General features: G+C 47.0%; 1 long non-coding RNA gene across 2 annotated transcripts; it reads left to right on the top strand.

The window, feature by feature from the left end:
• Positions 1-44016: 44016 nt before the first annotated feature.
• LOC125325549 lies at positions 44017-70724 on the top strand. 2 transcript variants are annotated; one of them, XR_007203381.1, is made up of 3 exons: positions 44017-44333; positions 58908-63054; positions 68520-70724. It is a non-coding gene; the product is annotated as an uncharacterized LOC125325549 (long non-coding RNA). The 2 variants fall into 2 exon arrangements; XR_007203380.1 differs by lacking the exon at positions 68520-70724 and adding an exon at positions 64364-64801.
• Positions 70725-71738: the final 1014 nt, after the last annotated feature.

The following is a 71738-nucleotide window of genomic DNA, read 5'->3' as shown; positions in this document are numbered from 1 at the left end:
AAGCACTTTCGGATAACTTCTATCCAAGAACGTGATCCGACCACGCTGAAGTTTATCCGGTGTGACTGCAGCCAACACCTAATGAAATGCTGTGATTTGCAGCAGAGATGATCAAGGTCAAATTGGATGAAACTGTGATCAAGTGAGATAGTTATTAGTGAGATAGTTATTAGTAAGTGAGATAGTTATTAGTAAGTGAGATACTTATTAATGATCCCCTCAGCTCTTGGAATAGCTACTCCACCTGCTGTTCTGTGCCTGCAGAGTAGACCTTTCCTCATGATTCAGTCTAGGTTATTTTACGGGAAAAAAGGGAATCAGGGGCTTCAGGCATGATCTTGTCTGGAATAACTCAGATTACGGATTCCCTTGAAACAGCTTTTCCCCTTGGGTGGAAAGGGTTGGATGACAAGTTCACATGGTGATGTCCACCTGTAGACTCCTGCTGAGGTGAGCTCCATCCTTCCACTCAGCCTGATCACACGACCTTTGGCTTTGGGAATCTGGTTAAAAACAGTGCTGCTCAATAATGCACTGCAAAAGGTCTCTGGTCATCCAGATCCCTGCATTTCCCTACAGATAAATTCCTACAAAAGGAATCATCTACATCAAAAACAGCCTGTTAGAAAGAGAGCAGCAATACAACAGCATCAAACTTGGCAAGTGGCTCCTCCAGGAAACCAAAGCATTTTGAATTTTACAGCTCCCCACCACACTGACCCTGCTGAGGTTTCTTTTTATATTTTGCAGGAACAATTACAGGGATATTTATACCTGGGAATATTGCTTGACACAAATTGAATGGTGGGTATAATTATGTATAAAAGCTCTCTTGTTACAGAAAAAAAAAAAAGGGAAACAAAGCCAGTCTATTCCATAGTCAGACAGAGGAGATGTTTGTTAGTGCTGCTATTGATCAGTAACTATGGCAAAGCCCTGAGAAGCTCTAATATGAGTTTAATACAATGAGTAACTGAATGATCTCATTGCAGGATTCATGATCCAGAGCAGGATTTGAGCTGCTGATGGTCAAGTCTTTCATCCCCTCTCCTCTCCTTGTAAACATCTACTGGCAAAAACTCCTTCACAGTCTCTTAGTGCAGCTGCTAGCCCTGGATTCACAGCTGGTTCCCCCGGAGAGTGCAGAGGTCCAGCTGGTCTTTCTGGAAGGGAGGCTCTTCTGGAGTGTCCCATGTCGTTCTGGATGGCAGAATGTGCACAGCACTGCTTCCATCCCAGCTGGGAAAGCTGACAACACCGGGAACTCTCCCAAGCACGGGAATAGCAAACAGGATGCTGTGATGGCTGACAAATGCAGGGAAATATCCAAAGGAGGTAAACCACCAGCCCGTGTATCCCATAAACCTGAGGGTACCAGAATTTTTGAACCAACACTTCACTACCACAGCCTATCCTATCTCCCTACAAAAGCAGAGCATGTTTGGGATCTGCCTGTGGCCTTTTCAGGGCTCAATGCCCTGACAAACCTTTTAAGAGATTTTGGGTTTCTCCTTGGGAAAACTTTGGCAAAGCAGGAAGACACATTTTGTGAGTGGTGTTATTTTCATGGCAATGTTGCTGATGGTACCAGGAACGGTTTGCAAACAACAGGAACACTTGTTGCTGGGTAAGAGGCTCATCACTGGTTTGATGAAGCCTGAAAACACATCCCATGTCCCAACACACACTGCTGTTGTGCCCGAGCTCAGAAATCACTGGCAAGGACTAAGGACAGCTTTTCTCTGCTGTGCTGTTACCAAAGCTTTGGGTCTTTGGAGTAAAATTATAATTCTCCCACTTTCTAAGTGGCAGAAGAGAAGGGGAGGCGTCTGTGCCAACTCACACCTGTGCTGCTCTCCCTCCATCTCATCCCATTTATGCTGATACCACCCACATTCACACATAGAGATGATTCTCACAATGAAGAAGCTTTTCCCCTGTGAGAATGGAAAGTATTCCAAAGCCACCTGGGAGGCACAGGATGGATTACGAGTCTGCCACATCAGATCCTGATGGCTGCAAAATGCAAACGACTCATAAATTTCAGAATTCTCATCCCTGAGCCATTTTCCCTGCTGTGTTATTCAAGATCTCTGGATATTTTGAAGAGAGACAACTTGCTAAAGTGGAAAAGTTTGCACTTCCATTTAAGATAAATTCATCCTGATGCTACTCTTTCTCTAATTTTCCTGGAAGTGTCGATCCTGCCCGTATTTTTATGCAAAGAAGTGACCTCCCTGACAGCAAATCAGCATAGTTAGAGATGGAGAGCGCTGAGATCATGGAATCATAGAATCATGGAGTAGTTTGAGTTGGAAGGAACCTTAAAGTTTATCTTGTTCCAACCCCTTGCCATGGGCAGGGACACCTTCCACTATCCCAGGTTGCTTCTGTCCAACCTGGCCTTGGACAATTCCAGCCACAGTTTCTCTGGACAACCTGTGCCAGGGCCTCACCACCCTCACAGCCAAGAATTTCTTCTTAAAATCCAATCTAAACCTACTTTCTGCCAGTTCAAAGCCATTCCCTCTTGTCCTGTCCCTCCCCGCTCTTGTACATCCCCCCCTGTTCTCTCTCTGTCTCTGCAGGAAGCACCCAGTCCACTAAGGCACAAACCTTCACCTGCTGCTCAGATGGTTTATCACCCTCTGCCTCAACTTGCCTTCTCACTCCAGTCCTCCCCTGCTCACAAGGCATTGTGGCTGTCCCTTGCCAAGGGATCTGCTGCTGGAGATATGATGTGTTCCATGCTCCATTTCTTATGGCCAACGAGCAGATCTGCAAATTGCATGGCCAGATTTACAAAGGGCCTGACAAACTGCCCCTGAGGGTAGGCTCCTTCCCTCCAGTATTAATCTCCTCCTCCTCAGTCCCCTGGCTCTCCCCATTAGCTCTGTGGCTGTTGCAACGCTCACTCCCACTCTCACCTCCTCACCACTCTCGCTTTTCCCTTATCTCTGGCTCTGATTTGCTCTGATGACAATCTGAGATTCATGGCTCACTCTTAGCACAGAGACTCAGGACCCAACAGCAACAGGCAAATAGATCATCTCCTAACGAAGGGAAGGTTCCTCTGAGCCATTCTGGCACCTTTGCCAGCCGTTCTTTACCAGGACAGCACTGGGCACAATCCTATCAAAGATATCGCAGGAAAGGGTTGTTGGAACATAAGTGGTGGCAGTGATCAGCCCCTCGCACCAAAAATAATGTCAATATTACTACTCCTAACAAAACAAACCTGTTCATGTGACTGGCTGGTGAGTGGGCTGAGTTCCCATGGCAACTGTCTGTGCTGGAGCTTGTAGGAAGAAAGTAAATACTCCGTTTGAAATGGTTCAGATTCCTGCCACAAAGTTCACACAGCACGGAAACATTCATCAGATTCCTTCATTAGCTGCACAAAGTGTCCCCCATCCCCCCTGGCAGCTTCCCAAACTGAATTACCCATGTCTCGTCTGCCTTTGAGGTCTGAAATTCACACAGAGGTTTTAGGGAAGGGATCCCAGATGTTGGATGCTTTCACTCAAGCTGTCTGTCTGCATCTCCTGTTAAGTTCTCATTGCTGCTGGCTCCCAGTTCCCACCTGAGGCTGGGGCAGGAGCTCCATCAGGATTTCTGATGCTCAATTTGGATGTGGCATAGACAGCCCTGACCCTGCCCGGCCTGGGGAGCCTTTGCCTTTATCAGCCCAGTGCTGCACACATCTGGATTTCAGAACTGGCTTGGATTTGTACAGAATCATGGAATAATTAAGGCTGGAAAAGACCTCCAATGTCATCGAGTCCAACTTTTGACCAAACAACACCAACTGAAACACAGCACTGAGTGCCACATCCAGTCATTAGTGACACCTCCAGTCATTAGTGACACCTCCAGTCATTAAAGTATTGCCCAGGGGTGGGGATGGATGATTTGTACCTTTGCCTCTCACACAGCTCCTTCCAGGGGATGGAGGAGTTGTTGAAGTGCTGATTTAACTCAGAGAGAAAGAAATCCAGGGCACTGCAGTGCAGAGGACTCTGAGACAGCTCACACAGAAACAAATGTATTCAGTGAACACGGCGGGGACAACGCAAAAAGGGTTTGGCTGTGGGATTTCCTTCCAGCTGGAGCTAGTGGTGTTTATCCTCAGAAGAAACTCAAAATCGCAGCCTACAGTTTCACCTGCCTCTGTGCAGATCCACCCAAGCTCTTCTTCATCACATTCTGGTGATGGCAGCTCATGGCTTGGGACAAAGCCTCCAGCAATTTTGATGGAAAAAGAAAAATGATAGTTCTATCTTCCTGTAGTTCCTCATTCCAATACATCCCTCCCCAATCCACCTCCATCCCTCTCCCCCTTTGACACCTTTTCCCACAAGGCTGAAATAATCCTTGACACTCAGAATATGCATTCATATGTTGGATTATTAAGGGATTTAAACAGGAATAGCAGCACCCACTCCAACCCAAAAAGCAGCCGCTGAAGTGCTCAACTCTGGCAGAAAGGATGGTCAGAAAATTCTTTTGCTCTCCACAACATGGGTCAAGGACATGTTGTCACCTCTGCCCAAGCTGTGTGTCCCCAGTGTGGTCAAGAGGAGGGTGGTGATGAAGAGAGGTCACAGCTCTCCTGAACCCACCAGGCAGATCCACCAGGGAAAGGGAGATCAAGGTCTTTTTGGAGAATGCAGCCACCCACCAGTCCACCCACGGCATCTGCAGGGTGCAAAGTGCCTGGAGAGATGAGTCCATCAGTTTTCCTGCTTTGGAGCATGGTCAGGTCCCTGTGTCTGTGTATGAAGGCCACTGGGGATGAAAATAAATTTGATTTCATATTTGGTTTGCAGGATCAGAGGGTCAGACATCCAGCCTGCCTCTGTGCCACATCCTTCTCTGTTCTGAGGAGGTGGAAAAAGAAAAATGCTTCACTTCTCTGCTGGGAAACAGAGACACAGTGACTTGTCCAGGGAAACCAAGGAAAAGGAAGATTCACACATTTCATTAAAGCCTGGTGCCTGCAGCTATTTCTACTCTGTGCACCCTGTATATTCCTGAAAAATCACTTCTGTGAGGGAGAGCTGCTCTCAGGACAGGCCAGATTAATCAGAATCCAGAGTACCCATCTCTTGCTTGGCCATGAACTAGAGCTGCACATGCCGAGCTCTGACAGGAAATAAACTCAATTAATCCCAGCCAGGAAAACTGGGAATAGATCCAGACTTGAATCTCTATCCACCAAACACAGCATGACTGTGATATGTTACCTTCCCTTTTACATGGAAATCACCAGTGCAGGAATGTTCCTGGGGGCAGGAACACAAGTCCTTGCATTGTTTTGGTGTTAGGAAGCTCCTGAAATAGTTTTAGTTTTGGTTTTAGTTTTAGTTTTAGTTTTAGTTTTAATTTTAGTTAGTTTTAGTTTTAGTTTTAGTTAGTTTTAGTTTTAGTTTTAGTTTTAGTTTTAGTTATAGTTTTAGTTTTAGTTTTAGTTTTCATGCTCTGATGCAATTCCCAGGCACAATTTGAGGCTTGGCCATGGATATGCGCAGCCACCTCAGGCAGCAGCTTCACCAACAACCCAAAGAACTGGGCTTTGTTTGTTTGTTTTTAACTGATTTGCGTGGATCTGAACTAGATATGGCACAAACACTGAATGAAGAGATTTTATTGAACCTAAGGACTTCAGAACCAGCCTCTGGAGACACCAGAACAGCAGAAAGTTGGGGAAAAGAGGCTTCAAAATGGACTTATTTTCCCTTTTTTTTTTCCCCTAAAAAAGTGGATGGGTCTTAACTTGTGTTTGTAAATGATGTCTCTGACTTGTGGGATTCTGATCAAAGGGAAATGTGATGGTTCCTCTGTGATGTTAGGGAGGAAATCAGGCCAGGGAGGGGACAAGAAGGTGACCTGAAGACGTCTGGCAGCAGGGAGAAACTGGAGGCAATAGCAGGAACACAGAGTGTCAGCAGGCAGGGACAGAAGTGAGCAACTCTTCAGCCTGAGGATATCCAAGTTCCCACTTAGCTCCCAAAATTCATGGAGGGGGATTAAAGGCAGCATTAATATGTATGCAGCAGCATGCTGCTCCTCCGTGATCTCCTGACTCTGATATTTTTAGAAAATTTGGGTTGCTGGAGAGCAAAACCTGTCTCTCAGGGTTTGTCTGCTTATTGGCATCATTGCCCTATCTAATGAAATCATGCCAGGGCAAGAGGGAAGGGAGGACATTGACCGTTATGGGGAGAAACTGGGAATAACTGGTTGGGAGCAGGGGTCCCTCCTTTAGGCAGGGGTTCTCAGCCCACTTGTGTGTTTTTACCTCCTTGGTAGATCTAAGAGGGCTCAGGGAGGTCTAAACTAGACAAAAGCTGTCAAAACCTGTGGAGACCACAGCTAAAGGTGTGTGTGATGGGGCTTTTCTGCAGGGAGGGAGCCAAATTAATTCAGTAATTGTTTTCTGGCTCACTATGGCAGTGTCAGTCCAGCCTTGGTCAAATCAGGCTCAGAGAGAGGGGTCCCAGAATTATTTTGGCTCCTAAGTGCTCTGGAGTCTCTCTCACATCCATTTTTGGGGCAAGGGATAAATCCAGAGGTCTCCCCTTTGCTCCAGCCACTGCAGGAACACTTCCAGGGATGGGACAGCCACAATTCCTCTGGACAACCAGAGACAGGGTTTTCCTGAACTTCTACAAAATCCCTCTGAGACATTCACGGGATCCTTCTGAGCCTCCTATTCAGGTGGAACTTCCTGTGCATCAGCTCCTGCCTCTTGTCCTATTGCTTGGAATCCTGCAGATTCCTCGGGGTCACTTAAGACCAGACTCTGTCCCAGGGTATTTGCCCTGCTCCTCCACCCTGGGTTTCTCTAATTAAGAAGTTGTCTTCAGTGATGTAATCATCATTTTCAGCAGGCATGACTGACTTTGATAGGGTTCAAACACCAGCTCTGATTTTTGCCTCTCTCCATTATACTTTTTTTTTTTTTAAAGTGTGCTGTGAAAATGTGTCACTCCTTGTGATTACACCAAGGAAAAGGAAGAAAAAAACTACAGAAGTGACACAAATTACTAATTACTTTATTATGCAGTGATTAAAGAAAAAAAAAAGGAAAAGAATTAAAAGCTAGAAGTTGCTTCAGCAAATTCTATTTTAAAAGAAATAATTGTTGAGTTTCAAATGTACTAAATTAAGTAATTCTCTGCCAGATTTCTTCCCCACTTTTAATCTTCATTCTTGCCTGCGTGGCTGGCTCTGCAGTCAATGCTCTGGTGGGGTGATGTGCTCAGGCCTGTAATAATAATAATAATAATAATAATAATAATAATAAAATTTTAGCTGTATGGGAACACTCCTGCCAAACACAGAGCCCGTGCAAGCACATAGGGAGGTGTGAAGCCAAGAGGGCTCCTGGGCTGGAGAGATGAGGCAGCCTAAGCTCCCACATTTTGTAGAAATGCCTCGTTTTCTAAATTTTCCATGCTGGGAATGCTCCACGTGGTCAGGGGACAGCAGAGGGGGCTGGGGACAGACCACACCATGGAGAAAAATCACTTTTGTGCCTGGGATGTGTGTTCCTGGAGGGTCTGAAGGAAAGGAGGCAGGGGGTGCCCTGGGAATTTGGTGCCCTGCTTTGGGTCTGTGGCTCTCTGAGCTGCCAGGATTTCCCTGGGAAGGGTTTTTCCTCCAGCTTTACCTTGGTCCTGCTATCTTTCCCGCTTGCAGGGATGTGGGAAAGCCAAGTGAGATATTCTCACTCCCTCCAAGGGAGATGCTCAGGGATCAGGGAAGCCAGCAGGGCTGGAAAGGCTGTGGGAACAACTAAACTGTGCCCATGGAGGAGCTCCCAGGCCGCCTCCAGGACTCTGGAGAGATCTAGATCACAGTGAGCACCCCAGGAGACACCCCAGGAATGGTGAGTCTTGCTGGGAGAGCATTTGGGGATGGAGCAAGGCTGGAGGAGATGACAGGCACAGAGTGTGGGTCCTGCTGAGGGGAAGGAACAGCTTAAAAATCAGTAGGAGAGATCCTGGGTAGTGGCAGGGTGAGAAGGTAGGAGTGTGAAGTCTATTTGGAGATACCCCAATATCCCAGATCCCAGATCCAGTGAAAGACACTCAGATTTCCTCTTGATTTTCTCTCAGGTTCAGGAGAGACGATGGCAGTGACTTTATCCTACCTGAAGATAATGGCAGTGTCTTTATCCAACACAATGGATGGGAAATCTCAGCTTTTTAAGGATCAGCTCTTCAAACACCCCTTTCTCTCCAATCCCAGGCTGCAAGGAATTGTTTCCTATCCCCCTGGATCCCAGAAATGCGTGCTGACAGTTCCACAGCTCTTCAGCAATGCTTAGGCACCCTCTCTGCCACGATAACTGTTGCCCAACTATGTGCCAAGTTTCTCCTTTTTCTCTTTATTTTTTTCCTGTTTCTCTTTATTTTTTTCCTGTTTCTCTTTTTTTTTTCCTGTCATACAGATTTTGGTGAGCCTGTGTCCCCCAAAGTCTCCCAGGACCTCCCTTCTCCCCCTTCTCTGTAATTAAACAAGAACTGTTGACAGATACTGTCGAAGCCAGTTCCAGCTCGCCAGAAATTTTCAGCAAATAATAAGAGGAGCTCAGAAATGAGAAGTCAAAAGAATTCAATAGGCAAGAGGCAAATTCTCAGCAGTCCTAAAGGACCTTAATTCAGAGAAACACCACTGACACTGCACAAGAGAAAGGAAGAACAATGCTTAGATTATTTTTGATGTGTGAGGAGACACCAGGATAGAGAAGGGGAGGGTTTCACAAGGCTTTTTTTTTTTTTTTTTTCACTTTTTACCTTCTGATTTGGGTGGTGTCTTGCAGGGGGTGTCTGAGCTGGAGGATCCACTGTAAATCAGGGGATTCCAGTAAAAGAAGGTTCACAACCAACATTTGCCAGGGAAAAGTCTCCAGGGAGACAAATGGGGCTGTGGAAAAGGATAATGTTTGGAGTGAACTCCCTGACATCATTTTCCTTGCCAGGAGTTTGAAACACCATGGAGTCAGAAAGGATTTGTGGTGGACATTTCTCTAAGCAAGGAATTTGACAGATATTCCTGCTCTGCTGAACTGGCTTTGCTGACTGCTCCCTAAGTCCTTTAAACAATACTATTGTGATTAAAAATGTCACATAACCAAAAGCATCATAATTACAAAAACCATTCTCATTAACAAAAAAGTTCTCCTTTCAAATTCCCTATTCAGGCAGCTCTGTAAGCTTTTAATCCTTCGAGCATCAGCAAATGACATCTTTGCTAAGAATGGCCAGTTTACATCAGCAGAGAGACTGGGGAGGGAATGTGGGTTCACTGCAGATGGAGGGGGAAGTGTTTCATTTCGGTTCTCAGCTTCCAAGAGAAATTCCTCTTTGCTTATTCAAACTCACAGGTACAAGTTGAGAGGCTCAAAAGCTCAAAACCAGAATGCTGGGATGATGATGATGATGATGATGATGATGATGATGGTAAGAGGAAGTGCTCTATCACAGAATCCCAAAATATCCTGACTTGGAAGGGACGCCCAAGGATGAGCAAAATCCAACTCCTGCCCTTTTCCAGGAGGATGTGACTTTTCACTTGTGCCAGGGCATGGAGAGGTCACATCCCTGGGCTCAGAGCTGAGTAGGTCAGGAGGAGACATGAAAAACAATGGGGTTTTTATTGGGGGGTGAGACCCAGCTACAACCTCAACCAAAATGAACCCAAATTCAGCTTAAATTCTCCCACATCAAGCTCCACTCGGTGCCTACCTTCCAGACAGACCCATTTGTTGTCCTCTGTAGGTTTTCTTCCAAATCCAGAAGGCAACAGAACACCTTTCCCAGGATCCAGTGACACTCCTGGGACCATCCCCTCAACTATATGGGGCAGCCAGACCATGCTCATATTGCAATATCCCATCCTTGGAGGTGTGGTATCAGTGGAGTGATCCTAGACTCATCCCAGAAGGGCTGGGAAGGATTCCCTGCCATCAGTGTGGTGGAACGTGGGGTGGCCCCAGTGCTGGAAATAAGAAAAACTTAAGACAAGTGAGGAAAGTACCTATGCTGTTGACTTTGGAAATGGCCTGAAATGTATTTGCTTTGCATCCAAGCTGAAAAAGAACCCACAAGTGAGAAGGGAAGTCGGTTGCTTTCGACTCAGAATAATTATTAAAAAGGGAAATAAACCTACAAGATCTGAAGCAGTCATGTTTGTCACCCACTGACCTGAAACCAAGCAGTTTTGTTTGCATTTTGGGTTTTAAAAGCAAAACATTTCAGTCAACATGGAAAAATAATTTTCCTCCATATTCATGTTTTCAGTTTTGGTCCTTGTCCTCTTCAAAAATTGGGTTATTTCTTTGTATTAAAATCCTACTTTGAAACACCTGAAACATTCTTCTTGAAATTGTCCGAGCATGAGTTTGTTGTTTTTTTTTTTTATTTTCCTGGAATTTCCCTTTCATCTCCTCATTCTAAATTACTCATTTAATTCAATGTGAATTTAAACTCATTTTCAAACTGCTTGTTTTCTTGGGGGTTTTTTAAGGGTATTTACTACTCTGTTTGTACATGTATGTGAGTGTGTATAAACATCTATATATGGAATATGATTCAATTTTGAGTTGCGGAGAAAGCTTCAGAGGGAGACTGAGACAGAAGGAATTGCCTGTTCAGGAAGGGGTAGAACTTATTTCTTTGCAGCTACAAGGACATCCAAGGAGCAAGGAGAAGGCGTTTCAGACATCCTGTTGCCAGTGCCTGCCAGACTTTGGCTCCCTGGAGCGATGAGGCAGAGCATCTCAAATATCAAGTGTCTGGATGTGTCCCTCTGTCACTACCAAATCCTGCCTGTCCCAGCTGGCACAGGGGAATAGTTCTTCCCTGACTCAACCAGCCACGCATTTCCCACTCCCTCTCTGCTGAAAATCAAACAATCCATTAGGGCTTTGCTGAGTGGATCTGACATTTCCCAGGTGCAGATTAACACCCCCTCAGGGCCTCGGCACTGTGAAAATCAGCTCGTCCTTTGCGCCTCGCTGCCCATCGCTGCTCCCAGTGAGGAGCAGCCCCAGCACCTGCCAGCCTGGGCCTTCCAGAGTGGTTTTCCAAGGTGTTTGACATGTCCTGGAAAGGGATGAAGGGGAAATGATTGTATGTCATTAGGTGTTCAGGGATAAGAGTAATGTCACCAAAACTGCAGGAAAAACAAAATCTCTCCAACAACATTTTTAGTGTTAGAGAATTAAGGTATTACTTTATTCTGGCCAGGAAGTGTAACAGAACTCATTTCATCCACACGTTGCCTGGGTTGTGCAGAGAAAATCATTCCATCGCACTTGTTGATAGTGCTTTCTCTGTTCTGGTAAATCTCAGCGAAGGAGTGTTTAGTTTGGTTGGCTTTCACCTTCTTCCAGTCATTATTCCGGTGTGATCATGCCACTCAGGGGATGTCTCTAAATCTAGAGTGTCTGAGTGTCTGTGAGGGGTTAAATGAGCCACACAACCCTACACAGGCGGAGGCTGCTGGTGTCATAGACGTGATGACTTTCGTAGGGAGGTTGTGCAGTTAACAATGCTGCAATGTTAACGAGTAGTTTGGTTATGTTGGGAGCTGAGCTTGTTGTAAATTAGATTTAATGCAGTTATAGCATGCAATGTACGGGTGAAACGTTCTTACAGGGGCTGTTATACGAGGACTAATGAAGGAATCTTCTAGAAGCTTGCAGCAGGTGTGATGACATCATTCTGAGCCCGGATTGGTGGACAAACGCACCAATGAGGTGGACTTTTGAGGAAATGATTGGACAGGAATGCTCTGCTAAAATGAGCCAATCAAAAGGTCCCTGAACAAGCCAATCGCAGTGAGAATCAGGAAATGGACCAATCCTGTCCAAGGACAGCTTATAAGAACTCTCCTGGTGCTCTGCACCGCATTCTGCTGCGGTAGCTGGCTGACCAAAGGAGCAGCCAGTGTTGCACGCTGATCTTTTACTCTGCTGTGCTGTTGGGAGTTTGGGCTTATCCTGGATTCCTGTTTCCAGTTGTTGTTTTTGTAAATAAACAACCTGAGGAAGGTGATTAGGCCGTTTACTACACAGGGAGCCTTTTTTGCAGTTAGGAAAGCAAGGGGCAGATTTCTCTTTTTTTTTTGTTTAATCATTGTTGTGGTTTACGATGTAAGTTGTAACCAAAAAATATGTGTTTTATCAACTTTTGTTAAAACCAGGTGGGGTAATGTTCTTTATCTCTTCAATAACACATCCCTGGTAACACTCTCTGGGCAATATTTTCTGTTAATGGACTATCAAGCCTCGCTGTGTAACTCATAAAACTACAGCTCAGGGGGAGGAGCCAAGCGTTCCGACCCGGATATAATCTGAGGGTTGGAACACCACACTCAGCCCTACCTCCTGGATTCCCAGAGGACAAGAGTTACCACTGGACCTTCAGGTGAAGACCAGAGCGTTGTACAGGATCACTGCTTCAACAGAACCATTTCATGTGGGCTGCTACCACTACCCTGACCGACAGGGTGTCAGGTTGTATCTTGACTCTGCCAGTGTTCTTGTACTATTGCATTTAATTTAATTTTCCTATTAAATTATAATTCTGACTCGCTATCTCCCACTGGTTTGTTTCCAAACTAGTACAATCATTAAGGTTGGAAAAGATCTCTAAAATCATCAAGTCCAGCCATTAACCCAGTAGTGCCAAACCCACCACTAAAGCATTTCTCCAAGCACCAAAGCTACACTCATTCAGTGATACAGGTCAGTGACAGAGCCAGGAATTCAAACCAAGCTTGACCCTAACACTCTGTGCTAATAATTCAAGGTGCTTCAATTGTCCTGTATCCAGAGATAAAAGGATGTGGAAAGCCCTGGATCTTGCTCTCTCCTCTCCACGTGAAAACCAACAGTTGTGCCTTCTTATTGCACCTTTGAAGGGACAAATGTTTCCCTTCCTGCATGCCAGGCAGCAGCAGGGGTGAGAGCAAAGGCTCTGAAAGAGGATCCAGAGTGGGATGCACATGAGTGTTCAGCCAGAAATACAAGGAGATTGAAATGGAGTGGGCAAAACTGGATTCATTAGCTGGCAATTAGCTCTAAATTAGCGATGATATGGTACAGTTGAACTTGGAAGAGAGAGGTGGATTTGTCAGCTGGAGAGAACAAAATCTTTGGAGACTGAGCCCTGCTGGGTAGGGCAGGATGTATGGGGCAGATCAGTACAGCTTTGTGTGTTCTGGACACCTGAGAAAAATGTTGGCTCCAGGATTGTTAAGGGGGGAGGGCTTTGGACAGGAGGAGGGAGAATAGTGGTCTCCTTTTTGTCTTGAATCCATCGAGAATTGCAAGACCAAGCTGGACTACCCAGTTACAATCCCCAGCATTTTAGTAATTCTGGTCACTTAATAACCCGGTTGATTTCCTGATCCCAGTTCTCCCAGAGGCCATTCCAACCAATCTGCTGCCTCATCCCGGCAGCTCTCCAAATCCAGGTGCCTCCCAGCTGTGGTGGCACTGCCATCTGTGGTGCTGGCCAGTGCAGCCTGGGCATCAGGAGTGGTTTCCTTCCCTACCACACCTTCCTCCTCTCCAAGTCTCCTCATCCTGGTTTTTCCTGACCCCCCCGCAGCCCAGAGCAGGTCCAAGTGTTTGGCTGAGCCTGGAACATGCTGGAGCACCCCAAGTGCAGCTTTCTGCAGAGGGAGAGGCAGCATCTTGTTGCCAGGTGCTGCATCTCCCCCCTGCCTCTCTTCCCCATCTTTAAAGGTCCAGAGAAGGGCTTTTATTCAGAGCCAGCTCCCGATGTGAGTAGCTCAGAGCAATTTATGTACCCTCAAAAGCCATTGCCAAGCAACCTGATGCTTGAGGCCTCTTTCCCAGCCTTGGAGAGGAGGAATCTCTCCCTTCCTCCTGCTGCCAGACCTTCCCCTCTCAACCCACTACCCCTCCCTCCTCCTCCTCCAGCTGAAGAGAAGCACCCAAAAGTCTCCTGCTCTGTGCCAAAGTCCTGGACTCCCTCCCACCCAAAGCATCTGCTGCTCCAGACCCAGGTCCTGCTTGTTTTCGTGCTGGGGACAAACACACCTCAGTTCCAGCTCCAAACAAATCTCTGGCCAGCCAGGACATCTCTGGTGGCTGCCACAAGCCACCAGCCCAAGCAGTTTTGCAGCAGTTCATGGAGCTGGAGGCTTCCTTCATTCTCACAGCCCTGCTCAGAGAGGGTTTTCACCCACAGGGTGGGAAAGCAAGGCTGGAGAGAGGAGTCCTGGTCCCTCAACAGAGGTGTCCCCAGCACCCTGAGGAGCTAAAGAGGCACAGAGCCTGGTGACATGTGGGGCTGGGATGAACAGAGGATGTAAAAGAAAGGGTGAACAGGAGAGCAGATACTGAGGGAAGAAGAAAGGGAGAAGTTGAGGATGAATGTTTCCCTTGCAGGTTTTTCCTTGCACTTGGACTCCCCTGGGCTGAAAACCTGTTAAACATAAACTTGAGGAGACCATGAGTAGGTGTTGTAGTCATTAATTTGTGGTTCAATCTAGAGCCAGCCATCAATTAAACCTCAGCCACTGCAGGCTGAGCACCAGCCAGGTCCTGTTTCCTTGGGCAAAGAGCAGAGAAAATAGGTGGTCTGGAAACACCTACATGCCAGGGGCTACAGTGGCTCTGCCCAGCCCTGAGGGCAAAGCTCTGCTTGGCTCCCATGGCGCAGCTGTCCTTGGACACCCCTGTCTCTGCTGGGGCAAAATGGGCCATGGATGTGGGGTTCTGTGCGAGCCCCTTAGAAACCCCATCCATAAATGTCAGTCCTGCAAGCCGGGCTCGCTGACTCCTGCACACAGCTGAGATGAATGCTCCTGGTGGTCCATCCATCCCAACGTGCCTTTCCCATTGTTCCCATCCCTCCAGGCCCCTGGTGACAGACTCTTGCCATTAGATATGATGGAGAGGGCTGTTGCTCCTACATAGGCACATTCCCGTGCTAGGGACATTCTGGGAATAATGGGAGCAATGAAATAAATGAAATAAATCACCCAAAGAGCAAGTGGCTGTGATGAATTAGGAGGTGTTAAATGCACAGGGCAGACAGGGTGCTGCCAGCCCTTTTCCCCAGCAAAGCCACAAAGCCAACGGGCACTGGGGCCTGCAGTGCCTGTAGTTCCCCTTTCATATTTTGCCAGGAGTGCTTTCAGAGCCACTTTGTTGATTGAATTTGTCAGGCACCATTCTGGAGATCGCAAAGCTGCTTTCGCTGCCTTCATTGTGGCGCTTGCACGAGACAATTGCGAAGCATCTGTATTCATTCCAGGCAGCATTAGGTAGCTGATGATTCAGCCAGCTGCCAGCAGATAGCTGCTCTCTCCTTGAGATGACTGAGTAATACAGGAATAACCTGGGGATTTTGCTCCCCTTTGCTGTGCCTCAGGGTTTATTTATTTATTTCTGGTGGATCCCATTTATCACCGGCGCGCAGGAGCCGAGTTCCGAGCGCTGGCATCCCCTTGGGTGTGGAGAGCAGGGCAAAGCTGCTTCTCATTTCCTTTGGACAGCTTTGTCTTGCCTGTTGAAGATGAAACCTCGCTGTAGCTGAGGAGCAGGGCTGGGGGATTGGAAGTTGTGTGTGGGGGAAGTAAAACAGGCTTTTCTGGCTGTGGATACGAGTGGATGTGTGAGAAGGGAAGAGACTGGAGAAGTCAGGTGGAAGGAGGAAAGAGGGGAGCTCTGTACCTCCACAGGGGAACTGGAAGTTGTGTGTGGGGAAAGAAAAATAGGGGTTTCTGGCTGTGGATACGAGTGGCTGTGTGAGAAGGGAAGAGGCTGGAAAAGTCAGGTGGAAAGAAGGAAGAAGGAGCTCTGTACTTCCACAGCAGGCTGGTGTGGTGGATGCTGAGGGTCCCTGGGTGCATGGAGTTTTCTGGAAGCAGGCCGAGTCTAAGAGTGGCAGCAAAGTGGGGATTGTCCCTGCTCTGGAAGGGCTGGGCTTGCCCCTGTGTATCTGCTGGGAGATCAGTGGGTCACAAAGCTCCTGAGCCTGCTCTGGAGCCTGCAGAGTCTGGAGCAGAGCTCCCGGCCTTGGATGCATTCCTGGTAACTCCTCCTGCCTGCAAGTTCAGCTTCTTTCCTAAGCCCTTGGCCTCGCCCCCATCTCCACACTGTGCAAGGAGATAGGGAAATTTCAGGCCTCCTGAGAGAGGTGTCTGAGATAAGTGGACTTAAATCACCCTAAAGCAGCTCTGATTTCTCTCTGCTGATTACAGAGGGAATTTGATGACAGCCTTAGACCAGACAAGAGCCACAGAGCAGTCCTGAATCCAGGCTGCAGTCACAGCTCCTCTGCCCCTGCTCCGGGCACTCAGGATTTTTCCTGCCTTTTCTTTGGGAGCCATAAACCAATTTCTGAAAGTCTGATTTCCAGTTCCCTGTGCTCCCCCAGTGACCCCAGGCACAAGACAAACCTGCCCTGAACTTGGAACATTTTTCCATGGGAGGACACCCAGTTTTTCTTTATTTCTCTCACTCCCTGAGTAGGATACTGGGATCTTTCCAAACACCACAAGGGTGCAGGAGGGAAAAACACCTTTCTGTTGGATCCACAGCAAGGCCAACCTAGCACTGACAATTTCCAGGAGTTAATCAACTTGCCAAGACTTGGACAGGGGCACAGAGCACCAGGAAAAGGAGCATCCTGTCATCATGGCCAGTGGATGTGGCCAGAGAAGGTGCAGATCCCACATGCCAGGGGCTGTTGAGAGGCTGGTTCTTCCCATGCCTGTGCTAGAGGTGAAGTCTGTTTCTGCATCTCCACGTGGTCAGTGCTCATGGCTCTGAGAAACACAGGACAGAAAGGAAACCTCTGAGAGAGCAGGTCCTTATCTCCATCTCCACTTCAAGACAGAAAAACTTGATCCCGTCCCCTAAACCACCTTTTTCCCTGAGATATTCCTGCATGGAAGCCTGGGGACGTTGCTACAGCTCTCAGGGGCAGAGAAAAAGGGGTTTGGAAACTTCCTCCTGAGTCAACCTGCAGGCTGAAGGATCTCCTCCCACATCCATGTCCTTGCGCTGACTCTTCTCCTGTCCTGTCTCATCCACACATGTTGAATTTCCTTTCCAGAGCGGAGAAGTGGAGCTGTCCCTCGGGGTCAGGTAGTGGTGCTGAGCTATCCTTGGGGATGGGTCACAGCCCAGCTCTTCTGTCCATCCCTGGATGCACTGGAAGGAAAACTTCTCCCCGCGAGGCAGGAACAGAAGGGAGAAGATGAAAGGGCGAGAGGGAGGGAGCATTTCAGGCTTGTAATTCAGTTACAGCACGGAGAATCAATTCGCTGCAGCTCAGGGGCCTGTTTGTTTTTGCAGGAACAGAGGAATGAGTCCAATGGGGGTGGTGTGACAAGCCTGCTGCCTGATCCCAAAGGCAGGGGAGGCTGCCAGGCCGGCACTTCCCCAAGTGTTGCCCAAATCCAGCCTGTTGTGTCCTGCACACAGGTGAGGTGGGGTTAAGGAGGGGGAAGCACGGCAGCTGGTCTGTATCAGACACACTGGGAAAAAAATCTGATTTTGTCAGGGTTTCCTCTGGCTGAAAAGGGAGCAACAACCTCTTGGGGATCTTGGGACACTTGAAACAGCCTTTTTGATGGTCTGGATGAGGGAGAAACTGAATGGGATTGCTGGTGGCTGAGCTGAAGGGACGTGGCACCCTGTTTGTGTCAGGCACCTGAGAAAAATAAGTGAATCCAGGCTCAAAGTTTATCCAGAAATGTACAACAAGAGCAGAGGGAGAGAATAATGGGGGGAAAATGTGGGGCAGAGGGTGGGTTACATCCCCCAGCAGTCCCTGTTCTTCCAAGAGTTTAAGTGGGGACTTGCCACCTCTCTCGTGTGTGACCAGAACTGGCCACCATCAGAGCAAATGCAGTGGTCAGGATTGAGGACCCAGAATTCCACCCAAATTCCATTAGCTCTCAAAATATGCCCAAAACATTCCCAAGGAATCTCCATGTGGAACTGGTGACATGCCTGGCTTTGGGAGACAACCGTAGGTCTGTCTGGGCTGGGCTGGCTCAGCTCTGTGCTGTGCCCACTGCTCTTGACAGTGACCTCAGGAGACATAGATCCTGAACAGGATGGACAAGGAGCAAAAGTAAAACCAACCTTGAGGCTCAAAGGACCAAAAAATGTCCCAGGTGGTTGGACCTGGCTGAGAATCCTAGAAAAGTGCTAGAAAAGAAGTGGATTGAACTTCCTTTGACCACGTACCCTTTTGTTTCCTTTCAGAGCCTTCATTATTCAAACATTGCAGCTAAGAATGGAAACTGCAGCTTTGCAGGGGCAGGTGGTTGACCATCCTATCCTGCTGTTGTCAGTTTAATCTTGCCTTGTGTTTGACATGGCCCTGAGGGTGCTGGAGTGACTCGCTGACACAGAGGGGGTTCAGGATGGAAAAACCCAGAGATGCCCACTGGAGTTCATAAACCCAAGGATCCAAGAGAGTGAGCTGTTGGCTGCTCCTCAGATTCAGTCTGTAGCTTGATGCCACCCAGTCCCAGGCCCAAAAAAAAAAAGAAAGTTGTCTCCCAAAATACATTACAAACATTCTCTCTGGTGCAGGGTCCGTGGGTATAAAGCAGGCTGTCCCTTTTTGTCACAGAGAGCAGATCCTCTGAGAATTTAGGTGGAGACTGTGGGGAAAATTTCCTAGAATGGGGCACTTTGGGAAGCTGAAGGTGAAAAACAAAGCTCTACCAAGCTCTTTCAGAGCTGAGGGCACCTGGTGGCCTTTGCCAAGGGGACAGCCTCGATGAGAAACTTCTGAGACCTTTTTGTAGTGACCTGGTTGGCCACACTCTGTCCTGTGCCTCAGACTGAGGACGTGGGGCTGGAGAAACACAGAAGGAAGGAGGAAAAGGGGATGCCCACACCAGCGTCCTGGAAACTCTCTGCCGTGGTCGTGCTGGGTGTCACCTGTGTCACACTCCTGTCCCACTCCAGGGAGAATCCTTGCACCAAACCCCCTCAGCCGGAGGCTCACGGCTGAGGAAGGGGATTTGGCTGCCTGGTTTCTGCTGCTGATGGTTTTTAGGGAAGGTCCCTGTCCCTCTGTGTCCCACAGCTGGGCAGGAGGCTGGCAGTCGTCCTGCGGATGAGGCGCAGGTTAAGCCCTGCCGATGTCCACAAAGGATTTTAAGGGATCTGTGGAGTTGCTGCCGTTTAAAAAGTGGAATTCCTTCCATCTGGCGCTTTCATCCTGGAGAGAGAGAGGAGGAGGATCACTCCCCTTTTCTGCGCCGTCCCGCAGCCAGGGAGCTGCAAACCCCCAGTGCCGCCAGCCCCGCTGCTCCCCATTCCCCGCAGCTGCGGGATTTGGGATAACTGCGGTGGAGGGTTCCCTCTACTGGCCTGCAAACCCCGCGGCTGCGAGCCCACGGAGGATTTCAGCGCAGGGAAATGTCTGTTGAGGAGAATCAAAGGGGAGCGCTGGCTCCAGAGGGTCCCTGACCTTCCCCCGGTGTCAGGACCCGACTCCTGCCCAAGGCAGCTGCCATCCCCCCAGCACTGAAGCTCCTGACCCTTTTCCCGTGGCTCTCCAGAGCCGCCCATTCCAAATTATTCCTGCCCATTTCTCTCTGATTTAGCAATGCCACTCTCCTCCTCATGCAGCACAAATCCCACACATGCAAGGAGGACACAGGTGACCAAAACCATAACACTCTGTGTGTGTGTGGCCAAAATTCAGGTCTGGACATCCCTGGAAGCAGTTGGGGATAGCCAGGAGGGCCACAGGCAGTGGATATCCAGGACCATCGATGAGGGACATTTCCCTGTTGTTGTTCATGCCACAATCCCTCTGGGGGTGTTTTAGGAAAGGAAAAGGTGATGCAAAGGGAACCTATCTCCATCTCCAGGAAATGCTAGTAAAGAAAAGAAGGATTGAAAGGAGATAAAAGTGAGTGGTTTGACTTTGCTGGAAGGTATTTACCCAGCCCAAGAGGAAGCACCCGGTCTTAGAGGTCAGAACATGGAACAACCAACACAAATAAAGGGGAAACTCCACCCCTTGTGGTTCCTCCCCACTGTCTCTGCTCCATCCTTTGTCCCCCACATGAGCACCTACCTCTCTCCTCCCCTCTTCCAACCTCTGTCTTTATTATTATCAAAGTGAAGTTTATTAAGAGCTCGAGGCATTGGCGATTTCCTGGATTTCAGTATAACTCCTTGCAATCTTAAATGAACAGCTTGGTTGCTTCTGCCTGTCAGGGAATTTAAATTGCAAATTGAATAGTGAAATGCAGCAGCCAAGGGTCTGTGTCAGTGACTTTGGAGAGCAGAGATATCGCTTAGCAACTGGAGGCAGAGAGGCATGGAGGCCGCAGTAAACACGGCAGTGAAGGATCTGGATTTTGGGATACTCCTTGCCCCTGGGATGCCAGAGGAAATAACCCATTAGTGAGCTGGGGGTGTGACTTGTGAAGGAAACACCAGGGTCCCGGGTGTGCTCAGCCTGGGGAAGGCTGGCAGCTTGCAAGGGGAACTATTTTCTTTGTAAGCACCACCTCCAGCAGGTGACAGAAAAGGCAGGGCTGGACTGTCCCCAGAGGAGCAGTGAAATAACCAGAGCTGGCAGCCACAGGTTGAAATTTCCAGTTTCAGCTGGAAATAAGGACAAAATCTTCACAGTTTGGCCAAGCACCAGCACTGCAGCCCACACCGGTGATGAAAGTCCACATGAGAAATCTTCTGCCACTCATGTGGGCGAGGTGTGGCCCAGCTTTGAAGGTGGCCCTGCTTTGAGCTGGAGGTTGAACCAGACACCTCTAGAGGTCCCTTTCAACCTGTGCTATTCTACAATGCCATCCAATGTCTCCTTTTTTAAATTAAAGATGGTAAAAAGTGACTTCCATACTGCCACAAATTAGAACAGAGAAGAGTCCTGAGGAATCACTTCAGCCTCCCCCTGCTCCTGGCAGGTTGAGGTACATCCAAAACTGTGCTGTCACCTCTTTATTGGGACTTCTCTTGCAGGGAGAGAGACTCCACATCCCCCATGGATATTCTGTTCCTATCTGTGCTGTTATAAAATGTTTTCCAAAGTTAATCTTGACTAAATGAGCTTCAGCAAACTTTAAACCCACTGGCTTGAACTTTTACTGCTTAAAAACACAAACCTTCAATGCAGCCACCATTTAAAGGCAGTGGATTCCACCTGCCTGTTGTGCTCTGACTTAAAATTAATAATGGCTCTCAATGGAGAATCCAACAGCCCAAGAGGGAGGGAAGGGGTTCTCCTTGTCCGTTCTTCCTGATCACAGCTCCTGAAACTTAGATGGAGAAATCATCCTTCAAGTCCACCTCATCCTAAATACCTCTAATAAGCAGAAACAGGGCTCTGTGGCTCAGTGAACCTTGTCCAACACCCCGTGATCATGGACATCTTTCCTGAATAAATTCCACAGCTGAGATTTGCCAGAGCTATTTCCCTGTGGGACCTGTCGAAGGAGAGAAATAGATGTCCAGGAGCTGTTCATCTCATCCTTTCCATGGATCTATTCCCAGGTGGGATGGATTGCTCCATGATAGTGTTTTTTCCTCCCTACAAAGGGATGAAGAAGGAGGAAGGTGCCTGCAGTGTTAATTTCCAAAAAAGCTTTGGGGAAATGAGCCCCAGCCCTTACATCCCACACAGGGAAGTGACCACAGCACTGTGGGTCTGGAAGCTGCAGGAACTCACAAGAAAAGGCCTGATAAAGTAGCTGGAGCCGGTGGAAAATGCTGTGTTTTGAGAAATACTACAATCAACAGGGAGGATTTGTTTCCACTGGGGCTGTGCTGAAGCAATTCCTTGGTGTGTTCTCTTCAGTGTAGTTCTCTTCAGTGTAGTTCTCTTCACTCGTAGTGCCAGAACAATGTGTTCCTGAGGAGAACAGCTCAAGGAAACCTTTGTAAGGAAATTTTGTGTGGGGGTCTAAGGCCAGCAGCCACAAAATCACAGAATTATAGAATGGCTTGGGTCAGAAAGGACCTTAAAGGATCACCCAGCTCCACAGTGGGCAAGGGTGCCACCCATTAGGTGAACATCCGAGGCTCTTCAGGGAGTCTGTGAGTATTTCCTGTATTTCTCCAGTGTTCCAGAATAGTGCTCTAACCCCAAATTATTTTCCCCATCATTAAAAACCCCCACAGGCTGTGACTTAGAAGGAGCAGGGGTGTTTCTCTGTCCATCCCTCATCCCCATGGGCACAGCAGTGTTTGGTGCCTGGCCTCAAATGCCAGCATGGGTTCAGCTGTAGGAACCAGAAAGTCTCACCCCAGAACCGACTGCAATTTCCCAGTCAGCGCTAAATTCCCTTAAATCCCACACTTCCTCTGGAAAGGTGTTGACATTTACTCAGCTGCTTGTCAAATGTCTGGAGATGTGAACATCTCAAACAAGAGCTGTTGTCGTGAAAGGAACACAAAGACAGGTAGTTAGCGTGGTTTGGGGAGAGGTGTGTGGTGAGAAGGTGTTTTGTGTGTGCTTGCCTTTCCCTCCAGCTCCCGATGAAACAGGTGGTGCCAGGGTAGCACATCAGATGGCAGAGAAGCTTTGTAGGATAAGCAGAGAACATTCAGATGTGGAAGACTGGTAGGGACATGGAAAATTCCCTGTCTCTGTCATTCATTTTCTTTTATGAAAAAAGAACTTGACAGGAGGTTGTAAGCAGGATCGGTCTCTGCTCCCAGGTTACGTGCAATAGGATGAGAGGAAACGGCTTCAAGTTGCACCAGTGAGGCTGAGATTGGATATTAAGGAAAATTTCTTCACTGAAAGGGTGGTCAGGCTTTGGGTATTAGGGAAAATTTCTTCACTGAAAGGGTGGTCAGGCATTAGAACAGGCTGCCCAGGGAACTGGTGAAACCACCAGCCCTGGAAGTGTTCAAAAAGACACATGGATGTGGCCCTTGGGGACATGGTTTAGTGGTGGCCTTGGCAGTGCTGGTTAATGGTTGGACTCAGTGATCTTAGAGGGCTTTTTCAACTTTAATCACTCTGTGATCCTGCGAAGCAGCAGTGACGCTCACGTTTGGCTCACATGGTGTTCAGGTGCCAATCCCAGCTCCTGAAGTGGAGGAGAAACAGAAGTTTCCAGGAACCAGCATCTTTGCTATTTCAGGATGAGCTGAGTTCTTTCCTCGTGGTGTAACCCTTAGGAGCTCATTAGTCCTTGTGCCCTTCAGTTCCCATGGTGAGAACACCATTCCTGTGATTTCTTCATTGAGCCTGCGCCTCGGGCTGTTTTTTATCCTCCATGAACATCTCCAGGTGAAAGAGCTCTTGACACCATCCTTCACAAACCACCTCGATGTGAATTATATCCCTGTCCCCAGGAATTCCAGTCCTTAACCCTGACCCTTCAAGCCCCACAGCAGCCTGAGGGAAGTGGAGCAACATCCTGGGGAGCTTCAGAGACCCTGGCATGGACACCACCGTGTCCACAGAGAGTGCAGAGCCCCATGTCCACGTGTGTGGCATCACTGGGGAGGTTTGTGGAGGCGTGGGGAGTGCTCTGTGCTCGGGCTGGAGTTTCAGAGCCTTGTGATTTTAAATCCCCTGCGTCTTATTTTCCAAGACCCAGCCTCTAACAGGGGGGCTCTTTCCCTGCAGGCTGAGGTTAATTGGCTTGTGCTTTTAAAAGGATAAATCTGCGGAGACTCGGAGTCAGGGCTGTTCTCCAGATTTCCATTATAATCTACATTGCAGGAAAATAGCTTTCCTGATCAAATCATCTGTCCTCTCGGAGCAGAGGATAAAGAGCTGGTGATGTGGGAAATCTGCAGCGGGGGAAATCTGCAGTGTCTCTGCATGACCTTGCTGGACAGAGGAGAAAGAAGAGGCAGAGACTTTTCTCCACGAGGAAATGTGAGGGAGGCTCACAGCAGCAGTGAGCAGAATTAGGGCCATTCCTGAGCTCGGTGAAACGCACCTCTTGAAAAAACAAATAGGAAAACAAGATGGTGCATGAGACTGGGAATTCTCTGGGAAATGTTGTGAGTCCTGGGTCCGAGCCCAAAGAATGGGTAAAACTTGTGGCACTCGTGGCCCTTGAAAACTGTCTGAACCTTGTCCCGGTCAAAGACAGGTCTCAAACACCTTGTGGGAGGGAGGGAGGAAGCCAGAGGTGGCGGTGGGGCCTCCCCAGAGCCAGAACTGCTGTCTCAAGCTTGCAGCTCATTCTCCAGAAAGCCTGGAATATCACCTTTCCTTTCAGGACTGGTGGATATTTCACAAAAGCAGCAGCAACCTGAAGGAACACAAACCAAGAGCAAGGACGAGGACTGGGAAGAAGCACAAATTTTTTCACCTCTTCATTCACCACCTGTGAAAAGGGAACAGCAAGATTCCTTTCCCAGATTTGTCTACTTCAAACTCTCAATTTTGATGTTTTTCTTAGATTTTTCATACTCTTGACTCTGGTCAGCACCCTGTTCTCCAGGCAGCCTTCATCCCAGCAGAAGCTGCAAGGAAAGCTTTTTTCCCAACCACACACAACCCTCCTGGTCCTTTCAGCTCCCATCTCTAGGAATTCTCCCCAATGCACTTGGCCTTGCACACTTGGCACCTGAACATCCCTGTGGGTTGCCATCCCACACCCAGCTCTCACAAGCACACAGCACCTTCTATACAGCATCTTTAATGGCACACAGGAAGAAAGTTCACTCAAAGGAGTTCACCTCATCATTTTAAGCTCTCCTAAAAATTCATTTTTCTAAAGCTCTAAGAGTCATACAAAGAAAATTTCTTTAGAAACAGATGGGACCAAAACACCCGAAAACTCAAAACCTGTGGTGACATTGCTCAGCTGGTTGGGGTTTTCCAGGTCCAGTTGTGATGGCTGCAACCCATTTTCCACAGAAAAATAGGAGTCTCCAAATCTCTGGGAAGAAAACTGCATGACTGCAACCCCTGTGTGGAGACAGCCTCAGAAAAGAGGATTCCTTGCATTCCCTGTGCTGAGGGCAGGAGCAGGGAGGAGCTGCAAAGCTCAGGGTCAAGTTTGCCTGGAGCACTTCCCCTTGAAGTTTCTTTTCTGAGGCCACCAGTTCAGACTCACTGGAAAAGTGAATTAAATATTAAGTGTTCAAGGCTGGGCTGGATGGGGGCTCTGAGCAGCTTGGTCGAGTGTCTCTGCCCATGGCATAGGGCTTGGAATGAGCTGATCTTTAAGATCCTTTCCACCCCAGAACATTCCACGATTCTATTCCATGGAAGGGGACTCAGTTTTCCTTTCTCCTCCAGCCCTTAACCTGGCACACTTCAAACAGCTACATAAATCAGCACCAAAACTGACAGAAGTTGTGCCAGGTACTACAAGTGGACAGAAAATCCTCTCCTCCTGAGCATCCCACTCACCTACTGACACCCAGAAGCATTAATTACCTCTGCTCTGCTGCTCAGCACTCGGGGAACTGCAATCCAAAGGCCAGCTCCACCCCGTCCTCCCCATCCATCCTATAAACCATGCTTAGGATTGGGAGGAAAAACAAATGTTGAGATTCCTCTTTCTCCCACAGCCATACATTCTCACTGCTGAGCTTCTACCCATAAAGTTTACAAGATGTTTGTCTCAGGGGTGATTTGTATCAGAGAGGATGTTTACCTATGGTAAATCACAGCCTGCTTCTTTGTGTTCTCCTGAAATTTCAATTACTGAAGCTATTCTTTTATTCCTCACTTTCCTGTATGTTTTTCTCATTTAGACAATGAGCAGCACCGTTCAAATTTGTTCCCGTGTGTCTTAAGGTTTTATATGACCCTCATTTTGCCTCGATGTTTTATGCTCTGCCTGTGTGTATTTCTCTCTCTGTATTCCCATTTTCTGCCTTGAGCTATTTTATAGCATCTTGCTCTTGATGAAGTTGCTGCTGCAGCTCCAGGTCGGGTTTTTTGGGTTCTCCTCCATGATGCATCACTTTCTGACCTGAACTGCCACGTTCCATCCCTGCTGGAAAAGGTGGTCGGGGCTAAAAAAAAGAATGTCGAGAGACAACACTGGCCGGGAAGTTTAGGGCTGGTGTGCATTGCACACCTGGAGGAATGGCTTGGTTACACTGTGGGGTCTTGGCTGCAGAGACTGACAGAGCAAAGGACTGATGCAGACCCAAACCCCAGCAGGGAAAGCTGTGCCTGTTCACTAGGACTCATGCAGAATCCATGGCAAACAGAGTAACCCTTTTATCAGTTTCCTAACTATGTCCCTCTCCTGGCTGAGGAAGCTTAATAACCATCTCTGGGCCCTAAATCAGCTGTAGAATCGAGTCTAACCTGCCTGACATGGACCCTGAGATCAGCTCAGCTGCTTGGAGCATGGTGCTGATATGCCAGGATTGGGGTTTAGATCCCTGTGTGGACCTTTCACTCTAGAGCTGGACCTGATGATCCCTGTGGGTCCCTTCCAACTCAGAATATTCTGTAATTCCATGTCCAAGCCCAGCCTGATTGGTACTTCAGTGCTGTTTTCTCTTCCTTAGTCCTTTTAGCGTTTTACAGGGTCTCTGCCATCAGGGCTCTCCCCTCTCACACCCATTTCTCGTGGTTTCCATGCAGATTTTGAAAATTAAAACCAAAACCAAACCACCATTATTTTGGCCAAGAAATCAATTAGTTCTAATTATTGTGGTGCTTAACAATCTCTGCTCTGTTTTGGAGTATAACTCTGACCATAGCACATCTTGGCCCCTTGCCTACAGTTATTGTTGTTTGAGATAATGTTTATGATTGAGTTCAGCGAGTTGTGCATTTCCTTATCTTTCCACATGTCTATGAGTGCCAGTATTTGGAGCCAATCCAGCAGAATCCCAGGATAATTTGTCAGAGACAAGCCAACAAGAGAGTATGAAAAGGGAAAATATGATGGCAATGGCAAAAATATGAAATTTCTTCTACAGGTGCACCGTGTTTGATAAATCCCAGGCTTTGCAAGCTCTGAATTGTGGGGTCCAGAAAGAACCTAAATGGGGCACAAAAATGTCCTGTGTGCACTGGGACATAATGGGAAATCTCTTTGTCCTGCTGCGTCCTCTCCACAAACAGAGAAGAGTAGAAATAAGCTCTGTAAAAGAAACTTAATATTAATGAAGGAAATTATTCCAACACAGTTGGATTTCTCATCAATTATAGAAGACTGAAGTCATTTTGGAGGCAAGGACACCAGTGATTGTTGTGCAAACTTCAGGATATCCTTAAATGGTGTTCCCTACTCCATCAGCAAAGTGGGAATGTCAGTAGAGACTGAGCAGAAATATTTGCTGTCACCACGTGCAAAGTGCTTTGAGATCTGGTGTGAAAGAAATGGAAGATGAGCAAAGCATCGCCCTCACTAAACTCCTTAGCCATGGTAATTCTACACGGTCATCATTCACAGGAAGAATGTTTTATTTGGGAAGGAATAATCACATCTTGCTGCCAAAACAAGAAATCCAATTATGCTGTGAACTAAAGGCTGTTTTAATGGGTTTATAATTTCTCAGCTTTATCCTCATCAGGATAGAAAGTGGGTTTTCTTCCCTTCTTTCCTTCACTTTTAAAAGGCCTTAGTCCCTTCTTTTCCCATTTCCATCTCCCCTGAGTGCCAAATTTCCCTTCTCTATGGCAGAGTTAACAGTTGGAATTTGCTTGGGGTTCTGCCTCACACCTTCAGTGTTTCCCCCCAAAAATCAAGGCAGACCTATAAGCCCTGCTCTGGTTTTATTGTTTCCCACTGAATATGAAATGCAAAACCATGGGAGTGTTGAAGCTGGGGGTTTCTGCCAGTTTCATCCTCTTGAACAGACTTTGTGGCTAAACTTTGGATCCAGTCCCTGTAAAATATCCATCCACGGGGAAATACTTCCTTAAAGCAGTCATTTAAAGATGTGGTGCTTCCTTTCCTTTCCCTTACTTCCTTTTTCCTTCCCCCTTTCTATTTCCTTCTGTCTTGAACAATAAGTGGCGTAGCTCCCTAAGAATGGAAATTTTGTGTTTATGGTGTGTCAAACTCCTCTCTATCCACACCTTTAAAACAGAAGGATGAAAGGCTCATCAGGACTAAGAATTTAAAGGCAGGAGAATGGGGTTTCTTCCTGTTGCTGCTACAGATTTTTAGTAAAAACACAAGTTTGGGAAACATACGGAGGAAAGGTGCTCCTTGAGGTGAGACAAGAAGGGAGGGGTGAGGGTGGGATTTGGTAAAATTCTGCTGCTCTAGGGAAGGATATCTCATCCTTGAAGTGAAAGAATCTCATCAGTGGATAAAGCAAGAAACTTGTTTTAAAGAATGGTTTGGGATAAGAAACTGTGTTGGTGGCATTGGTGTGTTCAGAGAGGCTGGCGAGGAGGTGATGGCAGTGGCAGGGCTGCCATCCTTGAAAGGCTGAAGAAATGCATTTGTCAGGAACTAATTAGGTGGAAATGACCCTGCTTTGCTGTCTTTCCACCTCTTTACAGCCTTAATTTCCAGTGACTGAGGAAGTCCCTTGCTGGGTTAAGTCTCCCTCTATTAAACCTTCTCTGTGCAGATTGTAAATCCTCTCAACCAGGCTGAGCCCCAGCTCAGGACTGCAGTGGAGAGTCACAGGAGCACCCAGACCTAGTTCCAGTTCCAGGCAGCTGCAGGAGACCCCGAGAAACAGCAGGGACAGATGTGCACTGGGCTGGACATTAGACAGCTGTGCCTTGTGGAGTCCACCTGCCTTTTCCCTTCGAGTGAAATGGAGAGCTCCTGACCCCCGAACTGGACTCAGAATCCAGTGTTCAAAGATCCCAGGACTGTTGAAGACTGTCCTCTGCCTTCAGCTGTAGAAACCTCTGGCTTCTCGTGCTCCTGCAGTTGCAGTAGCCCAGTCTGAATCCCATGACAGCTGGAAAGCTCAAGATGGATGAGTTACTTGCCTTTCCTCCCTGATTCCTTGATTCATTAGTTAATGTCTGAAAAGCACTTTGGAGCTCAAGAGTGTTAAGTGCTATTATTACTAGAGACCTTTCATATGAATGTTGATTGAAAAAGATAATTGTTACCTTTCTACCTTTCACTCCTTTTCTTAATTTTATTTTTTTAATATTTTTATTAAAGAGAACAGTAGCTGGCTTCCCCGAGAAGTAGAAAGGAAGAGCTGGATGTGCTGCTGACACAGGAGATGCTGTGTGGTCCTGATGGAGAACACTAAGAATGGAAAAAAATGGAAAAACAGGATGGGGGCTTCCATCTGCCAGTGTCCCGAGGATGAATAAAATTTATGGAACAGGGCTTCTACTGTTTGCACATTCCAGGCCGTTTCAGTTCCTCTTCTATGAAGGAGAAGGAATGATTTGGTCATATTTTGGCAATTGGTTCAGCTGCCCTCTCGCAGGCATTGTGTCATTGGGGTGTCCTGCCTGACACTTGGCAGGGAATGGATGTGTTGGATGTCTTGTTCCCTGCCAGCCAGCCCTGCACAGATGTCTCCAAACCCCAGCTCCACAGAACAAGATATCTCTATCAAACCAAGTCAAAAACGGCTGATGTTGCACCTACTTTAAAGACAAAGTCAGCATTAAAGTGTTTGTTCCTTTGGTCCTCAGGCCAGCAGATAAAAACCAGGGCAGGTGCCCAAAGACTCTGCAGGCTCCAAATACATGAATATTTCTGAGCTTGGCTGGGTGAGACCTTTAGGGAACCAAATCTATCTGGCACTGCATTTTGAAGGGTGAACAGTGGTGGACTACAGACCTCTTAAGATCTTTTGCATCCTTAATTATTCTGGGATTCTTAGCTTGGGAAGACAAACTGGACCTCTGGGTATCCCGCTGACTGTACAGGGAGACAAGTGAGGGGCTAATTCAGACAGGGGGATCTGCATCAGAGATGTGTGAAGTGGGTTCATTATCATGCAAACAAATTTAAATGTCCTTGCTACCAGTGGTGGTTGAATCACCTTCAGGAGGTCTTTCTCCATCAAGAGTAGGTAGAGTTTGGATAGATAGAATAAAGTCCTGTTTAAAAGAAAAGGAAAGAAAATAATCCATCCACCATCTTCTGTCTCTAGGAAGTTCTGTCATGATGGGTTTGAAGGATTTGAAGGATCTAAGTTGAAGCTTTAGGCAGAAGATCCTGAGTTTGCTTGAGTAGTGTCTGCCCAGTGCTTCCCTGACCTTCCTGGATGCACAAATGGCTTGTTCTGACCCACCTGAACTCACGGAAAGGTGAACTCAGCCATGGAAGATAAGGAGAAACCCCCTGGAGATCTGCAGCTGGAAATCCCCAGCCCACAGAAGGAAAGATGAAAGTTCCTCCAGGGCACCACCCAGTTCCAGTTCAGCACACTGGGGAACAAGCCCGACTGCTCAGGTTCGATTGCATCCATGTCTTGTCTGACTCCATGTCATGGTCTTCTTCATCCCACACAGGACTTCCATGGGAAGAAGCAGAAGAAAGTGACCCAAACAGGGGCTGTGATGCTCCTTGCACTGATTCTCATTCCATGGGGACCAAGACTCTGAACAATCCAGTCTCCTGAGAGGGGCAGGAAGCTTGTTCTGGGACCATGGGAACAGCCAGGCCCCACCTGGCTCTAGGACAGGCTGGACCAACCGCAGGCACAGTGCAAAACTGATGTTTAAACAGAGACAAACAGCAGGGCTCTTCCCATGGAGCCCTATAATCACTTTTACCCTGGATCCCCCACAGCAGCATCGTTCTCCCTGTTTCCAGCTTCATTTCCTCTCTGATGGCTCCACCAGGTTGGAACTCATCTTTCAGTCTTCCACATGGAAGCAAGAAACAAAGTAAAAAACCTGTTTTATTTCCCATTGATCATGCCTGTCCAGATCCTTTCACTTTGGGTTAATGAGACCCAAAGATGCTCGTTTTGCACAGCCGTGGAGTAAAATCATTTACACAGACCAAAGATACTGCTCTCACAAAATAAATTTGTCAAACTGCTATTGCCCTATCTTCCCATTTTTATCGAGCTGGGGTTGCATTAACATTAATGAGATGTTAAAGGAGAAGGGAAAAATAAAAAAGGAAGAAAGAAAAAAATGTCTTCCCGAGCAAATAATAACTACTCAGTCATAATTCAGAGGAAAATTATGGCTCTGTTACATGTTTGAAACTTTCCACTGTATTTCACTCCTGGTTTTGCTAAATTATGTGCAAATGATGGAAGTCCATACATACACATGAATGTGCTTTGCAAAGTTGAAATGTTTTCTTTGCCTGGAAATTATTTCCTCTTCCAGCGACTCTGTATCATGGTTCTTTCTCCTCTTCTCTTTCTGTCTGTGCAGTGCAGCTGAGGGGAAATTCCTCTTCCTTCCAAGTTCCAGCCTTGTTTAACTGGGACAAAGAACTCATTTCATGACTCAGTGGAAGGGACGTCAACAAAGATTCCTGGACTACAGAAGAATAATCCCAAAAATCCAGGTCTCATGGCACTGTGATTTTTGTCGAGATTGGAAAATGGCAACACCACTCAGTTGAACTCTATCAATTTTTCTTCTCTGCATCATGGGGTTGTCATTCTGGCCTAGAAAAGCTTTGGTTTATTTTCAGTCTATATGGCTATTTTCCTGTTGTCCTCCAGGTTCTCAGTCACCTGCAAAATACACAGTGAAGCAGCAAAAACTACAAGTGTAAAGATAAAACTGTAAGTTGTTTTGGACTTTCTCGATACAGAATCTTAGGGGGAGTTATTCTGGTGTTACGGATGGGCTCACCTTGTGCACAGCACGCCGGGGACCTGACAAAGTGTTCTGAGAGTGAGCAGCCAAAGGCGATTCCCACCTTTCCTGCTTTAGAAAAACTGACTGGCAGCACCTGATGGGAAGGAGAACTGCTGAGACAGACACCTCAGTGATGTGCCTGTGCTTGTTTTTGGAAAAACATGAGTCTCTGTCGGGCTGCTCAAAAACACACGGCGTTTTGTAGAGAGAAAATAAAAGAGTCCAAGCTGGGATTTCCCCTTCTCCCAGGAAAAGCAAAGCAAAACAAAACCCAACCCAGAAAACCTCATGGCAAATTCTTTCTCAGGGAAATCAGTTTGCTTTATTCTCTTGGGACAAGGAAGCGTTTCCCTCAACACAACATCTCCCTTTTCATGTGGCTTGTTGTCTTTGGTTACCTCTTCCTGCCATGGTTTCCATGTGGTTTTTGGAGGCCAGGGAATGTGGAAATACCTCAGGAACACACATCCTTTGCTGACAGAGAGACAGAGCAGTCCCATAGCAGAGATGTGCCCTGTTTACCCCCAGGAGCTGAAGAAACACTTCCAGCCCATACAACCCACGGCTCACCAGGAGACAGATACGCAGCTTTGTTTGGGAAAATCACACAGTGATCACATCCCACAGTAATAATTCCCCTATTTAGTCTTCTGCAAGCTACAGAACTCATCTCTAAATGTGAATAACTGCTAACTCGGGGTGCTACATGGAGCACACGATGCTCTGGACCTGTTTGAAACCCCATTTAAGGCCTGAGAAAGCAATCTTGGTTTCCTTGTGAAAGTTGAACTTTAGCCCATGATGCCTTCCTGGACTTTGGCCGCAGATTTGTCCTGGACTGAGCCTCAGGACTCCTCAGAAAGTCTGGAATTTGCTCCCATTGCTGCTGCAAATGAAGCTGATCGAAAACATGATCCTGTTCTACCTCATTTTATACCAACTATCTTTTCTTTCCAATTTATCTAAAGCCTCCATTTGAAATCCCTGGCCAGATCCACTCCAGACCAGAGGCCACAGGTTCATTCTCAACTTCTTCATTTTTTAATAAACTTCTCAGTAAGCCTCACCTCTGTTTCAAAGCTGGCTACAGCATCCCTGTGCCCTGGGGCTTTGCAGAGCTTTGGGTTTCCAAATGAAAGCCTAATGCTGGCTTATTGTTCCACAACCCCTGTTCCAGCCTGACCTAAGCCCCAAAGCCTAGAATGCAAGGCAGTGTCAGGATTACTCCTGCATTTGGCAGAGAAAACACATCTGAAAAGAACAATTAACACTTTGTTAATGTGCCAGGGAACAGACTGATCTGCGTGCTGGCCAAAGGCAACAGAGCCACTGCTGTTTACCTTGATGTGTCTGTGCTTCTGTGGAGCAGTTCTGATAGCAGAGCTTATTCCCAGCCTTAAAGCACAATGACAGATGAGAGGTCCTCCTCTAATTTCCCATCCTCTCCATTAGCAGGGAGTGCAGATAAAGCCAGCAGCAGAGCCCTGCAGTCCCGACTCCTACCTGGCAGATAATAATGCAAATGACAGCAACAAAAGTGGCAAAAATCCGCGGCAGGAAAATAGATGAATAGGGCTGATCTCGGCTCCGTGGGACAGCACCAAATGCCACTCCCAAGGGAGGCTCAGGTTCTGCTCAGATCTCTGCTGCTCTCACCAGTCATTAACATTCATTCCCATCTGGGATTGCAGGCTGCCATCGGAGCCCTGGGATGCTGCTGTCACCAAATGTGACACAATACCTCATCAGAGAATAAAGGAGTTTTTGCAAGTCTCTCAAAACTATTTCTGCCTTCATGTTCTGCATCCTGTGCCTGGCTGGGAGAGTTGATGGGAGTCTGATACTTAGGGCAGATCCCAGATTAGGGTCAGCAGATGTCTCTGCACCAGCATCCTGCATCCCGCTTCACACCAGCATCCTGCTTCCAGTCCCTCCCACCGAACCCTTCTTCATCTGGACCATTTAATACTAAACATGGGATATTCAACTCAGACCAGCCCAATTTCCCTGCTGCCTCCCTTTTAGCCCAGGCTGCTGCTCTCCTGCCAGTCTGGGATTGTTCCCTCCAAGGGAAGTACCTGCAGTACCTCTGGATAGTAGACTGATGCCTGGGGAGAGGGGGGACAGTCCTCTCCTGCTGACTCCATGGTGGGACTGCACTGCCCACCAATTCCCAGCAGGAATTGCTGCCTTTGCTCATCTGTCTTTTCGTTTTGGCTCAGGCCCTCCCTGCCAAACCTCAGAGCTGAGGAGAGGCAGTGATTGATCAGGGGAAATTTCACCAGCAAAGATGCAGTTCTACAGCCTTCACTCAAGATGGAATGGAAGTCACCAGGATAATAAAGATGGATAGGTGGATAGGCAGACGGACAGATATGGAGATAGACAGATAGATAGATGATAGCTTGAATCCTGTATATTAAAATTGTGGACAGTCTGTCCACAATCTGTCACCCAGCCTCCCTTCCCTTTTTATCCCTCCCCTTTCTTAAATTACGCCTATTGCTCCGGTGAAATTTATTACAATGTAAGAAAAAATGACTTTTTAAAGATATTTTTTACTTTTTATGCAGAGGTGTGAGGGCTCCCTGAAAACAAATGGATGAAGATGTGAAAGCTTATTGGATTGTCACGTCGGATACATTATCCCCAGGGCTCTGAATGAAGAATTAGACCATGGAGATCTTATTTGACATTAGATGTTTCAATTTCTCCAAGAACATTAGGCATGTTGGATTCAGCACTGAATTCAATAATAAACAACAAGCATTGACCCTCCCCCCGTCCCCTTTTACCCCTTAGCATTTTAAGTTTGAGACATGCTATTAAGATTTATTTTACATTTTTATTATTGCGCTCACAAGGAAAGGGAGATTGTATTTGCATAACTCATTTTTATACAAACCTCTCTGTATTACTTACAGCTGCCGATTCTCCCCCCCCTCTAATATATGTGTTTATGTGGCAGTAAAACAATGACATTGGAACAACACACTGGAAATTATTTACTCCAACTCTGCAGGTACTGCTGTCTATTTATTAACCCCTGGGAATTATATTGATGGAAATCCCTTTGGATGATGCTCATCAAGAGGCTGAGGTTATGCAGTCTCTTCCCAGAGAGAAGGCAGGAGTTCAACATCAGCCCCTCTCGGGGTGGTCAGTGTGTGGCCACTTGGCCATGGAGGCAATTTGGGCATTTTTAGGGCTGTATCTAGCTGGGATCACGGTGCTGGGTGCAGGATGAGTGCTGGGACACATTCCCTGGGGTGATGAACGTGGGGATGGGCACTGGATCTCCCAGCATGGTGGAGAATTTAGAGTTTTGCCCACAGATTTCTCCATATCCATCTGGACCATCACAGCCCCATGCACAGCCCTGCTGAGCCCATGGACACCCACCCTGCAGCTCACCAGGCACAAATCCACCTTCTCCACCTCACCTCAACTCCCAAGAACAGCTCAGACCTTCCCTTTTCAGACTGCTTTGTTCTCTGGGAGCCCTCCTGGTCCTTTCCCAAGGGAGATGCCCACTCCCCCAAACACACCCAGGGAGCTGCACCCCAAACTACCCCTTTTCTCTGTATTTTCACACTCTGCACTCACTGGTGGTGCTGGTGGTGCTGGTTGAAGGTGGTTGTCATGGAAACTCCCTTTTCTCTTTCTGCTGATTCTGCAGGATTTCTTTCTACAGAATCGATCTGTGAACGTGCCTCCTTTTCTTGCTCACCCTTTAAAGTAACAGCTATTGGGAATATTTGAGGAAGGTAAAATCTCCCAGGCCAGGGGGCTTCTTGGAGTGGTTGATATTGAAATTATATCTACATCCAATAGCTACACCCTCCAGCTGCTTTCAAAGGTAGCCCAGGAGGTCTCAAGGAGGACAAATTTCCCAACCAAAAGGTTTTTCCCTTAACCTGGTTGGAGCAGTGATGGGTTCTTCCCCTTATGCCTGTCCAACCTACAGAAATTCCCACTCTTTTTCTCCTTCACAGTCTAATCCTCCTTTGAGACCTAAATGCATGGTATTTTTGACACCTTGGGACAGCATCTCCCACATTTTAGTTATGGATAAACCGAACTCAGCATTTAGTTTTTCACTTCACCATTGCTCCACTCATTCGGGAAGAAGCTTCAACTTCTCTGTAATACTCAGAATAAACCCTGTGATTCACTTTAGTGTCTGCTGTTTTAGATAGCTTCTTTTACTCTCTGAAACACCTTTCCTGATGGTTTCCAGGGTCTTTGTCTGGTTATGAGCATGAGGACAGGGTGTGTTGGGTGAGGGGATGGCTCTTTTTGACAAACAACACAGTTATTCTACAGAAATTTCCACGAAAAAGAAAACGAAAACAAGGGTTTAGACCTTTCTCACTTAAAAGACCCACAGATGTGGGATTCCCCAGAAAGTGGGAAAATCGTGTTAGTAAACTATTCCACCAGGGGGGTGGCAGATGGATCTGGATTTCTTCACTGGAGGAAATTTAATCTTAAAATTTCTCTCTGACTTGTTTCTCTTTCCTAAAGCATGGGTGGCCATTTTTGGGCTCCCATCAGAGTCCCCTTAAGTGAACACAGATATTTTCTGTGGTGTTGGAGGTCAGGGGAACAATGAGGAGCAGGAACTATCTGCACTCCCAGCATGCTGGATTTAATGACACTTCCATCAGGGAAGGTTCCCCAGAGCGTTCCTCACATCTCTGCTGAAGTCAAATTGAAAATGTATTCACCCAGCCAGGGATTTATCTCACCTACCCTCTCCTGTTTCAATGCAAGCATTGCCCTCTGAGCCAGCTGTCTGGATGCTCTTTATAATCAGGGGAGAGAGATGGGCACTTCCAGGATGAGATTTGTCTGCCCTGGTTTCGACAGCTCTGTCTCAAGATGAGATGCTCTGAACACCAACAGGGCACGTCTCTCTCCGAGAGTGATAAAAGGGCTTAGCAGTGCTGTCAAAATCTGTTATGGGACAAAGGGAAAACTATCTATCTGAGCTAAAAATTTATTCTTAAATCAACAAGTGTTTTAACAGTTTAATAGTTCAAGTTATCCAATTAGTACAATAAAGATTTGTTAATGATGTAATTAAAACTGCTGTACAGAGACATTCCTGCCTTCCCAGTATCCACCCCCCACCTCTGGTGTCCTACTCACCCTGCCAGTGTTCCTCTTCATCCCAAGGTGGACAGATCCAGTGTTTCTCTGTGGAGAAAGAGGAGGGGGGATTAAAAGTCATCACCACCCTGAGCTCTTCCCTGTCAGGGGTGTGATGACCATGGTGGGGTTTATTCTCCTCACTCTCGGTATGTCCATCCCCCTGTCCCCACCCAGGGCTGGGGTTTACTGGTCAGTGGCCATGGGGGTGTCCCCAGTGCTGAGCTCAGACACAAAACCCTTTTTCACAGGACATTTGTGGTCACAGGGACACCACATTCTGGACACAGCAAGTCCAGAGACATCCTGAGCTCCCCCAGAGTCAGGTCATCTCAAAGCCTGTGGCCTTTCACTGTCAAAGGCTAAAATCACTTTAGTTGGGCCGCAAAGGACAGCACAGAGAGATGTCCCAGGGTGTTATTCCCGGTGGCATCAACCACAGGGCACTGATCTCTTCTTGTTCATGGCCACTGTTCCATTCTCTCCATGGCCTGCTCTGATCTCCAGCCTAAAATGTGCCCCAGCCGTTTCTTCTCCATTTTTTTTCCCCACTAAGTCATGGAATAAATCAGGTTTAAATCACGTTTCCAGTGACCCGTGGCAGCCTTTGCTCCATCCCCATCAGGGTCAATAGAGAAAGTCCTCATGTCAGAGTTAGATGAAGTTGCTTTGCAAGAGAAGCATTTTCGTGGGAAATCTCCCCAGCTTGATTCTACTGGTGAAATAAGAAATATCTGTGCTATTTCTAAAGTTGATTCTCAACCCTTTACACTCAGCAGCTGTTACCAGGAGAGGTTTCAGATGCCCTGAGTATTTATCTCCTGGCACAAAAGAGAGGTCAGAGTCCAGTGTTAGCTCCACTTATCTGTCACCAGCGTTGATGGGAAGCCTCCTATTCCCCCAGCACATGGAATTGCATTTCATGGACACGGGATTTTAGAAAGTATTACGCTGGAGTTTGATCCTACCTTGTTTCAGAGCATGTAGAGATGTGCCTTCAGCTTTGAAGGGAAAAGGAGAAGGCACTTAATCAATAGCCATGTGAGTGATAAGCGCATAAAAAAGATGAGCTTGGCCAGCCTGTATAATCATCAGCAGGACCAGATGGGTAATGTATTATTCAGGAAGAAAGATGACCATGGTGGGGATGGTTTTTATGAGGGTCAAGACTGCTTAAGGAGTACTCAGTTATCTCATGAAGCCTCTTACCTGGAGCATTCACAGCACTTTATTAGGATGAAGAGGGAAATAGCAGTGAATATTTTTGGCTGTGTCCTGGAGAGGACAGAAACAGAATATTTTGACTTCCAAAATCTCCTGTCCAGAACATAGAAGGGATCAGAAACAGGTTATTTTTTTACTTCCCAAATCTCCTGTCCAGAACACAGGAAAGGTCAGAAACAGGTTGTCTTGACTTCCTAAATCTCCTGTCCAGAGCATACACACATGCAAAGGCCTTAAAAATAATGCAATAAGAATTTTTTTTCTTTTTATTTTTTTTTCTCCCATGACAAACACCCTTACACTGCTGCAGTGTTGTTGTTGTACAACTGGAATCAAACATGCTGAAATTTATAACCTACTCCCAAAGAACCTTTCCTTCATCCACCAACGCCAGCAGCCCCTCGTCAGGTTTAAACCTGCCTGACTTTAGCCTTGCTACAGCTGTGCAGTGCTGCCTATGGAGGAATGCTCAGGATACACTTCCAGCTCCAGCTGTGCTTCTGGAAGTGGTTACAACTCCCGAAGACACCTGCAGCTCTTTATCGTCTTCCTCCTGCTTCCTCCAGCTGATCAGCCCAAGTGCTGCTGCTACTCCTTCCGAACTCACCGCATTTGATAGGAACTGGCTTAGCAGAAATGCACTTTTGAAAGTGTTTCTAAAGCAGCCTGGCTCACTTTGGCTGTGGCAGGTTGGGGAGTAGGATCACAGACAGCTGGGTGCAGCCAGTGCCGCTTGGATACGGATGAGGCGATGACAACCTCCAGCTGAGAGCATGGCAGACGCGGGGCTCTCTTCAGACCACTCAGAGGGATGCTCATTCCAGACAGAGAGAATTAAGTAGTGCAGGGCTGTTTAACCAGCTCCCTTCTGTACCAAATCCATGTCGTTGTTTGAAAAAATTCAAAGTACATAATCATTCCAGTAGTCATAATAGGAATCCTGGAATCATAGAACTACGGAATCATGGGTTGGATTGGAAGGGGCCTTAAAGATCATCTCATTCCAACCCCCTTCCATAAGCAGGGACACCTTCCACTATCCCAGCTTGCTCCAAGCCCCATCCGACCGGGCCTTGGACACTTCCAGAGATGGAGCATAAGAGCCAGGGACACTGATTTTCCTTCAGCATTTATTGGCTGTGGTGACTCTGCTCTTGTGAGGCAACAGTTCTCCCCTAGCATGTGTCACAGTTGGTGCATCACAAAAAAGATGATGTTCCAGAATCTGGAACCAGGCTGAGCAAATCTTAATCTGGACCAGGCTGAGCAAACCAGCCCATTCAGACCAATGGCTTTACGCCCTGGAAGGGACAAGGGCTGTGTGATAAAGCCACCCGAGTGTCCTGTCAAATCCAGGTGTCATTCAAGGCCCAGAAAGGCCAGACAGAGCCCCTTGAATTGCCATTCTCATGGTTGGTCTCTCCCCACGCTGGAGTTTGTGGTGACAGAATTAATGTGGTTCTAAAGGTAATTTGAAAGTGTCAAGAGAGGGAAATTATCACATGAAAATGCAAATTGTGCCTTATCTGGGCTGTTCCATGGCTGCTACGATTCATCATCATTTCTTCATCTGTTTTTTTTTTTCTTATCCAGGTGAGTTCTCAATTAAAAAAAAAAAAACGGAAAGGGAAAGGGAGGAGTGCTAGAGCTGAGCTTCAACTGCCAGGAAAGATTTATGGCTCCTTTTATCTGAATGTAAAACATCCTTCAACAGGGCAGGAATATTAAACATTTCAAATCACCATCTGTCATTCAGCCCTGTCGCTGATGGTGACCACACATTCCTCACACACTGCACAGGTAGCTCTGCCTCGTCCCCCACGTCATCCCCTGGTTCAGGGCACCAGCATCCTCCAGCCAGATTTCCATACTGGACACTCCAAGGGTGTAAATCAGTATTTACACCTCAAACTCCCCTGGAGCTGCAAATTCATCCCAGCAGAAGATCCACAGTGCTGTTCTCCACGTTTCTCCCATATGACCTCCTTCATTAGTATAATCCATGTTGTTTGGGTTCACACCATCCCAGCAAACATCATTTCCTGAGTGGTGTGGGGGGAATTTACAGACCTGTTCCCTTTTACATTGGTTGCTGAGTAATGTGAGGTACAAGGAAAGGGAAGCAGGGTCTGACGGCTCCCAAAAAAAAGAAAGAATCATCAGAAGTTAAATTCAGCATAACTGGATGGAGATAATTCACACACAGAAGTTCACCTGTGAAATTCCTTTTCTTAGGAAAAGAAAAGCAGCTGCGGCTGCTGAACATACAAATGGTTCAAAACTTGAGGAAACTGATGAAATAGAAACGTAGAAGGTGCATTAAATATGAAAATACAATTTCAGGCCTCTTACTCCCAGAAGGCAACAAGATGTAAATGCCGCCACATACCAGCCTCATTTTTTTTCTATCTTCTATTTTTCTTCAGTCATTTCTGGAGACAGAACACAACTCCATGGATTGAGAACATCCTATCTTCTCTCTACAGTCTTGGATATTCTGGGGTGACCTCCCAGTCCAACATGTCTGTGAGTGGGAAACAAGGCAGCCAAAAGCCTCACTCCAGCTCTCCTTCACCTCAGCAGTCCAGAGCAGGAACTGCCCAGGCAGAAAACCAACCCTGTGGGTGCTGTGACATTTTCTGACACATTTTTCCACGCATTTTCTAAGGGACAAAGGCAGCACATCAGACAGACATCAGTGCTCCCAGCACTGCCCCTCTGTTCAGACACAGCAGTGACCCAGGAGCAAGTAAACTTTGAGGAAGAGGCTCTGAGGGATCTCAGGGAATTATGAAAATCTGAATGGTCATCAGACTGAGCAGAAGGTTTCACCTCAAGCTGATAAAGCATTGGGGTCATGCCCTGCCTGCACCAGAACTGTGGATCTTTACAGGATGCAATCTGCCCCTGGTGGTGTTGAATTTTGCTTTTCCTGCCTTTTTGGCCAAATTTTGGAAACTGGGTTAAAAGATAATCTCACAGTTGAGCTGTCAGTTAAGGAGTTGGACTCGATGGTCCCTGTGGGTCCCTTCTAACTCAGGATATTCTGTGATTCTGTGACTTGTATGACACCCTGCAGCATAAATACTTACAGTTTTCGTTTGGAATTGACAAAGAATCACAGAATGGTTTGGGTTGGAAGAGTCCTTAAAGGTCACCCAGTTCCAAACCCCCTGCCACCTGCAGGGACAACTTCCACTGGACCAGGTTGCTCCCAATGCCATCCAGCCTGGCCTTGGACACTTCCATGGTGTAACAGAGGTTAGCTGGAGTATCCACACCTGCTGAGGAGAGTGCACACGGAGGCAGAGCCTCCAAATGCAAGGTTTTGAGAAACAACAGTTCCATGCAGATTATGCAAAGAAAACCACCCCATAATTATATGGAAGGACACCACAGCACTATGGAATCATCCTGTGCATTTCTGTGGGCACGTGTTTGTTACTTTATTGGCTGTCACATGTCAGGTACCCACACAGAATAAAGATAAACAGCATTAAACCCTCCAGGTGCACGGTGTCAGTAAATACATCACTTACAGGCAGTTAATCTGCATTTGCCATTGGTGGTTGACATTGCAGATCGTGTGTGATATGCACAGATAAATGGCAATTAAGCATCAATACCTTCAGATCCCGGAGCTGGCCGGCTCCCTTCCCCAGCAGGGCCAGAAAGGAAAGCTTTGCCATTATCTCTGTCCTGCACTGTGTGCATATCCATATCCAGCACCACTTAGGAACCACTCCAACAAGTGATCATCTTAACAGGGTCAGCACCTTTCCTCCCCAGGACCCCGTAACAAACTTAGCATCAGCTCCTAACTAATTGAATTGGAGCATGATCAACAGTCTAATTGAAGACTGTCTCGCTTGCATTTCAAGCTCCTAGGATTGCCCAATTTGCTTTCTGAGCTTCTGCTCAGAGTTAAGAAGAAGGCAAAGAATAAAAAAAAAAAAAAGAAAAGAAAAGAAGAAGGAAGAAAAAAAAAAAACCAGAAGGGAAAAGGCAGCTTTACTTAACAGTTGCTATTTTGGTATCAAAAGGAGTCTGCATTGTTGATTAGAGTGAGAGATCATTATCCCTCTTAGGAGCCCGATGAAGGTCGTTGTGTTAACCTTCAAATCACTCGGTAACTGGAGGATGCTTTTTTCTCCTGCTGAGCCACACTGGGAGGAAAGAAAAAAAAAGCAACTCAAAGGACAAGTCCAGCTCTGCTTCTGCGGACTGGAAAAGCAGAGTGACAGGGTGGGATTAGCTTGGGATCTTGTGTATTGTTCATGTGTCGTCAGAGGAGAGAGGCAGGATGGAGGGAGAGGGAAATAAACAGATTTAAATGTTTCATCTGTCATGGTGCTGTCCTGACTGGACAGCAGCAGGAAGGCACCCTGAGTAACTCTACAGACAGCTAAAACCCAGCTCATTAAACACTAATGTATGGGGAAGAGTTTCTATATTTACTCCAGTAGTAATTATTGTTATTTTATGCCCAACAAACTGCCCATGACAAGATAAATCAGGTCAATGCACAGGGAGAGTCCTGTCTGCTGCACCCTGAATGGTGCTGCTGCTCCTTATTTTCAGTTTTTATCCTGTTTCCTTCTTTTGTTCCTGTCCTGGCACAGCAGCTCCCGGGTTTACAGTGCAGGGTTATTGGTGTTCCAGGCAGCTGGTTAAGAGTTGGACAGAGCTGCCTCTCCAGACACACAGGGCATGATGATCTTCCCACTGATGTGTTTCTTTGACATGGAAGCCATGACCCTGATGATCCTCAGGTCCCCAGGAAAGGCATTACAAACCAGAAGGGTCCCTTGGTCATGGATCCTGTGGTCAGCAGAGGTGATTCCCGCTATGGAAGAGAGGCTCTGGCTTTCACACTGCACATTCTGGTCTGGAAAAGTTGTTAAAGCAGCCAGTCTTGGCAGAAAGGATCAAAATCCAGGAAAAACAGAGAAGAAACCCCATGCCCAGTGCTTTACAAATGGCCTCTCCATCTGTAGCTTCTCTCCACCCCAGCCTTTCCGTGGCTTCTTTGGCTTCCCGACCCCACCTGCAGTGCTGTGCCCAGCTCTGGAGAACCCAAAATAAAAGGGATGTGGATGTCTTAGAACAGGTCCAGAGGAAGACATGGAAGTGCTCCCAGGGCTGGAGCCCCTCTGCTCTGGAGCCAGGCTGGGAGAGCTGGGGGTGCTCACCTGGAGAGGAGAAGGATCCAGGGAGAGCTGAGAGCCCCTTGCAGGGCCTAAAGGGGCTCCAGGAGAGCTGCAAAGGGACTGAGGACAAGGCATGGAGGGACAGGAGCCAGGGAATGGCTTCCCAGTGCCAGAGGGCAGGGCTGGATGGGATATTGGGAATTGGGAATTCCTGGCTGGGAAGGTGGGGAGGGGCTGGGCTGGAATTCCCAGAGCAGCTGGGGCTGCCCCTGGATCCCTGGAAGTGTCCAAGGGCAGGCTGGACATTGGGGCTTGGAGCAGCCTGGGATAGTGGAAGGTGTCCCTGCCCATGGCAGAGGGGTTGGAACTGGATGATCTTCAGACCTTGCACCCTTTTTGTGTCTCACACTCAGGCCGTGCTTCTCTCTCCCCCCTGACCCATTGTCACTTATTTCCCATGCAAATTCCCCCATGGAAGCCCCTGTGATCCATCCTGTCCCCTGTGATGATGGTGCCTCTCCCCATTTGCTGTTAGGAATGACCTATTTCTGTGCAAGGCTTTGCAAGACATTGGATCCACTTGTTGCCACCCGCTTTCCTTCCCTATGGTGCTGGTGCCCTTGCATGGCTAATCCTCCTCAGATAACTTCTATTCTAAATCAGCCATGTGTCAATTTAGCATTCACCTTTTGTTGAATCTTAAATCCTTTTAATCCCTGTCCTTGCTTCTCCATGTTAAACAAATAAAGCTCATATTTCCTCCTGTCTCCCTGCCTGCTCCTTGTGCCTGGTGGGGAGCAGGCTCCGAGGTGACATCTCCCAGGCAAGGCACACAGATGCAAATCACCGGGACAGGGAATGTGTGCAGCAGAGTCACCTCAGCCTGGTGCCAAGGTGAAAAAAATCCCTGCAAAGAAGGAGAAGAGGCTGCTCCTGTCCCTGCCCTCACCTCCTGTGACCACCTGAGGCATTTCAGTGTGAGAGAGTCTTTTCAGGGACAACTCTACTGCCGCTCCAGCAGACGTCTGAAATGAGGGGAAAAATTCAAGTACGTCCTGCTAGGTTTGAACAAAAGCAGCTCCATTTCCATTTGTAGGTGAGTTCCTGTTGTAGTGCTAGATTTAGCTTAGCAGGCTGTAGCGAGCGCAGCGGGGCTGCTTAGGGCAGTGTGACCCGGTCGCATCCCGGAGTCCATTTTGGGCAGCCCCGCGGTTTTTGCTCCGGCAGCCAGCAGCGTTACAACGCAGTGGTGATGAAGGAGGTGAGAAGGGTCTCCCATGAGGGTGTGAGAGGACTTTAATCACATCTTGTCCCCGCAATCCCCAGAGGCAGAGAGACCTCGTGGTCCGGGTGCAGGGTGGTTTTGTAGGGGCTCGGGGGCGGTACCTGGGCGGGGTTGGGGTACAGGAACCAATAGGGAGGGCCTGAGGGAGTGGCCAGGGCTAGTGGCAAGGAAAAGTGGGGGAACAAGAATGTGAAGTAGGAAAGGCAATGGGTGAACAGATTGCCACAAGTTCCCCTTTCCGCTGTGCACAATTTCTCTCCCTGTGGTACTCCTGATCTGCAGGCTGTGGGATGCTACCACACCAAAGAGGAGTTTATCCAAGTTTGGCCTTGGTTTTTATTTTAATACAAGACATCTTCCCCAGGCAGCAGTGCAGACAGGGATAAATGCAGGGAATTACATTTGCTTGCCTCTGGGATGGACAGGAAAAGCTCATCCACAGGTGGATGAGAAAGGCTCTGGTTCACCTGCTCCATCACTGCTGCTTTCTTGGCCACAGCACCTAAACATGGCAAACATGTCATTGTTACATATATGATGCATAAACATGATTAAAACGACGTTTCTGACGTGCTCAATAATTCGCACTTTGCCATCATAACCCCACATGAGCAAAAATTCTCCTTTCTGATGTTGCTGGGCACTCTGTCCCTGCACAAATCCACTGCTGGTCTATTTGTCAGCCAAGGGTTTCAATCTAAATTCTCCTTCATGCTCATGCTCAATAAAACTCAAAGATTTTTGGAAGAGCCCTGAGATGAGAAGGATTAAATGAGGAAAATTGTATTAAGTGATCCAAAGGAAATGAATGGGCACAATTCCTTCACCATGGGTGCCTGAGATCCATGTGGGGAATACAACATACATGTTCACTGGCTCCTGATTCTTGGAATTACAAGGGTAGGGCTGTCTCCAGTCAGGGGTTGGTGCTGGTGCTTGGACATTCTGGTTATCCATCAAAGGATTCCAGCAGAGGAGCACTGAAATAGAAAAAAATAAAAATTAAAAAAAAAAATTAAAAAAATAAAATCAGGTCAAATATAAAAAATGAAACGAAATGAAATGAAATTAAATAAACAGAATCTTTTTATAGGTGACTGAACACAGCTCCACAGAAAGAATCAGCCTTTTCCATCAGATGTTGCATGTGGAGAGGGATTATCTTATTTAGACTGACAGAATATTGAACATCATGGGGTCCTGCTTTCTGACTCCAGATCTTCAGTGTTCCTGGGGCACAAATTAGAATTTGGGTGACGGGGTTTGCATACCTGAAGAACGTTGATAGATTCACCTCTTGAAACACCTCAGTCTGTGACTGATAACCACGATCTCCACACCCCTCTTGTGGATATCTCCCACATGCCTCCAGCTCCTCCCCCAAAAGTAAGAAATCCCTGGAGAGACTGCTGCTCTGCATCCCAGTATTCCCATTGAACTCCATGGATGTGGGCCCTGGTGCCATTTCAGCCAACACCAAAGTGATTTAAAACTTGAACCAACAGCTAAACAGCAGGGGAGGAGGATTTACCTCCGCTGTGGGACACAAGTCTTCTCAAAACTGTGGAGAGGGACTAGGAGAACTTCATCCTCCCTCTGGAAAGGAGAATTGTAGGGCTAAAACCTAAAACTCTGATTTGGGGCTGGGCTGCCACCCTCCTCCCATCACTGCCCAACCTCCGTCCCTCACCCCAGGGGCTTCCAGCAGCTTCTCACACTCACTCAGAGGAACAGGGGCTTTTCCAATTAACCTGTCAGGAAGAGCAATGTATTATTTTCCAGCACCTGAGTAATTTAAAAGCCATCAGATTTCAGAGATCTGCCTGGCATGTTAAACTCTCAGTCGGTGCTGAGGAGCTGTGTGAGCCTGGTTTCATCCAAGATGCAGAAGCAGAAGGACCCAAGGTCAGAGGAAGATGTTGCATCTGTGGAAGAGGAGGACAAAAAAATGCACAACCAAGGTGCTAAAGCCTCTTTTAGGAATGTTGCTGTGTTATTATAAATCCATATCCATTCCGTCACTGGCAGAGCCCCAGTTTGGAGTGCCATGCCCTGATTCACAGTCAAGAGAATTCCCAAGTGCTGAATGGTGCCACCTCTGGTGAGGGCTACACCCCTTTGATAACGCAGAGAAATCTGTCTCTTTTTTAAAAGTGATGAACCAAAGGGATGCTCTCCCATTTTTGACCACATCCCAGCACACTGAGAACCTGGCCTGGAAGTTTTGGGTGCATCCAAGGTGCTCATCACCACTCTTTTGCCCTGGTCATGTTGATGGAGATAAGCCCCTCATTCCAACAAATTGGTATTTCTTTTCTGGCATCTTTCCCTCCACATCCCAGGCCCTGGTATCAACCATTCCCTGGCTGATCACGTCCCAGCTAAGCACTTCAAGATGCAAACTCACACCTGAGCTCTGGTTTTAAAGCACATGTGGATGCCTGGGGACCTGAGGAGGGGTAAATGGGTTTCTTTGTAGGCTCCTCCTGTCCTCCTGGGGAGATGATGTGGTTTTCTTGCTTGTCTTCAATCACAGAACAAGAGCTAAGTGTTATTGATCTGGGACCTAGGGGGAATATTTCTGAGCAGCTCACCCTGGCATTAGTCCATCACTTAGCTGGTATTTATTATTCAGGGCTGGCAAGGGATTCCTGGCAGCGTGCCCTGGCCAGACAGCAAACTGGTGATGGAGGAGCTGAGTGAGTCAAGGGCAAATGAAGAGGGGAAAGAAGGGAAGAAAGAAATTGCAAACCAGGTTTTCCCTGCTCAAATTAACTTAGGTGGGTCCCAGAGCCTCTATCTGCAAAGTTGCTCCTGTGTGCAGGAAAAACCCAAAGCAGGGTGTGCACACAGAGCTTGGCAGATGGTCAGTGCGAGATGATTTCTGGCTGAGAGATGAGGTAAAAGTGCAGATAAACAGGACAAGAACAGGACAAGGTTTCACCCACCAAAAAATCATGAAGGGTGCATGTGAGGAGGCAAAGTGGCAGCTTTGCAGAGGAAAAAGGTGCTCCTCACAGCTGGAAGGTCCAAGAGGAAAAGTCATGGCAGTGTCTGTCAGTGAATGATGTCATTTGGGTTATTCCCAGCACTCCAGAGAGGTTTGTCTTGCCTAATGACGAATGGAAGGACGTAAAGCCATGTTGGTAGATCTGCCCAGTCCCCTCTGAAGGCTCCTGCCAAAACCATCCTTTATTCCATGATTTTACATGACCTGGTAGAGGAACTCCTCTTGAAAGCTCCCTGGAGCAACAGCCCAGCAGATGCAGAGCAGATCTGGCAAATAGAACTGAGTCTGAAGCAGGACAGGAAGCTTTCATGACATCCCTGGTGTCCATGCCAATGGAAAAAATAGGGAAAACACAGCCTCAACAACCAATTCTGTGACAATTCCCTGTTTCTTTCTAATGCCAACCCAGTGTTGATGCAGGGGCTCATTCCCCGGTGATCTGGGAATAGAAGTTGGAAACTCCTAAGGACAGATTGGATGAAACAAAAACCATCTCTGATCTCAGCTCCAGGTCTGCTGTCCCCATGCCAGATTTGCAGGGCACTTTGCACATCTCCTGGCTTTGAAGAGTGAATGTAAACCGGCAGCACATCCTCCAACTCAGAGCAGACTGAGTGAGGTTATCCTAACGGATTGTAAGAAGGGTCAGAGGATCTCCGGGGAGGAAGGGAATTAAGTCTCTGCTTAGCCTAACCCCAAACATTGCAGCAGGGCTATGGCAAACCAGTAACAGCTCAAGCTCTCTGTGAGGTTGCAGGAAAATCCATAAAAATCAGCTTCTGGACAGACAGCAGGCTGGGCACAGCCACTGAGGAGTTAGGCACATGGCATCTCCTTTTCATAGGCAGTAAACTCTTGTGTCTTCCCAGGCAATAACTCTGCTAGTTTAAGAGTTCTTGTAACCTTTGCACTAAGATAACATTGGCAGAAAAAGGGGGGAAAAATCCCTCAGGCTTGGTCAGATTAAAGAGCCCTGTCTGCTGAGGTGCAGTGAATTCTCCTGTTATTGATCCCTGGGGTCATCCTTGAGACAGTGAACTAATGGACCAGCACATTTCCTTGGACTTCCTTTAACTAAAAATTGCATTAAGTTCAAGTGGGACATTAATAATGATGATGATGGTAATAATAACAATAATGATAATAATAATAATTAATAATAATAATAATAATAATAATAATAGCAGCAGCACACCATTCCATCTCTCTCAGACAAGTATCTGCAAGGCTAATCCAGCTCTCACTGATTTTACAAGAACCACCAGGCACTGAGTTTTTTTCACATCTTCAGTCTTTGTGCTCCCTCCTTCTGAATGTTCCAGTCCTCCCCCAAAATGTCCATAGCAAGATCTGGGCAAAAAATTTCCCTGTTTGGCTTCCACCTTGGAAATAGTGTTTGATTTCTTCAGATCAGTGGTCTGATAGCCGAAGCCTGAACCCAGGCTCGTTACAAATGTTGATATGAAAATGGCCTGTAAGAATCTCCAACTGCTGCTAAACCAAAACAAAACCAGGTGAACAGATGAAAAACAACACCAGCAAGGTCCCCTAAGCTCATACTCTGCTAGGGGAAGGTTCCAGCAGCAGCAGATGTGGCTGCTCTTCTCTTCGTGACATCAGCTCTCCCTGATCCTTCACATCAGTTATTTGTATACAGGTGTAGAGCAGAGGCTGGAAAAGTGGGGGAGAAGTGGTGGATGCCTGTTCCCATGAGCTGCAAAGGTGTCTTTTCCCAGGAATTGTGCAGTGCTGCCATGTTTCACACCCTCAGTGCTGCCTCTCACAAAGCAAGGACCATGGAAATGAAGCGATCAGCGCGGCTCAATAATTACGGTGGCAGCTCGTGTGTGCTCAGTAGGTTTGGGCTGAAAGGAGGTATATTTTAATTATTAGCATCCAATTAAATAATGAATAAGTTCCATTATTGAAGAGGGATTTTGTGTCTCTCAGGGACCCTCCAAAGAGTTAATTAGAGAGCCTGCACACCTGTAGACATGATGTGTGTGTGCCTCCACCCCCTCCAGTGCTGCTACAGATCCCAAGCATGCAGGTATTTTCCACTCTGTGAGCCTGAAACTGGATTTTTCCATGTTCTTTAAACTGTAAAGTGTCCATCCATCTTCAACAGCAGGAATCTTGGCACAAACTGCCAAACAAAAAAGCTGACCCGTGCTGCTTTGGCTGAGGAACTGATTCATTTCAGTCAAGTATGTGCATGTCTGTCTCTGCTAGCCTGGAGCCAAAGCAGTCTCCAGAGTATGGGCACATCCTGGTGGTGATAAGAGCATGTCCAGAGTGAGCTATTCCCTGGCTGGACATGGCTCCTGCTGCTGAGCCTAATCTCAGAAGCCTTCCTGTGAGTTAGATTCCCACCAGGCCATTCTTGAGCTTTTCAACAGCAACGAGAATGGGTCTGGCTTTATTTAGGAATTGAGCACAGCCCTGCCCTTTCATTGTTGGCATTTTCCTGGTTTTTGACTGATACCGAATAGCCCAGGCCTGGACATTGAATAGGGAGGTATTCCAGGGGTAGCACAGGTGGGGAACATGTTATCAGGGATAAGAGAGATCAATCCTGGCAGAGCAAACCAGGCCATACCAGCAGCAAGAAGGGCAGAGCCTGGACATTGCATCTGCTGGAATAGGTGTGGCTATTAATTATAAATTAATATTATAAGATTAAGATTATAAATAAGGTTGCAGAGGTGCAGAATGAGCCAAACAGAGGCACTGGGCTGTGACCCATCAACATTTAAGGGTGGTTCAATACCCAGTATCAGAGGGAAGAAAAGCAATTTGAGGTGTCACTGGACAACAGCACAATCCTCTCATGCAGTGGGGGGAGGAGGAGGAGGAGGTAGAAGAGGAGGTGGAGGAGGAGGAGGAGGAGGAGGAGGATGTGACTCCAGCTGGAATCAATCCACACGTGGCATCCATCAGGCTGCTGGGAAAGCAGGCTCCAAATGGAGTGCTTGTCATTAAGACAAGATGCATGGAAGAGACAGAGATGGGGAAATAGTCCATGGGGGGCTGTTTGTGAGGCAGCCCCATCAGGCAAATAGGATTATTGGGAATGATGGGATAATTCACCAGGAAGTCGTGTCACGTTTAACTGACCCTCCCAGACAAGGGAATGCTGGGGAAGAGGGGAGTGAGAGCTCCCAGCTGGGCCCTGGCCTTCATTCAGAGCCCAGCACAGCTTGTGCACTGGGAAACTGGGTGAACTGGGAGTGGTGATTGCAATCCTTCAGAGCGAAATTATCTCTTTTCTCTTGAGAGGACCCCTAACTTTTGCAAGCAACATTTCACACTGAAACTGAATTTACCTCCAACAGAGAATTGTCTGTGTTTTTAAGCCTTCTGTCGTGCCACAGCCCATCTGTAATGCATTCATCCTCAGAGAAAAATCCATCCCAAGGGAACCAACACAAAATACAGCCAAGTTCCACAGGCAGAACTGGGAGGAAAAGGATCTAAATCCAAATCTCTGCCTGCCACGGTCACTACGTGACCAGGCAGCCTCTCCAATACTCGGGAACCCTCCCATGGAGACAAGGCAGCAAAATCTGCCCTCTTCAAACCACCTGCAGAAATGTCATGCTTGTAGCTAGGCTGGCCTAAAATAAGAGTCTCTCCAGCTTTTTCACTAGTGTGTAAAGGACTTATATTCCAAATCCTTTAAAACTCTGACAACACTTGGATAAATCTCCTGCTCTCCTCTCCATGAATGTATTGGCAAATAGAAAGGGCCCTTTGACCGTGGTTCTTTGAAAAGGAATATACTTTTTTTTTAGAGAAAACAAAGCTAAAAACGTTTGGAACAATGGAGTTACCCCTTTAATTCCCAACATTTTTAGGGCAGCTCTCATTAGATGGATGCACAAGTAGAAGTGACAAAGCAGCCATCTCTCCATTCACTCCAGCAGAACCCAGGACATGGTGGGTTTTTTTTAATGAAAGCCCTTTCAAATGCTTGGGGATGTCTGCAGAGAGATGATAATAATTAGATTCATAACACATTAATGATGGCTGTGGCAGTGTGGCTTGTCTGGAGCAGGGAAATGAAGTGACACCCAAGCCTGTGGAACTGCAGCCATTCTGTTCCCAGCCTTGCCCCTCCTTAGGGAAACCTGCCACAGATAAAAAGCTGATGGACAGAGGCAGCTTACATGAACCAAACCACCCTCACCTCGAAAAGAACTGCCAGAATTTGTCAGAATTCGAGCAATCTGGTCTAGTGGAAGGTGTCCATGGCAAGGGGTTGGAACTGGGTGATCTTTAAGGTCACTTCCAACTCAAACCATCCTTTGATTCTATGACAATTAAGCAAACTCACAGTTTTCTCTGTATTTTGCAGCTTTCTTGGCCCTTCATTGTATCAGGTCCTGTACAGGAACCACGGTTTGTGCCCCATAATAAAAAAAAAATATGTAAAAACTTGCACAACCCAAACTTCCAAGCCCATCTCTTCCCCAGAATCTCATTCAAAGGGAGAAATCTCATGCTGAGTTTATTTTTCTTCTCCACCAGACAAGTTGTTCTAGGAGGAGACACTGTCTTTCAGAAGAAGAAAACAAATTGATCCCATTTAAAATTCTTCTTCATCCATGACCAGCCCAATTTAAAATGCTGTCAATCTGTGTGGTGGCTTCCCCAGTGGAAAAGGTGCAAACCAAAGGCTTGGTGCTTTTATTTTGGCTTGTGTTGGATTTCTTCACTTGTGTTGTGTTTTGATGTGTTTTTAATAACACACAGACACAACTGCATCTTCCGGGTGAAGGCAGCTCACCAGCTGCCACTGTTTATTGATTTGTTTATCTTCATTTACCTTTTCAGGACAAAAATAGGGAGCACAGTTTGTGTCCTTGCTGTGGCCAGAGTCACAGCAGCAGGGATTCCAGGCATGTGTGTCTTGATGGAGAGGAAGACCTTGAAGAACAGGAGAGCGACAGCTTTTGGACACCTGGCAGCCAAATTATTTCAACTGCAAAAGTGCAGCTGGAATAGGAATTGCTGCTGAGAAGTGGGAAGTCACCTCATTGCAAAGTGGGGTGGGTCTGACCTTCTCCCTGGTCCTTCAGAGGGGTGACAGCTCTGCCTCTGATCTACAGGTGCAGAGTGGGGAAGGTCCAGTGCAGATGAGAACACTCAGTGTGCATCGTTTTTAGGATGCTGTGGACAAAAAGGCTGTTGGCTTTTAATGCAAACCTGAGAAAAATTGCCCTAAGGAGGAGAAGTGAGGTTTTTTAGACTTCAGGAGCTGTAATGGGATAGTGACTCATAAATCACTTCAGAGGAGGGACTAAACTTGGGGAATGGTGACTCTGATGTGGCCTGTACTTGTATTTACCTCTTCTGGCCATGACTGGTGACATGATAGACATGATCCTGGGGGGAAAAGTTCATCAGTCGGAGCATTTGGCCATTCCTGTGTTGTTCTGGAGGGTTCAAATTACCTGATAAGAGCCACCTCTGACTCACCTCACTGATCCAGGCACCTAAATTCGGCATCTACTTACAAGTATCTCCCTGTGAGTCAAATGTCTTTGTCATCTGAGATGCCCAGAAATGTCCCATTTACCTTCAGCCTTTGTTTCTGAGGGGCTCAGGTCACCAGTGGATCCAGTGTCATGTCTGCTGGTTCCGTGGGGATGAGCTGAGTACCACAGGGAGTCTCAAATGGCAGAGTGATTATCCCTAAGGAAACCCGGCACAGCCAGTGGAGTCTGGGCTCTCCTTGATAAATTAGGGAGCACTCCAGCACCAACTGGAGTCAGGGAACCTGAGTTATTCTAGTGAGGATCTTACCAAGACTTTCTTTGCCCTGTCCCTGGACAAAAATCCAGCATCAGGTGGACTTCTCAGAGGCCTTGCAATATCTGGGGAGCAGGATTGAGACAGAGAATATGCTGCTCAAAACTGATCAGAACTTCACATGGCCGGGGTCAGACTTTGGTGTGAATTGTTGAAGGGAAATTAGATTGTAAAGGGAAAACAAGAATCTGTGTGTTTATGACAAGTCTGAGGAAACCACTCTGTAAATTTTGTTGACTTGTACACCCTCCCCTGACTCTTAACAATTTCTTCTTTGATTCTGAGCAGTTCCTGCTGCTGGCAAAGGGAAGGTGGTGTTCTGGACAGGTTGGAAGTGACTGGCAGTAAAGGACACAAGTCCACTTTTGCTCTGAGAGAACTTTTGCAGTATGAGTTCTACCCCTTACAAGCCACTTGTGATTCCTCATTGGGATTGGTGCATCCCAGGTGTCCCAAACCCAAGAGTCTCCATGGGTTTCTCATGTCACTTTACCCTCCAGACTGAGTGCCAGGAGAGCCCCAGTGCAACCCTTGAAGCTGGAAAACCTGAGGGCTGAAGTGCCTAACTCCCAGCTGACCTTTCTGCTGGCTCCAGCCATGAGCTTCTCTTGGAACTGCACCAAGAGGTCTCTGCTGGAGGGAGAAACCCCTTGGAAAGCAAGAGGAAATCTGTCAATAATGGGAAACCTCAGCCATTTAGCATCAATCATAATGATCGATTCTGCCAGGGAGGAGGGGAAGGGGAGGGAGCAGTAGGCTCGGGGACCTGGGACACACCACATGTCCCTGGGACCGTGGCTGTTCCCGCACTTTAACACGGCTGGAGCAGAGCGAGGAGCCATTAATTGACTTTTAGCTCTAACTATAATCCTGATGTCCCTTGGATGTCAATTAACCGCCAGTAATAGGTGGCTAATTGCATAAGATGGCCTTTCAAATGAGATGTAAGACACAGACCCAACCACCGTGGTCATTAAGGGTCCTTCTGCACATTGCACGGGGGCAGGGGATGCAGAGGGCACTTTTCTCTGGCTCTTTTCCGGTGGCTTTCTTTACATCCTATGTCTGCACTGGATCATCTTTTACCAAGGCTATACCTTCGTTATAGCTCTTATCTTGTGCTTTTATCCATCCAGGGGGGTACAGAGTTGTTTTATGGCAATTATATTTAAAGGTCAAGGCAGAAGTACCTCGCAGGTGCACGTTATGGGGTCTCACACAAACACTGTCTTTCAATACAGGACAGACTGAGAAGCCCATCTCACAGCTCCTCCCCTGAGCTGGAAAGTCAATGAAATCAACTTTTGTGGAGACAAATTTCTCATGCTTGGGTGTCCCAAGGTCTAAACAAGTCCAGGTGTCCATCTCCTCACACAGGGAGAGCAAGGACAGGTTAGAACACCAGCAGAGAGAGAGAGAAGGTAAATCCTGACCCGGTAAATCTGGGGGATTGTTGGTAGGAACTGTGGTTGGAGAAGGATATCAGGGTTTGAGTTTCTGTCCTCCCACACCCCTGGCAAGTGCAAACCACAGACTGGACATTCAGCAGCACCGTTCACCCCTGAAATGATGCTTTTGTACGAGTTGCCAGAAATATTTTCCTTCAAAAATGTCAATATTTTCCCTTTTTATTTTAATCTGTATGTTCCACCAAATCCTCTGAAAGTCAACCAATCCAGTTTTTGTCACTAGAGCTTCTATGCCCAAGCAGAGCATAAAATTTTCCCTTTTGCTGCTGTTGTAACTGGAAAGGGATGGAACTTTCCTTCCCAGAAGCAGGCAAATTCCAGAGGTAGGGACTAAACTGTGCTAAGCCCTGCAGAAAGCGAGAGGTGCCGTCATTGCACAGCTGGATTCCTGTGGCTCTGACATGCAAATCTGATGCAGTCACTGGAAGCTGCAGCTCACAGAATCATCCAGCTGCATCAAGACCAGAGACAAACTCAAAAAACCCTCCAGACATTACATCTGCCACAGCAGACAGACTGAAACCCCATCATTGCAACGTTTAATGTGATTTCCCAGTGCCAGAAGATCACCACAGAGCCAGGCTACAGCCACAACCGAGGTTTATGATTGCTTGGCATCCGACTCAGCTCACCTGACAATTGCATCAATCCAGAGTCTTGCACCTTCTGCTTCAGTGCCTCCTTGTGTTCTGACAGCAGGTTGGAGACAGCAGCACAGATCAGGACAGGTGACACCAACACTCAAGTGTGAGACTGATAAGAAAATCACTCAGGATGTCACTACAGGAAAAATGAGTCCTGTGTTTAAGGAGCACTTCCCAGTGTGGAAGGTGCATTGCTCTGCAGAAAGGGAAAAGAGAAAATCAAACCTGTTTGCTGAGTGGAGATTATTGTCCAAGGAATTGCCATTCTCCACATTTAACCAAAATTTTGCACCTGCAGGCGACAGAGATCAGATGCAAAGTTGACACGGGGGGTGCAGGGTGGTCCCTGGTGCTCCAGCACAATACCCCAGGAGGAAATACCTTGTTGAAATTGGTATAACATGTCTCTCTCTCTCTAGAGACTGCACCCTCCAATAGTCGGGATTTGCATTTTCCTGGTGTTCCAAGAGTTCAAGGAGCAGGGATGGGTCTTTGCATCCAGGTTGTGTCCCTGTGGATTTACTATGAGCTGTGTTAGCACTGCTCTGTGCAGCAGGGAGAGACACTGCAGGAGGTGTATCAGGAGCTCCCAGTGATGCCTTAGGTTTTAACTTTTATATTTTTCAAATCCTGTACTTCTTGGAGTGTAACTCTGAAGTTCCTTGTAGCCTGTTAACTTCTCCTCTCTCATTCTAGGCAGACATAACAAAGCCTCTCCAGGCCTGCTCTCCAAGGACACCCAGACCGTCCTAGACCCAAAAAGTATAAACCAAAGAGCCTCAAAGGGGGGGTAAGATGAGGGGAATTACATCATTGAACTGAAGCTTTAATTGGAGAATTAACCCTGATATGGAAATGAACCAAACCTATTAAAGAGTGAGGAACTCATGACCTGTTGCCCATCCTGGGTCCATTTTGGCAGTAGCCTCTGGCTCCCCAGGGTGTACCTTTGAAGGCCTTTCAAATAAATACCTACCTTTATTCACTTGTTCCTGTCTAGTCTCTGTGTCTAGGAGGCCTCTTAAGGCATCAACAGACAGCATTCACATCCCCCTGGCAGGCAGAAGCCTCATAATTTGGAGGTGTCCAGAGGAAAAACAATTAGAAAAATTATCATTGTCAGGACAGTAAATAGGAGGCTGAATCGCATGGCTGGGTCACCCAGATACGCTTGCTAGACTGGCTTTAATGTGGGATAGAGAGACATCAAAGAATCATAGAACGGTTTGGGTTGGAGGGGATCTTGAAGACCCTCGGGTTCCCCCCTGCCAAGGCAGTGACACCCTCCATGAGACCAGGTTCCTGAAATATGGATCTGTATCGAAACTCACAGTGCCTGTGGAGCTGGATCTCGCTTGCAGGATCTGTTTTCCCTCTGTTCAAATGCGTGAACACTCTGTTGGAATATATCCATGCCTGAGGAAACTCAGAGCCTGGACAGGTGAGCAGATAAAGGGAGGAAAGCTGGGAGCACAGAGGTTCATTGAGGGGAAACTGAGGTACCAGCAGAAACCAAGCAAATCTGCAAAGCTTTATGGGACATGATGTCACCTGAGATTCTCTTATGGGACTAATCTGTGACACGAGACCAGCTGGAAATCTCTGACTCTCTGCAAGGGCATTGGGGATGCTCTAGGAAAACTCAAACAGGAATCTGTGTTTGACAGCTGAACTGCACCCTCTGCACCTGCTGGTTTACAGGAGGCTGCGCAGAAGCAGCCAGATGGGCAGGAGCACTCAGCCCAAGATGAGGGGGAGGATGTCACAGCTTTTCCCCACAGTTTGGTTTTCCATCAGCAAACACCAGTTCACAGGAGCCAAAAGTGCCCGTGACTCCAGAGGGCTTCCAATGAATGTGACATTAAAATGGTTTCTCAGGTCCTTGCTGGGCCAAGACAGCCTAGGTCACATCCCAGATGAGTTCTGGGATGTCCAGGGTAGAAAATATCTCATTTCCCCTCTCTGGGGAGCACATCAAGGGCTCAGTGTTTTCACAATGCAGAAAAAAAAAAATTGTTTTATGTTTGAATTATTTTATTGCATGGATGAATTCTTGATTTTTCTCTGCCTGATGTTTAAGTTCTTCCCTAGTACTGTGTTTGAAGCAACAGGTTTAATCTTTCATGGACCAGGGGAACAAGCTGCGTCAGAGCATTGGGAAGCTGAGGAGAAAAGTGGAAAACACCCCACATTTAGAAAGGGTTTGTGGAATCCCAGGCTGGGGGGGTACAATACAAGGTGAGGGTCTTTCCGAGGCTCCCTGAGCTGCACACAGTCCCTGGTTTAATCAGAGGATTGAATCCAGCAGCAGGGTGATGTTGATGTCCCTGTGTCCTGGCCTGCAATGAGCACAGGGACAACAAACCAGGCACTTGACCTGCTCCTTCCCTCTCCTGGCTGACCCCAGCACAGCCAGCCACACCAAACCACAGCTGTGAGACCAGGAAAGAAGCTCTGCCAGCTGTTTCCCCATCCCAGGCCTCACCTGAGCTGCTTTCAAAGCGTCCTTGCCATGAAGGGCTGGCTTTGCTTTCAGGCACTCGGAGATGGAGCCACTTTCAGCATTCAAAGTGACATCCCCAGCATGACCCAGACAGAGAGGCAGACGGGGAGGGCAGCAGAGGTCAGGGAGGGCACGGTGCCTTGTGCCTCTGAGACCTCTGAAGCTTCTCTACCCAAAGAGCAGGGCCAGCCACAGCTGCAGATGAAACCAGAGTGGGAGTTTGCACAGAGACTTGAGTCCTGCTTTAAACACTTCTGAAGTTTCTCCCTAAACAAGGATTAAAACAATAAAAATAACAACGCAGAAAGAAAGTGTCTGTGTGTAGGAACTGCGACAAGAAGCACGAAAAATAAAGGAGGAGAGAGCAAAAGTTCCCCTGTGCAGCTGCCTGAGCTGGCATTAGTGCTTTGGGGGGCTTGGAATATCTGCTTTGCACACATAGAAACACACAGCCCTATAAGCAGTGATAGCATTTTGTAATTAAAGGTGCCCCACAGCAAGGCTGTGCTCAACAGAATAATACCATAATCTTTACAAATGCCTCTGCTTCCTTGAAAAGATGCAGCTAAGTCAAAGACGGAGACATAGGGAAGAAAAAAAAATAATAGCACCAAAGGCACTCAGGATGCAATAAAACAGAGGATTAGATCTACATTACTTTCATTACATTATATTGTATTTTTATTATTAGGTCCACAGTTATCATTTAATCTTATAGCTGCTGTGTCTGATAGAGTGGAACAAAAACAAATGGAATTCATCCCCCACACACACACCAAGGAATTGGAGATTAAGGAAAGATTAACATCACGTGTAAATGAATGAAAAATGTAAATGGGAGAAGAAAAAGGGAAGAAAAGGAGGGCTGCTGGGGCTGGGGAGTGCGGGGAAGCCACCCTGGTGTGAGGCTGACTCTCCTTTATCTCTGCCCACTTTATATGGCAGGAGGAAGAACTGGGGACCTCGGCCACTCCTGGGCATTTAGGACCTGAACTAAAGGAATGAATTCCGCTTGCACTGAGGAGCCATCCCCTTGTGATGGAACCAGGCCCTACAGAGCAGGACTCAAGCACCAGGCAGATCTCAGCACCCTGATGCTGATACTGGTGATGTGACAAAACCAGAGTTCACCTCTCTTCACCCTTACCTGGCTTACAGTGGGATTAATTTAAGTCTCCCTTTTACCTTGGGAGACTTAAATCTCCTTTTTCCCCACCTTTTCCCTCCTCAGGGCAGGAGCCAGTGGGGTCCTTCCAAGAGCAATGACCAGGCAGCAGTTCTGCTGCTCCATCCTCCTGCTCCCAGCATATGGGGCTCAGCAGAGACTAACCAACACTCACTCTCCTGCAGGATTAATTTCTGGAGGAGAGAAATGGCTGACACAATCCAGGTATTTCTTGGCGGCAATCCTATTTACCGAGAGCATTCACAAAGGATTTACAAACCTAAAGGGGGATTTAAAGGGAATTTGGGCACCTAACTCTGAAACAGCAAACCTGAAAATCCCCACTCATCCATTGCCTGATCCCAGAGGTTCCTGAGCTACACAGGTACCATTTTTTTCCCTGTACTGGCATGTACAGAAGATCTTTGGTCATGGCAAAGCTGAGCAGCTCCTAACCAGAAATCCCCCTGCTCTTTAGTTTACCTACCCTGAACATCCCTTTATCTCTCAGCAGCTCCGAGACAGCCCGAGGCTCTCTGCAGCCACAGAGGCAAAGCTGCTGCTGGTTTATTTTAAAATGCAGCAGCTCCTTCTTGCCTCCATCTATAAAATAGCTTGGGAGAGTCTCTTGGGCTGTGGACGCCCAAATCTTAGTTTCTCCTCCACCTGAGTCTAACTCTTCTCTCCTGTTACAGCCACAGAGTATAAATGATGATGACTTTTTGAAGTGGAAGTTTATTCTCTATTTCCACAGCAATGAGGGGCAGCCTCCTGCCTCATCCTGAGTCCCCTAAAGCTGATGTTTGTGAGAGTTTAAGGTGTCATTTTGGGGCATGACAGAGGTGGACATAAATGTTGTCAGGCAAAAGTAGAACACAAGCCATGCCTTCGAGCATCACAGGAAAATTACCTGGGGACCAGGGAGGTGGGAGAAAGTGGTGGGAGGAGGGGGATGAATTTATCTTGGGGAGACCCATGAGGGAGGAGGAAGAAACCTCAGCTTAAGGTGTGAGGAGTAAACTACCCCATTTCTCTGTTTTGACTGCAGAAGGAGTTGAGAAAAATAAATGTTTAATCCCTAGGTAATTGAACTGAGGAGCAAATGTCTTGTTCTCAGGTCACACAGCCCAGCTGCTGGGTGGGCCATGGCTTTGGGCAGGGGATTCTGTTCCTTCCAGTTCCTGCATTATAGAATGTTTTAATTGCTGTTTTCACCTGACTTGAAATCAGGGTGATGATCATTCCTTATCTGTGCCTGCAAATGTCCCTCTCCCAGACCTGCTTGGTGCTGGCCACCGACCCTTTTCAGATTCATGGTGCAGCCAACTCCAGCTGTTCCTGCTGGAAGCACAACTTGATTGAGCTTTTTAATTTAATTGAGGTTTCTCTGCACAGTCTTTCTCCGTGGCCAAGGGGTTCCCCTCCACGCTTCCCACCTGAGGTTGTCTCCCAGCACGTTGAAATCCACACTTCCCAGAGCAATCTGAACTTCATCTGGAGCCACCTCAACAGCAAGATTGTGTTTTCCCCTTCCATAAGTTGTGCAATGCTTTACATTACCCACACGTGTGTGGTGATTGTCGTGGGCATGGAGTTACAATCAGCAAGGACAGTGCAAGGAAAATTAATTGTCAGATAAGTTAATGACACTGATATTCTTGCAGCTGAATTATTCTGGTGGGTTGTAAGATTATCACAGAAGATCCTAGATGTTCATACCAGGCACAAGTTTGTCCTTTCCTTGTGACTGATCATTTTTCCATTCAATAGAAAAAACCCAACCCTCAAGACTTGAGGCATCCAGTGAGGAAGCCAAAACCAATTCCAGGCAGTTTGTATGGCACATTTCATGAATAGCAGAAAGCTCTGAGTGACCAGACAGAGAGAGAGAAGCTTACAACTGGAAAATTGGTCACGTTTCCTACTTTGTGCTGTGATTATTTTCTGTCTTTCAGCCGTGCCCAAGGTTGCACGCAGGATCAGAATCCCATCGGATCACACTCAGACACTGAGATGTGTTCACTATCGTGGCAAATATTTTCATCTAACATATAAAATACCTAGCAGGGAGCTAAAAGGGAAGGACAACACTCAGGCAAGGTGACACAGTTTCTTCAATTCCTCAGCAAGCTGAGAACCAGGAAACTTTAGAGCAGTCGGCCACTGCATGGGGTAAAGAAGGATGTGTGAAGTTTTAGCTCACTTGAAGTCCTCTAAAAGTTCAGTGAGGAGCTGGTCAAAACCCTTCAGAAATCAGCAAGAGCCTTTCGACAGGTTTCCATCCCCTGAAGGATTGTGCAGCAAAGACAAGACTGCAAGTTCCAACTACAGAGACTTGCAAATCACAGGGCATCAAAGTTTGGGAAGCCTCTGAACGTCCCTCCCTGCAGCAATTACTTCTCTGCCAGCTTTTGTGCTGGGGGGAGGTATCAGCCACCTGAAGTTCTGTTTGCAAACAGGTTTTTTCCAGGAGACAGGCAGGAATGTGAAAGCAGCAGCCCAGGAGTGGGCATTGCTTGCTGGTGAATGCAAATTCCTGCGGAGCAGGAGGATTCCTGCAGTGATTCCCAGAGGTTGGAAGGAGCTGTGAGTCCTTACAGGTATGGTAGGATGGGAAAGGGAGAGGTGAAAATACCCTTGAGGGGATGCAGGAGTGAGGAGTGAAAAACACCACCATGAACATCACAAAGCTCCCAGGAAAGTTCTCAGGGTGGTGACCACTCTTCAGAACCCTCTCTCTGTGCTGAAGGGAATGGAATCTGTCAATCTTTGGATGCAGAGGGATGTTGGCAGGACCAGAGAAAAAGGGTAGATGCTGGAAAGCTTCCTTATAGAACAGTTTTATGTTATTATAACTACAGAGTCTCATCAGTGTGGATTATGAGTGTAACTTAATTAACTTTCACATTATAGTTAGATGGGCTAATAATAGTATTTTTTTTGGCGTTGAGTCCTCTCCATTTCACACACAACAAAACTCTGTGTGTAACACGAGGACCATTTCAGACCATTTTTGAAGGAATATGGTGGCAAGTGACCCAAAAAAACCCCCAAAAATTGAATTTTACGGTGCAGTTTTGGCGCAGGGGAAAGAGAGAGCCGCAGCTGAAGGAGAGAAGAAGACCATGGAAGTCCCAGGGGATGTGCATATTTATTGGAGAAGAAATGCAGCAGCATGTGACCTAGGGAGAGCTGAAATTTTCAGTCTTTTTTTTTTCAGAAAGGGGGGAAAAAAAAGTGCAGGGGAAAAAAAATGCTAAAAAATCTAAAGGTGAAAGGTAACTTCTTCCAGGAGATATCAGTGGCAGTAACTGTCACTTTATTAAGGGAGTGAAGGAGTAGGAACAGCCAAATAGAAACAGGCTTGACAAAGTGGGCAACAAATGTGAGAAATAATGCTGCTTCCTTGGTAAACAGGCTCAGTAGCAACGAAACAAATATTGGCTCTTGCTGAAAGAGTCCATCAAATCCATATCAGCAAACCTCAGTGTCACAGGGAAAAAAACAAGGCAGGAGGCCAAGATGGTTCTACCAGGAATGCTTTAAAAGCCTGAATATTTGGGCAAGGAAAAAAAATATTACAGATAAAGTGGGAAGAAGGCTGCAAATGAAATGGAAAAATAAAGGTAAAGTGCAACTATGGAGGAATAAAACCAGGGAGTTAATATAGAGAGTTAATAAAAACGAGTTACATAGAAACTTTGCCCCACACATCTGTCTGATTTATACTGTGATATAAACTGATTTATACTGTGATATAAACTGATTTATACTCTGATATGCATCATATTTAACATGTAACCCACAGGTACCACAAGGAATGCTTGATAGCACAAGTTTCCCCTGGATCAGGGAAAGCAGGAGGTGTGGTGGACAACACCTGGAATCCCATCCTGAGGGACGTTCTGGCACCTTCATTGGAGTGAGGTCTGTGTGAAATCATGGTCCAGCAGGTAACTGGACACTGATAATGTTAAATGCCAGGCTCAATGAGAAAAGAGTTGGTTGGGTTTTGTGTATCAGAAGGTGATCTCACTTCTCGTGGGATCAGGCCTTATGTGGGATTCATCACTTCGATATTTCCTGATGACTGACACAAGGATGTTGACACCTCAGAAAACACTCACGGGTTTAGGTTGGGGAGCAGGGAAAATTTCTTCACTGAAAGGGTGGTCAGGCATTGGAATGGGCTGTCCAGGGAAGTGGTGGAGTCACCATCCTTGGAAGTGTTGAAAAGATATGTGGATGTGGCATTTGGAAATGATGTGGTTTAGTGGTGATGGGCTAATGGTTAGACTTGATGATTTTAAAGATGTTTTCCAACCTTAACAATCCTACGATTCTACCTACAAAAATAAATCTTTTCCCCTCAAAACGTTTTCCCATCTCACCAATCTGCCTCAGCACCCACACATTGAGATATTTTGACCTTCCACACTCCAAGAAGCAAGCCCAACTCTGTATGAGAGGGAGTAACAAGTACCAGGGGTCACATGAACATTCTGCCTGAGATTCTGTAACTGATGTCACCCATGATGTTATCAGGTGTAGGCTTCTATTTTTACAGCAGTTTAAGTTGCCACAGACATCAGTTTTCCCTGCTCTCATGTCCCAGAAGAGATCTCAAAGGGAAAAAGGGAGTGGAGAGAAGAGAGAGGTTTGGAATTACAATGTAAAAAGACGTGGTCCTGGTTTTTAGGTCATTTTGCCAAGAGGAGGGATTTTTCTTGTCTCTAAGACCTGTTGGCAGGATTACAGAAGGCACAGAATTCCTGTCCTCTGGTTCCACCTGTCCTTTTTCCCCTCTTACAGCAGGAACTAATTCCAGCAGATCAATGCAATGCATCCTTTAACAAGTCAGCTTCTGGAAGCTGTGTTTGTTTGATTAATTTAATAAATTCCTGTTACAATTTTGAAATAAAAAACAACACCATGACTGCCCCATCACACCCAAGAAAGCAGCTCCCATCTCTGTGTTGACTTTCAAGAGGCTCAGTAGGAGTTTGGGACTGTGGTGTGGTGCCCCAGGGTGTCTCTCCTGGTTCTTCTTTGTCCTCTCCACGCTTGTCATGAGTCCAGACAGGAGGATCATGGATGTGCCATCTAATACGTACATGGACATAGAGCAGCTTTGATGCTGAGGCTAAAGGAAAAAACTAACGCAGGGTCCTTGCTTGGCTCCAATAGCTGGGTTTTTCTCTCTTAAATATCCCAAGGACTTTTGCTATTTTTACAGATAAAAAAGCAACTGAGCAACCTTCTTGACTTAGTCTGGGCCCACCACTGATTTACATGGTGAACACAGGCAATTTTGGAGGTGAAGATCTACCTGTCTCACTGAGGCAAGTCCAACCTGCCCACAAATGCCATCGATCCGTGAAGCAGGGACAGCAGACCTTCTTACAATCCCACCACGAGACCTGGGATGGATGGCACCTGCTGGGCCTGCTGTGGCTAACATTAGATGCTGGAAGGACATTGGGTTCCCAAGCAGGTCACCCTGGGATCATTCCAGCCTGTAAATCATCTCAAAAAGGAAAAAATCACATTTATATCCAACCTTGAGCTACTCCTGTACAACCATAGTCCATGAGGAACAGGAGTCACAGAGTTATGGAACCATGGAATGGTTTGGATTGAAGGAACCTTAAAGATCATCCAGTTCCACCCCCTGCCATGGGCAGGGACACCTTCCACTATCCCAGGCTGCTCAAAACCACATCCAACATGGCCTTGAACTTCCAGGGATGAGGAGTCCACAACATCTCTGGGCAACCTGTTCCAGTGCCTAACCACCTTTATAGTAAATATATTCTCCCTAATTTCTAATCTAAACCTACCCTCCTTCAGCTGAAATTACCTCAGAGTCATTTCTCCTCCTTGAGATGCTCCCAGCAAAGCAAATCCCCTTCACCCACAGTCCTGTCACCCTAAAGCAGACCCCGGCCCAAGAGAACCAGGATTTATGGTCGGCTCCACTGTCTCTGAAAGGATCCGCGGGCAACCAGCTCAGCTTTTGCTGGTTACACTTCATCATCCAAATCCCATCTGGAGTGACAGTGTGGTTCTGCTTCCTTCACAGTTTAAAAGGTCCCTGTAATCTCCAGGAATAGTTGTTGGCTTTTGCTGATAACCCAGTCATGTATTATTTTCTCCCAACACCAGTACAGTTTGTTTGGTTTCCCTCGTACAGGACTCTTTAATCTTTGTTTTGACCTTAAAAGACCTGCCAGTGTTAGTCCATGAAATCAGATTAACAACTTTCCCATCCTTTCACTCCGGCTTTATGAAAATAATTTCCCCATTGGTTCCGCTTTCCTCCTTCATCTCCGCAATTTCGCGTTTGTTGTTGTTGTTATTGGTTATTTCTCTTTCTCACCCTGGTCCCTGCAATTCCAGTTCCCTGCAGAGAAACTACAGATTGCAGTAATAATTAGTTGGTAGCATTATCTGCTTCTGTCCCTCTAATAGCTCTTGGAATAAAGCTGTCACCCAGCACTGACCGTCTCATGTAATCAGAATAATATAAAAATAACCTTGCCCAGCGCTGCCAGTGGTTTTCTTGCTTTGTTTCCTTAATTGTGTTTGTTAATCAGAAAACACAATTAATTTCCCTGTTTCTGCATCTGCGGGTTCTTTTTTTTTTTTTTCCCTTCCAGGATGAGTTTAAGATTGTGATCCTATTTATTTGGCTATTTCCTACCACCTTCCTGCTAAGAAAACCATGATCGGTCCTGGAGGTGGGGAACTCCATGATTTTGTTTGAGTGGATTTGTTTGCTTGTTTTTACCAGTTTTTGCTAAGTTTTGCCAGCCATCCTGGTTTCATTCTGACTGTGATTTAAACCTATTTTGAAACCTGTGTGGGATTGCACCATTTTTAAAATTATCCCTTGGAATCTGTTCTCGGTCCATCACTCACATCTCCATGTGTCACCTGGAGCCTTGGTGTCCTCAGCTGCACCCCTGACCCTGACTGGTGCATGGTGACATCCCATGAGTTCTTCAAACCACACTCCTGCTGTGACCACTTGGGAGCCTTGGTCAGGATTTTCAAGCACGTGCTAATTCCAGTGGGAAGCAATTTGAGGAAATTTCGGGTCTTTTGAGTGCAAAATATGTTCCTGTGAGGGCAAAATGGGCTTCCTGTGGATGCTGGGTAATACAAGGTCTTGTGAGCATCAGCTCTTCCAGGAGAGGTTTCCTGAAAGCCAAACCAATGCTCAGAGTTGTGTCTGCTTGGCAGAACTTTGGATCAAGTGTTGGAAACACAGGAGCAAATCCTACTGTGAGCAAAGGAAGCGTCCCAGCCTCACTCCAGAAGAGCCATGGAGATGGTCCATGGCTCATTCCAGCAAATAAAAGGAGCCAAAAATCCTCTGCTGAAAAACCATCATTGAGGGAACAGCTCAGAGGAACTGAGCAGCAGTTCCTCATCACATCCAGAGCGGTGGGACCGCATTCCACGGCTACCCACAAAGTCCTTGCTTAAAATTCACTCCAGCAGAGGTTGATGCTTGGAAAACAGCTGAATCCAGGGACATTCTGGGAGCAGGACTCTGGGAGTTTCTTACCTCAAAATAGCTGGGCTGCACAGCTCAGCTGCCAAATGTGAGGCGTATTCCAGGAAACCACTTCTGAACAATCCACTGAGCGAAACATCAGGAGGGATTGCTTCAAATTCAAAGTAGCTGCAGTCAACTGAGAGGGAAACTATTATTCCATGCCACAATTATCCACTTGGTTTCTGTTACAGCCCCCACCTGCTTTAAAAGTCAACATCCTCTGTCCTGGTGCTAAACCTGGTAGGAAAGAAAAAGACCAGGGAGCAGAGAAAATGGATGGAAAAAGAAAATAGGAACAATTTGAACAGGGACAGGACATCTCTTGGGGCAGTGTGTTGTGTGTAGGGCAGGGCAGCAGTGCTCCAGAATTATGCTTGAAAGCTGTCATAGACCACAGGATAAATTTCTGGAAGATATGAGTTGTTACTCTTGAGACAGCACATGAGGAAGTTTTCAGCAAAAGCTGTGCTCCTCCCAAAAAATGTGGGGTGATTGGAGAGTCTGGGAAAGGCCACAAACGGGCCCAGAAAAATAAATCCTGCTGGGAAAGTCAGTGCTGCTCAGCAGAGAGAAGATAGGACTGAGGGGTGGTTTGGGAATGGTCAAAAAATCCTTCATCATCAAAGGCAGCACTGCTCCCTGTGCCTGCTGGTGATGGGGATCTCCATGTAGGACACAATAATGAACTTAAATGACAAAGAGAGATGTGCAGGGCAGAAACTGGGATAATATTTAATGCTCAAGAAAATGCCTTTGACAGGTGTTGGGATCTCCTTGTTGAAGGTCAATGAAAGCATCCTGGTACAAAAACCAGGATAGGATGACTCTGTGCTCAGACAGAGGAATAGACAAAATGGAAAAGCTCTGCTTTTTTTCAGTTGTCTTCAGGCTTTTACTGGCCCATAATATGGATCAGATGATGTGGCCTTCAACTTGTGGGAGTCACCAGTGAACAAGCACAAAGATTTCAGGAGTCACGACACAGTCCAAGAGTCCAAAAGGTTGGAGCCATTGAGTTGATGGGGCAGTAAAATCCAAATAGTGGATTTGTAAAGCTCCTGTCTCTTCCTGAGAATTCTTCAAGGCATTTCCTCAGAAATTTCTTTCTTTCCTCAGAAAGGCAACAGCCTTTCCCAGAATCCCTGCTTAACCCATGAGAGGGAAACCAAATCTGTAGTTCAGGATGATGCTTGCCTGTATCCAAATGTTGTCACCCTGTGTTAATTCTCCCAGTTTCTCCTGGAAGCCATCCTAACTCACCTTCTCTGCTCATTATTTTCCAGCCTCGCAGTCTCAGGGCAAAGATAACATCCCGGAAATCAGCTTCAGGTTGTAATTACAATATATATTGGTTTATAAATTCGATTGTTTAGCAGGGTAGGCTGCAGCCAACATTCATGGGAAGAGGAGGAAAGGGATCAGATTAGAAATCAGGTGGAACAAAGGAGGCTTGGAATGAGAACACGAGGGGAAAAGAGGAGGTCAACACAGAAACAGAGATACCATGCATTGGTCATTTAATACTAAGGTCAAGTTCAGCCTGAACTACACTTCTCTGATTGTGAAAACTGAGCAGGTGTTTAAAAGCTGGTTCAAAAAAATTTAAAAATTAAAAAGAAAGGTCAAACAAAAGATCACAGAATTTAGATACATAATTTTCCCATAAAACTAAGGGACAGGGCTTTTATCCCCATCAGCTTTAATCTGGAGACCACAGCAGCACAGGGACTGAAAAGGAAAATAGGAACAAGCATAGGGTACCAGTGAGAGGAGATGGCCTTGGAGAAAAGCAGCCTAGATTTTGTTGTATTTTTTCTCTTTTTTTCAGGGTTTGGGGGTTTTTTGAGAGCTGGGCTGGGATCCTCTAAGCTGAACGGACATCTACCTTCTCTTCTGGGCTGTCAGTAATTCAGCAGATGAGTCAATCTGAGGTGGATGCCCTGGCTGGTTGACCAGCCTCAGTCCCCTGATGAGGAAGCACAAATTGCTATCAAAGGTAACAGGAACATGCTCGCAGGCTGGGTGCATCTGTAACAGCTGGGTTTTGGCAGCTGGCTTGTTAAGTCTCTCCAAATGCAGAGGGAGAAGTGCCAGTGAGCAGCTGCATCCACTGGAAGACGCTGTGCAAATCCACAGGAAGCGCTGGTAAACAGCTGGAACACGCCAGATTTCCCATTTTTGTGTCTGGTTGATGAGGTGGTTTGTACCAGTCCTGTCCTCCTGCTCAGCAGTCAGTTTGACAGACAGAAAAACACATCTTCATCTTATCAGCTCCATCACCTCCCTGTGCTGGAGCTTTCGCCATTCCTTGTGTCTGTGCCTCAGAGCAGTCTTGAGAACAGGGTGTTAATGCTCATCTTAGGCCAACACACCTGGATATGGTGAGTCAGAGATTAAAGTCTTCTCTTCTTAAGGACCTGCGGAAGAAAGTTTGATCAAAGTAGTTAAAATTTTCCATTTGCAAACTGCTGGAGGATGGAGGAACCTCTGGACATCATCTGAACTAATCCCACTGTTCAAGTAGGATCAGCTCTACTTCAGGTCTGCGTCCAATTGGGTTTTGGGTATCTCCATGGATGGAGAGTCCACAACTTCTCCAGGCAACCTGTAGCAGTGTTGGATCACCCTCTCAGTAAAAAGGTTTGGTTTTCTTTTTATGTTTGAACAGAATTTCCTGTGTCTCATGGGAGCTTGACCACTACCCGAAATCCTTAAGAAACCCTCAGAAAAAAACCCCCAGAGCCTGTAAAACATCTCAGACTGAGTTGAAGAAACATCTTACTTCATCTCAGAAGGACCAGATTCACAGCCAAAGAACAGGTGAAGATTACAGCCTCCTTCCCCACATGAATCTTTTCTGTCCTGCCTACATAGCTGCAAGAGTCAACTTTTTATTTTTCTTTGTCCAAGGACATTGTAAAATAAACTGGCAGATAGGACATGGAAATTTCTGATTGCTCCAAGCATTTTAGGAGGCATTATTGCTGCAGCTGCAGCTATCCTGCCTTAAATGTTGCATTTAAGTCTATTCCATAAATTACCTTTTCACAGCAGAGGCTAAAAGAGATGGCATGGAGCTGATTCTAAATTTTCTCTTGAATGCTTCTGACCAAAACACAGCCACAGTAGGAGGCACATAAAAATTTTTGAATTTGAATTCATGTGTGAATTTTCACCTGCCACACTCAGGAAAAGCCTCACCCTGATGCTAAAAGCACTAATCCTGCAGTAATTTGCATGCAAGGCCTCTCACAGATTTTGTGTGAGTTTTGTGCGTGTTCAGTCTCACGTTGATGCCCCAGCCAGCAGGAGAGGGTCCCTCTGCCCTTTGGCAGATGGCACTGAAACCTCCCAGTCCCATGGCAGGAGCCAGGATCTTGGAGTCAACAGCAGGTCTTTCCTTTGGGACTACAGAGCCGGACTTCTCTGCTTTCACAAATTTCACGGAGCTAAAACCAAAGCAAATTAATTCCCAGTTCTAATCTGCTCCCTCACACATCGGCACAGGGTTGGGTTTTACCCAGACACCCTTGGAGCTGGAAACCTTCAAGTGACCCAGTTACAAGGTGCTTTACAACCCCGTGCAGGGGCTGAGAGAATGAACTCTCCCAGTTCATCTGCAGCACAAAGGGAGGGAGGAATCATCTGCTACCTCAACTCATGCATGCCCCTGGCAGGAATGGATGAGCTTCAGGGCACACAAACCCTCCGTCTGATTTTTTCCAAGCAATTAAAACCACCAGACAGGGAGCAGAGCTTCCATGGTAGGAGCATTACTGGGAGAGTCCTCCTTCCCTCTTTACCAGCTGAGTGGGGCTGATGAAGTGAAAGACCAGGCATGGGAAAAAAGAACTCTCTTGTCTTGGATAACAACATGTCCTCAGAGGCAGAAGAGGGGGTGGGATTGGTGGTTGGCAGCTGATGGCTGCTGAGCATCCTGTGAAATGATGAGGCCCTGCCACACGTTGCCCAGAAAAGCTGTGGATTCCCCATCCCTGGAAGTGTCCAAGGCCAGGCTGGACAGGGCTTGGAACAACCTGGGATAGTGGAAGGTGTCCCTGCCCATGGCAGGGGTTGGAACTGCATGAGCTTTAAGGTCCCTTCCAACCCAAACCAGTCTGGGATCCTACCATTTTAAGAACCTATTAAATGATTATTTTTCCTCCAACCTGGTCTCATCACGCTGCTGATCATCTTAGAACACCATAGTGGCAGCTGGCACTGATGGACACTCTTCTGGAGTGTCTTAGGAAAGTTCAGGAGCTGAAAAGTCTTTGGATGATAAACTGGAGAGAGAAGGTGGCAGTTCTGGGCAGCCCAATCAGGGCACTGCTGCTGTGGGGCACAAGCCTGAGCCTCTTTCTGCACAAACACTGACCTGGCACCTTTCACTGGCCCTAAATGATTTACAGAACAGTCCTGCCTGGCAAACCTACAAACCTGACCAAGTCACATGCATTATTTATAGCAATTTCCTTGAATTCCAGATGCTCATCACAATTCATTTGCATCTCATTCAGCACAGCTCGAGATAGCCAAAGGCTGTACAAGGGCTCGAATTCCAACCGTATGCCAGGGCATCATGACCAACGTGACTCTGCAAACACCTGGAAAGGTCACTGATGGTTTGCTCTCCCTGCATGTTGCTGCACCTCTTGCAAGCCCCGTCTGACCTCTCCTGTACAAATACATGCCAAGAAAATGCTGAATTCTTTGGGAGATCTCTGCCTCGTTTATCCCAGCAGGGAGAAGAGAAGAAGCAAAGCCACAGCACCTCAGCCATGCTACAGCTTCCCTGCTGCTCTCAGGTGCTGCATCAATGACTTTCAGAGGTGTCTGTCAGGGAGGTGGATGATTTTATTCCAGACCTGTTGCAGCTGTTACATGGGTTTTAGCCTGGTTCAAGTCACTTCAAATCCTGCAGCAGATGAAGACAGCTCAGCTCCCCATCAGCTCAGGTTTGAGCCTTAGCTGGAGCCTGTTAACAATCACAACATGGAGAAAAAGAGTTTGTTTCATAACCCTCTAAAATCACGTTATTCTGAGT

Source organism: Corvus hawaiiensis, chromosome 4 (assembly GCF_020740725.1).
Source record: "Corvus hawaiiensis isolate bCorHaw1 chromosome 4, bCorHaw1.pri.cur, whole genome shotgun sequence".
Classification (NCBI taxonomy): Eukaryota; Metazoa; Chordata; class Aves; order Passeriformes; family Corvidae; genus Corvus; species Corvus hawaiiensis.
This window is presented reverse-complemented; position numbering and strand designations above follow the sequence as displayed.